Below are 72089 nucleotides of genomic sequence, written 5' to 3'. Positions count from 1 at the left end.
GATCTTTATTTTATTTTTCAGCACTTTACATATTTTCCCTTCTCCAATAGTCAAAGAAAGAGGGTCTCCTTTAAAGAGAAAACAGTAAGTCAAAGAAAATTAATCATGTTTTCAAGAAGAGGAAAGGATGAGGGAAAAGGGAACAGGGTACGAATTACCATTAGTTTGAGGAACTGAGATCAAGAAGCAGTTATTTATTCATTCAACAAGTATTTCTTGAACTACTACTATGTGCCAGGCTAAAAGAGAGAGAGAGGGAGAAAGAGAATGGACAAAAGGGGACAAAAGGGGACAGGATGGCTAAGGATACAGAAGTGAGGCGGAGCAAATTCTCATGAAGTGGTCTCATTCTCATTAAACCAGAAGTGAAGTCAGTGGCTGACTGTGAGGGGGGAAGTGAGGCTAAGACCTTGAAGATGCACACACACACACACACACACACACACACACACACACAAATCTAAAATTATAGTGACTTGTTTGGGGGCCTAGGAGCAAAAGCAGAGAAGAAAGAAAACTGAGGCTATCCAGAGTTGAAAGATGTCAAGATGAAAACAGCAGAAGGGCAAGGGTCAAGAAGATAAAAGAATTTGGAGACCAGAACAACCTTACATTTTCTTTAAACTCCTATGTGGAAGCTGCTGTCGATCATGCAGAGATAAAGAACATGATCCTGGGGTTAAATCATGAAGCAGGGATAAGGGTGGAATCCTGAGAAAACACATCCATGCAGGTAGCTGGCATGGAGTCAGAAAGAAGGCCCTCAAGTCGTCCTTAATGAACACCCATCTGGAAGCTCAATGAAGCCATTTGTGGAAACCCTATGTATTCCGTTCATAGTTCTAACTTAATTGGAGACAAGAGCATTAAGCCCTCACATCCCTGCCCTGACACCCAGATAAATTCGAAGGGAGACTTTCAGGGCGTAATCGGGATTTTGAGACTGCGAGGAAATTTTATCCTCAAGTTTCAAATGCTATTAGCACCCTTGATTACAGTCGCCCATCTCTAGTAGGAGTTGTACATTTTTGTTGTTAGGCGAATGGGTGCGGAGTGCATAGCAATCCTCCTGTGTCTCACATTCTGTTTTAGTTAGCTAATCCATCAATTAAGGGGACACACTGAAACCGTTCAAAGACAATTAAGAGAGGTCCTTAGCCTAGCACGGGCCAGCCGAACTGTTGTGCCGGCCGCAGTCCTTGCCCAGGGGGCATTCATTCGGTGCCCGAGGTATAGAGACACTGCCTTATTTGTTTTGGCAATAATTGTCTCTCTGCCCCGAAAAGAGGCCCGAAAATTGCTTCTATATTTAGAAACAAGATTGCTCTGTGGAGGCTACAAGTCAGACAGTCTCACCTCTTTATAGAAGTCTGTTATTCCTAGGACCGTTTCCTAATTTAGGCCTTTGTGGTGTTTGCTTGATGAACAGCATCTGTCAGGCACACAATGAGAGTGCGGGAACTTTTCCCACAAGGGTCTGAGGAGACCACTACGGCTGCTCCCTAGAGGAGTATTAATTATGGGGGTTTCCCATTCACCACTCTGCGCAAACATTATGATAGATACAAGGTATGATTGTTTGGATTGAATAAGAAAGACAAATTAATTGTTAAAGAAAGTGGATTTCAAGCCAACATACGAAAAGTAAATCCGAGCTCGGCAATTGCACACGTGGAGAGAAAAAAAGGAGGTATTTATGCTTATTAAATATCGCTGTGTCCTGGAAAAGGGTTTTTTTTCAGCCTTCCACATGTGTCCTCCTCTTTGCGTGCACAGGAAAGCCACCAAGCTATTCCTGAGCCACCACAGCAGCCAGGACTTACCTCTCTCAAGGGACATCTTGGTTGAGTACCTGATCTGAATCACCCACAAGCTAGTACTTGGGCTCTCGGTAAACAGTTCCCATTCACTTCACCTAAGCCCAGACTTTTAAAACCCCAGATAGCTAGCTCACTATTTACATTTACCATATGCTTTCTGGCTTCACACACCACAAAATCATCCCTGTTATTCGAGGAGGTGAGATCCACGAGACAGTTGTATACACAGACTGACTGCAGAGATTTTGTATTTTATCACGACCAACTTTAGTTTACTGTCCTTCTAAGTTATGACGAATAAAAGTCTTACTCATTGCCTTAAAGAGAAGATCGGTCTTCCAAAGGAAATTCTCAGCAGACTAATGTGAGATTTGCATCCCAACATTAAAGTCAGCTAGAATTGTTTAAATGTTAAAGTGAAAAATTCATTGCATTTTTTTATGTCACTGCCCCCTCACTCCCCATGAAACTTCCTGCTCACACAGTGTCCCCTATCTCAGGCAGTAGAAACTCTGTTCTTCCAATTACTGAAGCCCAAGGATGTGCAATCATCCTTGACTCCCCCTCTCCAATACAACAGTCAACACTGTTGAGTTTGCCTTCAGAATATATCCAGGGTCTATTTCTCAACCATTTCTCCTCCTTCCATTATTACCTACACCCCCGCAGTCTCCCACCTGGATTATTTGCAGTAGCCTCTGACCTGGTCTTCCTGTTTCCACCCCTTTGCTCTCCAGTCTCCTTTTGAGCGGGTCGTGACACTACTCCACCATTCGAAGAACAAGTTGAAGACCTTAATAGAGTCCCCATCTGCTCTCTGACATCATCCTCTACCACTTGCCCCCTGGCTCCTTTTCCTCCAGCCACCTTGGTATTTCCCAGTCATATCAAGTATTCTCCACTAGGGCCTTTGTACTTACGTTCCCTCTGCCGGGAATGCTCTTCCTTCACGTGACCATGTGGCTTACTTCCTTACTTTCTTCGGGACTCTTCTCAAATGTGAGCTCACCAAAAGAAGCCAGATCTCACCACCCTGTATAAAATAGCTCCAACCTCTTACTGCCTCCCACCCTCTCATCTTGCTCTGCTTTGTTTTTGTTCACAGCACTTACCACTCCTGACGATACACATGTGTATTTGTTTCTTGTATGTCTCCTCCATTACCTGGACCGTAGTAGGCACTCAGTATACATTTCTTGAATGAATGATGATGATACTAATAGAGATGTGTTTGGCTCCTGGATTTCCCACACGGCAGTAGTAAGAAGGCACAGTAGTAAGAAAGATAGGAATCGGAACACGTGGTGTCGTAATGGCCGTAGCGCGTCACCCAGTAGTAAACAAGGACTTGAATACAAGCATAAAACAAAAACGAAAATGAACTACATCTAACTTACTGAACTTTAAGCCTAATGGAATACCATTATTTTAAAACCTGGTGAGTTGATTTGGATCAGAAATACCTCTATATGTTTCCTACAAATACTGAGCCATAAGCAAACTTGAACCACACTGACAGACACTTCACTCGTCTTACACCTTGGCAAATTCTGCTGAGGCTTTGGGAAGAAGCTTTTCATTGCTCAAGCAAGGAAGTGCAAAGTGTTATGCTCTCTCTTTTCAGGAATAACGCCTTATGTCAGTTAAAACAAGATTTCTCTGTGCCTGTTGATATCTTTCTGCTTTCGTGGGTTACTTGTGTTTTCTTTCTACTTTCTGCTCCTTTTCACTCCTGGCACAACCCAGACCAAGCACATGGAAACTGGTGGCTCCCCAGTCACGGGGAAAGTTCCAGACAATACCTGAGAGACAATAGCACCAGTGAGAGGTGGAGATCAGTAATAGAAGATTTTGGGGAGATGCGGAGATTGTGATTCAGAGTTGCCAAAAGCTGTAGTCAGAGAAAAAAACCAGGAAAGTTGAAGCTCTCTCTCAAAGTATCAAGTGACAGAATATGGAGAAAGTTTACTTGATCACTTATTCATCAAGCACATTCCTGGTACTGGACTTAAAAAAGATGACAAATACATTCCCTTCATTTGGAAAAAGGCAGACAAGTACACAGGTCATTATTATATCAAGTGATAAATGCTAAGTTTTGTAGAAGAGCGTAAGAGGGAAATGGAACCCAAATAAGATTTTGATATAAGAACAGACTTGGAGGGGCACCTGGATGACTCAGTCGGTTACACATCAGACTCTTGGTTTCAGCTCAGGTCATGATCTCATGGTTCGTGGGATCGAGCTCCACATCTGGTTCTGTGCTGTCAGCACAGAGCCTGCTTGGGATTCTCTCTCTCCCTCTTTCTCTGCCCCTCCCCTGATCATGCTCTCTCTCTCTCTAAGGTAAAGAAACTTTTTTTTTTTTTAAGAAAAAGAATGCATTTGGCTTGTAAAACCTGTTGTGCATCTATCTGTGACACATTAGGTAAATTACTTAAATTCCCCAAACTTTGATTTCCTTTTAGGAAGGAAGAAAAAAAGCCATAATAAAATGATTTAAAAAAAACAGCTGAAATATATATTCTGTGCTGAGTGTTTCTGTTTCCCTCTGGGTACTGCTTATACTTTATATTTATGTGGCATTATCAATATCACATTTCCCGACTTTGTGAGGTACAAGCTGGTATTCCTACATCCCATACAGAAAAACAAAGGTAGAAGTGTTTGGTCAGTAACAAAGTGTCATTCTGCAAGACCAAGAACTCATCCGGGAGGTTCCTGATGGAAACTCCTGCAGTGGAAAAGGGATGGCACTCAAGAGGACAGTCAGCAGATGGGAAGATAAGAAATGTGTGATCAAATCATTCTGCACAATGGAGAATTGTTCGTGGCAACATATTAGTCTGACCCTTTCAGGTGCATCTTGCGTCCTGAGAGGAGCTTGTCAAATAAGAGAATTAAGGAAAGATGAGAGCAGTAAGAAAAAACAAAACAAAACAATAATATTATTCCCAGGTGAGATATCTGCATGTTAACATCTGCATATTATTCCCAGGTGAGATATCTGCATGTTAACATCTGAAACTCTATTGAAATAGAACAAAAGACAGTGAATGTGACCCCAGCATCGAATTGGGGAACAATCCTCCTAAGGTAGCAAGTATGAACTTAGACCTAGAAATTTGGATATCATGCACTAAAGGACATTGAGTACTTTGGGGCGTTTCTTAATGGGAACCCTCACTAACACTGACTTTATTTGTAATAACACTGTTTCTTAAATGTCTCAAATGTCCCCATTACTGCTATGATACTCCTATAACAATGATTGCCATTTATTGAAGGAACTGCTGTGGGCTAACCACATCATTCTTATAATGATTTTATGGGGTAAAATTTATTTTCTTCATATTATAAATAAGGATATCTGGCTCTAAAGAAATTACTTACTGGGGCACTTGGGGGACTGAGTCAGTTAAGCATCCTACTCTTGATCTCGGCTCAGGTCATGATCTCACAGTTCACAAGTTTGAGCCCCTCCTCAGGTTCCATGCTGATGGTGTGGAGCCTGCTTGGATTCTCTCTCTCTCCCCCCGCCCCGGCCTCTCCCCCTCTTGCTCGCGCTCACTCACTCCCTTTATCTCCCTCAAAATACATAAATAAGTTTAGAAAAAAGAGAAATTACTTACTCATGGTCATACAAGTATACGAGTATTAGGTAGGTTGAGGGGTACGAATTTGCTGACATTCCACAATTTTTTAGTCTCCAAAAATGGCAATTTCATAGGGTCAAACGCTGATAAGTGGAAGCCCCCTGTGCAAACTAGACCTGACTTGGGTAGTCCGTCACTGTGGAAGACACTTCCCCACAGAGCGAACCCTGGTATGAAACTGAATACCCATGAGACAGAGAAGGTAGAAAACCTAGCAAGGGTGCTCATAGTGCCATCTATTATTGAAGTCATCCACCACTGCACACTGCCTTCAGTGAAAAGGAATTTTGAAACTCCGTGACTTTATAGATGAAGAATTTAACCTGCATTTTTATGTAAGCACCTTTCTTTGGCTTTATGGAAGATGTAGGTTTAAAAATTTCTTGGTAGTGTTTGACAGATTCTGAACATTATTCACACACATGAAGTATATTTATTATGAGGAATACCACTGAGAATTTCTCCTAAAATTCTGTCCCTAAAAGGAAAGATATGTTCCGTAACAATAACAGAGAATACATGTAAGATAAGCTGACTATGGAGATCCTCGGCAGATTTATGCCATTGCAATAATGGAAAAGGTTTAATTTAATCATGCAGGCATTTCTATTAGCATGGTGTCGGCTGAAAAAATAACTTTTAAGGAAACTCATAAAGCATTTCTGATTTGCAGCAGATTTAACCAGCTTAACTACTAAGTATTTTTCTATATTGTCTAATATATTTAAAGATTCTAATTTTCATTGACTGACTACCAGAAGCATGATGTGTATCTAAATGTAACTACTTATTATCACCCAATAAGGAATATCTGCCACTAAAAACTAGAACCCCCTGCCCCCATAAACAAATTATCTTTATAATATGACTCGGAACCTCTTAAAAGGTATTACCACATGGATCTTCCTGTTATTTTTTTTTTCAACAAACCATTTTAAAAATTAGAGTTTTTCCAAAGATTATGTAAAACAACTGTCACTAATTTATATATGAATATAAGAATGTTATGAGAATTTTAATTCAGTCTATTAAATTATTTAATTCAGTTTATTTTTATAACAAATATTAGCAAACCCTCAAAATGCTTCATTAATTATCATGGCTTTGATCCTATGGATTGTTAATAACAATGGGGAGAGGGGACACGTACTCACTGCTTGTTGACTACCTAGTCTCCGGGATTAAAACCTTGACCTCTGAGAATTATTTATCATTCCGCCTGAGAGGTGGTCACACCTGGGGCGGGTTCTGTTTACTCTAGTTGTCCCTCAGAAACCATGGGACTACATGCAAACATTGTTTCCTGATTTATAAAATAGACCTTACCCGTTATCTCAAACGTTTACTTGTGAATACAGGGTCATGTTCCCTTCCAATTTCATAAAATATATAAAAACGAATGCTTAACTGTTACCTAACTGAATTCCAAACAACATGGTTTTTTCCACTACTAAGTGAGCAAGTAGCACGATTTTTCCCCACCTTTACTGAGATATAATTGACATAAAATACATAAGTTTAAGGTAAACAAAATGATTATTTGATACACCTAAATATTGCAGACTAATTACCGTAATGGGGTAGTTAACACCTCCACCATTTCACATAATTACATTTTGTTCGTGTGTGTGTGTAGTGAGAACATTTAAGATACACTCTCTTAGCAACTTTTAAGGATACAATATAGTGTTGTTAACTTACAGTCACCACACTATTACATCCCCCGAAATTATTTATCTTATAACTGAAAGTTCACGCTTTTTTGACCAACGTCTACCCATTTCCCCCACTCCCTTCCACTCCCAATCCCTTGCAACCAGCATTCTATTCTATTTCTCTAAGTTCAGCTTGTCTAGATTCTACATATAAATGATATCATAGAGTGTTTGTCTTTCTCTGTTTGACTTCTTTTACTTAACATAATGCTTTCACGTTGCTTCCACACTGTTGCAAATGGCAGGATTTCTTTCTCATGTCTGATAGATAGATGATAGATGATCAGGTAGATAGATAGGTAGGTAGGTAGATAGAGCTATCACATCTTCTTTATCCATTCATCCATAGACAGACACTTAAAGTTGTTCCATATCTTGGTTATTGCCAATACTGTCACAATGAACAAAGGGATGGGCGTATCTTTTTGAGATCCTGATGTCCTTTCCTTTGGATGTATACCCAGAAGTGGAATTTCTGGATCATATGTTTGTTATATTTTTAATTTTTTGAGGAACCTCCATACTGTTTTCCATAGAGGGTGCACCAACTTTACATTCCTGCCAACAGTGCACAAGGGTTCCCTTTTCTCCACATCCTCACCAGTACTTGCTCCATTCTAATAAGTGTGAGGGGATATCTCATTGTGGTTTTTATCTTCATTACCCTGATGATTAGTGATGTTGAGCACCTTTTCATGCACCTGCTGGTCATTTGCATGTCTTTTGAAAAAATGTCTACTCAGGTTCTCCACCCATTTATAAAGTAGATGTAGTTTTTTTTGTTGTTATTGATTTATATGAGTCCCTTATACATTTTGGATATTAACCCTTTATCAGAGAGATGGTTTGCAAATATCCTTTCCTATTTCATAAGTTGCATTTTCATTTTGTTGATTTTCTTTCTTTCCCTTATTTCCCACACCACCTTAAAGGAGTTGCTTTTAAGTAAAATTCAGCATGGCATAAAATATAATCACAAATTTGTAAATCTAAATTCAATTTGAAGAACAAATCACAGGAAAAGGGTAGAAAAATTACTTCTAAAATTTGGGGGAAAATGTATTTTCAGGGTATGTACCTCCCTAGTATAACCCAACATACTAACAATGTCTTAACTTCAATTTTTTATACAATTAGGTCATCAACCAACTACAAGTCCAAGTCTGACCTATTTTATAAAGGATATGTTTTATCTCATATTTGATCATTAAAATGAAGCTTCAAAGTGTAATGGAAAGAAAACTACATAATAATGTGACACTTTAAGTTAACGCTTGTAAAATATAATTTAACACCATATCACACCAGCACTTTCAATTTTCTTTCTTGTGCTATTAGCTGTATCCTAAATAAACTAAAACAGAGCTAATTTGTGGTATGTACTAATCTCCATGTAAAGTAGTGTAATAAGTTTAGATGAACTTGTTTCAGAAGCAGAAATGATTACTGCCACAAAGTAAAAAGGGAGAAAAGTGAAGCCCTCTTAAAACTCTTTTTGTTTTGAATGTTGTCATGGTTACTAAGAGAAATTTAGGTTTTGAGGACTTTTTCTTATGATCAATTTGGTGGTGGCTGAAGGAAAAGGATTGATGAGGAAATTCTTTTACAAACATCTTTTCAGAACCTATCTTTACTAATTATTCCCTTTACACCTAAATTATACTTAAAGTTGGCTGTGTGCAGACTTTTTTTATCATTTAAGCAATTTTTAGTCATAAACATTCAAACATAGTTTTAGGTTGCATTTAATGTCTAACTGTTCAACCAACATCTAGACTTAAAAACTCCGATTTTAAAATATGTCTTTGGACAAGTTACACAAAATAAGCAAATCGCTAAATAATTCTTAGAGCATAAAGAGCAGAGAATTGTGTTCCATTAATTAGTTCTACAATGTCATTCTTACTTGGAGTGCCTCCAAAATATTATGTTAGGAGGATTTTGAGTTGGGCATTACAAGCCTAGAATGTTTCAGAAAAGGAGGTTAGAGACCATGTAGTCCAACAGTCTCTGTTTTTAAAAATGAGGAGAGTCCCAGAGATGTTGAATAGTTTGCACAAGGTCATATTACTAATTAGCAGCAACGTGGGATTTTAATCAAGGTCACCTGATCAAATTCCATTACATTTTTCACGACACCAAGCTTATGTTAAGAGGTTACGAGAATAGATTGATCCCATTAAAGAGGTTTGCAAAGTGTGTGCCTTAAAGCCCTTAGAGCTACCCCAGGAGTCACAGGAGGGTGAAAAGGAAGATGTCTCGCTTTATATCCACTTTGATCTAATTGCTTTCTCATTGTCCTGTTAAAAAGAAAAAAAACCATAATTTTGAATAATGTTTCATATCTAAAAAGATTTCTCCTACCAAAAAAGAAAGTTTGAAAATTAGTTCTCAATTCCGGGTTCAAGTTATATGGAAAACTAGACCTCTTACAATATCAATATGTAAGAGTAATTGAAAAAAATAAAATAAACATTTTTAAGGGCTTTTGTGACTTTCTAAAAATATCTTCGTGTCAAAAACACAGAGGGTTTAAAAACCAGGAATCCCCTGGAAACGGTTGTCTGTGTCATAGGAAAAAAAAAATGGCACTCGTGCTAAGATGACAATCTGAAGTAAGGAGGTAAAATTGATAAGGTCGAACTTGTGAGCTTCCTTCATTGAATTGAGATGTTCAGAAGACCGTGCCCAGCACGAAAGGGGAGACTATATAAAACAATCTGTCCTAGATAGAAAGATAAAGATCATCTACATCTGTGCTCTGAGTGGGGAAAAAAAATATTTCCACTGAAAACGTATACCCATTGTCTGGACCTCTTGCACATTTGGGTTTTGGGTGTCCTTTCAACATAATCTTAGAGCATTCAAGCTGATAAATTAATATATAGACTGTCCCTGGACCAGTGATACTCACCGGTAACTTAGCAGAAACTTTAAAAAAAAATGACTTTCAAAGGACACATTTTCAATCTAGGATGAACAGACAAAAGCCTTTCAACAGGAGTTCACAAACAAAAATTTAAAACATATAAGAAACAACCCACCATGTGTGAGAATCAGTAGAAAGTCAAATAGCCAATTTGAATTTTCAAAAATCTCAAATAATAGAAAAATTTAATAGAGGCTATAAAGTAAGTAAAATTAAAATGACTAAAAACAAAACAAAATAAAACAAAATGACTAAAAGAGGGGATAGGAAACATAAAAACAGACCACTAGGTTAAACGGACAGACAGATTTGGAATCTTGCAGAACTTCCAAATATAGTTTAAAAAAAATTTTTTAATGTTTATTCTTGAGAGAGAGAGAGAGAGAGAGAGCGAGCATGAGTGGGGGAGGGGCAGAGAGAGAGGGAGACACAGAATCCCAAGCAGGCTCCAGGCTCTGAGTTGTCAATACAGAGCCCAATGTGGGGCTCGAACTCAGGAACTGTGAGATCATGGCCTGAGCCACAGTCGGATGCTTAACCTACTGAGCCACCCAGTCGCCCCCAAATATAGTTAATGCAAATAAAAACACAATAGGTTAAACAGAAGATTAGAGACATTTAGAGAAAGAATTGCTAATCTAGACAATCAATATGAAGAAACTACACAGAATGAAAACAGAAACATAAAAAACACACAAAATGTAACAGAATATTTTGCATGAAGACACAATACAGTAAATAATTGGAGTACCAGAATAGAGAATAGAAGAAGTAGGTATTGGAACTATTTGAGAGACAATGGCTGAGAACATTTAGAGCAAAAATTTAGAAAGTGAGTTCTAAGCAGAATTTAAAAATAATAACCAAGGGGTGCCCGGGTGGCTCAGTTGGTTGGGCGTCTGAATTCAGCTCAGGTCATGATCTCGTTGTTCGTGGGTTTGAGCCCCACGTGGGGCTCTGTGTTGACAGCTCAGAGGATGAAGTCTGCTTCTGATTCTGTCTTCTTCTCTCTCTGCCCCTCCCTCACTCGTGCTCTCTCAAAAAGAAATAAACATTAAAATATTAATTAAATTAAATTAAATTAAATTAAAATAACAACCAAAGCACCAGTACTCCATATATGAGAGAAAAACTATAGAACACCTAAGATAAGAAATTATTAAATGTAATCAAAGAGAAGTGAAAGGTTATCTGTAACAATTTCAACAATAGTCCATAAAACAATGGAGTATTCAAAGATCTGACACAATAATAAATATTTAAGAACATACAAAACTATTATAAACTATATGCTAAACTCTTACTCACGAGTAAGGGTGAAAGAAACTCAGTTTCAATCATACACAAATTGAGTTTGTTTCTCACAATCCCTCATTGAATGAAAGTTAACACCTGATGAAGAAGGAAACTGAATTTATAAGAAAGATGGAATACAACAAATAAAGACACATAAAAAATCGCTAAATATGTGGGTAAATCTACATTAGTATGGACTTTATAAAATAATAATTATTATAACGACTAATTTCCTGGTTATTAAAATAAGGTGAAACTAAAATTTTGTAAAGCAGCATTATGTAAGATACAGGAAGGTGATAACAATTTAAACACACTAAGATTCTTCCATGTTTTGAAAGAAGAAAAAAGTAATCATTAATATTAGACATTTGAAGGCCAAATATTCATGCCAAATATGTAAAGTGTCAAAACAAAAAAAGTCTAGTTATGTGATGTTTAAAAGCCACGTGCCATACAGAAACAAAATGGCTAAAATTAAAGAAATAAAAAAGACAAACCACAAACTCTAACAAAAGCAATCTGAACACACAGGAAACATTATACTCAATAGTGAAATATTGAAAGCTTTTCCTCTAAGACCAGGAACAAGGCAAGAATGCCCATTTTCACCACTTCAATTCCACATAAGACTTGATGTTCTAGCCAGAACAATTAGGCAAGAAAAAGGAATAAGAGACATCTAAATTGGAAAAGAAGAAATAAAATTATCTATTTGCAGATGTATGATCTTATATATAGAAAATCCTAAAGATACCACAAAAAAGCAATTAGAACTATTCATCAGGATACAAAGTCAACATACAAAAATCAGTTGCGTTTCTGTACACAAACAATGAAAAAATGAAAAAGAAATTACAAAAACAATTCCATTTACAATAGCATCAAAAAAGAATGAGATACTTAGAAATTAGCTTAACCAAGGAAGTGAAAGCCTTGTACAATGAAAAATACAAAACATTGCTGAAAAAAATTAAAGAAGACAAAAATAAATGGAAACATACCCCATGTTTATGGATTGGAAAACTTAACAATGTTAAAATATCTATTACTACTCCCAAACAACCTACGGATTCAATGAAATCCCTATCAAATTCCAATGTCATTTTCAAAAAACCCATATTAAAATTTACATGGAATCTCAAGAGACCTTGAATAGCCAAATAGTCTTAAAAAAGAATGAAACTGGGGGGACTCACATTTCCTGCTTTCAAAACTTACTACAAAGTTACAGTTATTTAAACAGTCTGCTATTGGTGTAAAGACAGACATATGAACCCATAGCATAGAATAGAGATCCCAGAAGACAACTCTCACATAAGCAGTCAAATGATTTTTGGTAAGTGTGCCAAGATTCTTCAATGGGGAAAGGACAGTGTTTCCAACAAATGGTGCAGGGAAAACTGGGTATCCGCATGCAAAAGAAATGAAGTTGAAACCTTACCTAACAGTATACATGGAAATTAATTCAAAATGTAACAAGGACCTAATGTAATACACACAAAAAACAAAACTCCTAGTAGAAAACATTGGGGGGAAAACTTCACAATATTGGATTTGGCAATGATTTCTTGGATATGACACTAAAAGCAAAGATAAGGAAAGAAAAAAAAAAAGATAAATTGGACTTCATGAAAATTAAAAAGTTTTGTTCACCAAAATGTATCATCCACAGAGTAATAAGAGAATGGGAGACAAAAGAGTGCCGGAAGATGGCGGCGTAGGAGGACGCGGGGCTCACAGCGCGTCCTGCCGATCACTTAGATTCCACCTACACCTGCCTAAAGAACCCAGAAAACCGCCAGAGGATTAGCAGAACGGAGTCTCCAGAGTCAAGCGCAGACGAGAGGCCCACGGAAGAGGGTAGGAAGGGCGGCGAGGCGGTGCGCGCTCCACGGACTGGCGGGAGGGAGCCGGGGCGGAGGGGCGGCTCGCCGGCCAAGCAGAGCCCCCGAGTCTGGCTGGCAAAAGCGGAGGGGCCGGACGGACTGTGTTCCGACAGCAAGCGCGACTTAGCGTCTGGGAGGTCATAAGTTAACAGCTCTGCTCGGAAAGCGGGAAGGCTGGAGGACAAAGGGAGGGAGAGCTGCTGAGCCCCCGGACGGCAGAGCTCAGCTTGGCGGGGAACAAAGGCGCCAGCTCCATCTCCCCCGCCCATCCCCCAGCCAAAATCCCAAAGGGAACCAGTTCCTGCCAGGGAACTTGCTCGCTCCGCGCAAACACCCAACTCTGTGCTTCTGTGGAGCCAAACCTCCGGCAGCGGATCTGACTCCCTCCCGCTGCCACAGGGCTCCTCCTGAAGTGGATCACCTAAGGAGAAGCGAGCTAAGCCTGCCCCTCCAGCCCCCGTGCACCTTGCCTACCCACCCCAGCTAATACGCCAGATCCCCAGCAACACAAGCCTGGCAGTGTGCAAGTAGCCCAGACGGGACACGCCACCCCACAGTGAATCCCGCCCCTAGGAGAGGGGAAGAGAAGGCACACACCAGTCTGACTGTGGCCCCAGCAGTGGGCTGGGGGCAGACATCGGGTCGGACTGCGGCCCCGCCCACTAACTCCAGTTATACACCACAGCACAGGGGAAGTGCCCTGCAGGTCCTCACCACGCCAGGGACTCTCCAAAATGACCAAACGGAAGAATTCCCCTCAGAAGAATCTCCAGGAAATAACAACAGCTAATGAACTGATCAAAAAGGATTTAAATAATATAACAGAAAGTGAATTTAGAATAATAGTCATAAAATTAATCGCTGGGCTTGAAAACAGTATACAGGACAGCAGAGAATCTCTTGCCACAAAGATCGAGGGACTAAGGAACAGTCACGAGGAGTTGAAAAACGCTTTAAACGAATTGCAAAACAAAATGGAATCCACGATGGCTCGGCTTGAAGAGGCAGAGGAGAGAATAGGTGAACTAGAAGATAAAGTTATGGAGAAAGAGGAAGCTGAAAGAAAGAGAGATAAAAAAATCCAGGAGTATGAGGGGAAAATTAGAGAACTAAGTGATACACTAAAAAAAAATAATATACGCATAATTGGTATCCCAGAGGAGGAAGAGAGAGGGAAGGGTGCTGAAGGGGTACTTGAACAAATTATAGCTGAGAACTTCCCTGAACTGGGGAAGGAAAAAGGCATTGAAATCCAAGAGGCACAGAGAACTCCTTTCAGACGTAACTTGAATCGATCTTCTGCACGACATATCATAGTGAAACTGGCAAAATACAAGGATAAAGAGAAAATTCTGAAAGCAGCAAGGGATAAACGTGCCCTCACATATAAAGGGAGACCTATAAGACTCGTGACTGATCTCTCCTTTGAAACTTGGCAGGCCAGAAAGGCTTGGCACGATATCTACAGTGTGCTAAACAGAAAAAATATGCAGCCGAGAATCCTTTATCCAGCAAGTCTGTCATTTAGAATAGAAGGAGAGATAAAGGTCTTCCCAAACAAACAAAAACTGAAGGAATTTGTCACCACGAAACCAGCCCTACAAGAGATCCTAAGGGGGATCCTGTGAGACAAAGTACCAGAGACATCACTACAAGCATAAAACATACAGACATCACAATGACTCTAAACCCATATCTTTCTATAATAACACTGAATGTAAATGGATTAAATGCGCCAACTAAAAGACATAGGGTATCAGAATGGATAAAAAAACAAGACCCATCTATTTGCTGTCTACAAGAGACTCATTTTAGATCTGAGGACACCTTTAGATTGAGAGTGAGGGGATGGAGAACTATTTATCATGCTCCTGGAAGCCAAAAGAAAGCTGGAGTAGCCATACTTATATCAGACAAACTAGACTTTAAATTAAAGGCTGTAACAAGAGATGAAGAAGGGCATTATATAATAATCACAGGGTCTATCCACCAGGAAGAGCTAACTATTATAAATGTCTATGCGCCAAATACCCGAGCCCCCAGATATATAAAACAATTACTCATAAACATGAGCAACCTTATTGATAAGAATGTGGTCATTGCAGGGGACTTTAACACCCCACTTACAGAAATGGATAGATCATCTAGACACACAGTCAATAAAGAAACAAGGGCCCTGAATGATACATTGGATCAGATGGACTTGACAGATATATTTAGAACTCTGCATCCCAAAGCAACAGAATATACTTTCTTCTCGAGTGCACATGGAACATTCTCCAAGATAGATCATATACTGGGTCACAAAACAGCCCTTCATAAGTTTACAAGAATTGAAATTATACCATGCATACTTTCAGACCACAATGCTATGAAGCTTGAAATCAACCACAGGAAAAAGTCTGGAAAACCTCCAAAAGCATGGAGGTTAAAGAACACCCTACTAACGAATGAGTGGGTCAACCAGGCAATTAGAGAAGAAATTAAAACATATATGGAAACAAACGAAAATGAAAATACAACAATCCAAACGCTCTGGGATGCAGCGAAGGCAGTCCTGAGAGGAAAATACATTGCAATCCAGGCCTATCTCAAGAAACAAGAAAAATCCCAAATACAAAATCTAACAGCACACCTAAAGGAAATAGAAGCAGAACAGCAAAGGCAGCCTAAACCCAGCAGAAGAAGAGAAATAATAAAGATCAGAGCAGAAATAAACAATGTACAATCTAAAAAAACTGTAGAGCAGATCAACGAAACCAAGAGTTGGTTTTTTGAAAAAATAAACAAAATTGACAAACCTCTAGCCAGGCTTCTCAAAAAGAAAAGGGAGATGACCCAAATAGATAAAATCATGAATGAAAATGGAATGATTACAACCAATCCCTCAGAGATACAAACAATTATCAGGGAATACTATGAAAAATTATATGCCAGCAAATTGGACAACCTGGAAGAAATGGACAAATTTCTAAACACCCACACTCTTCCAAAACTCAATCAGGAGGAAATAGAAAGCTTGAACAGACCCATAACCAGCGAAGAAATTGAATCGGTTATCAAAAATCTCCCAACAAATAAGAGTCCAGGACCAGATGGCTTCCCAGGGGAGTTCTACCAGACATTTAAAGCAGAGATAATACCTATCCTTCTCAAGCTATTCCAAGAAATAGAAAGGGAAGGAAAACTTCCAGACTCATTCTATGAAGCCAGTATTACTTTGATTCCTAAACCAGACAGAGACCCAGTAAAAAAAGAGAACTACAGGCCAATATCCCTGATGAATATGGATGCAAAAATTCTTAATAAGATACTAGCAAATCGAATTCAACAGCATATAAAAAGAATTATTCATCATGATCAAGTGGGATTCATTCCTGGGATGCAGGGCTGGTTCAACATTCGCAAATCGATCAACGTGATACATCACATTAACAAAAAAAAAGAGAAGAACCATATGATCCTGTCAATCGATGCAGAAAAGGCCTTTGACAAAATCCAGCACCCTTTCTTAATAAAAACCCTTGAGAAAGTCGGGATAGAAGGAACATACTTAAAGATCATAAAGGCCATTTATGAAAAGCCCACAGCTAACATCATCCTCAACGGGGAAAAACTGAGAGCTTTTTCCCTGAGATCAGGAACACGACAGGGATGCCCACTGTCACCGCTGCTGTTTAGTATAGTGCTGGAAGTTCTAGCATCAGCAATCAGACAACAAAAGGAAATCAAAGGCATCAAAATTGGCAAAGATGAAGTCAAGCTTTCGCTTTTTGCAGATGACATGATATTATACATGGAAAATCCGATAGACTCCACCAAAAGTCTGCTAGAACTGATACATGAATTCAGCAAAGTTGCAGGATACAAAATCAATGTGCAGAAATCAGTTGCATTCTTATACACTAACAATGAAGCAACAGAAAGACAAATGAAGAAACTGATCCCATTCACAATTGCACCAAGAAGCATAAAATACCTAGGAATAAATCTAACCAAAGATGTAAAAGATCTGTATGCTGAAAACTATAGAAAGCTTATGCAGGTAATTGAAGAAGATATAAAGAGATGGAAAGACATTCCCTGCTCATGGATTGGAAGAATAAATATTGTCAAAATGTCAATACTACCCAAAGCTATCTACACATTCAATGCAATCCCAATCAAAATTGCACCAGCATTCTTCTCGGAACTAGAACAAGCAATCCTAAAATTCATATGGAACCACAAAAGGCCCCGAATAGCCAAAGTAATTTTGAAGAAGAAGACCAAAGCAGGAGGCATCACAATCCCAGACTTTAGCCTCTACTACAAAGCTGTCATCATCAAGACAGCATGGTATTGGCATAAAAACAGACACATAGACCAATGGAATAGAATAGAAACCCCAGAACTAGACCCACAAACGTATGGCCAACTCATCTTTGACAAAGCAGGAAAGAACATCCAATGGAAAAAAGACAGTCTCTTTAACAAATGGTGCTGGGAGAACTGGACAGCAACATGCAGAAGGTTGAAACTAGACCACTTTCTCACACCATTCACAAAAATAAACTCAACATGGATAAAGGACCTGAATGTGAGACAGGAAACCATCAAAACCTTAGAGGAGAAAGCAGGAAAAGACCTCTCTGACCTCAGCCGTAGCAATCTCTTACTCGGCACATCCCCAAAGGCAAGGGAATTAAAAGCAAAAGTGAATTACTGGGACCTTCTGAAGATAAAAAGCTTCTGCACAGCAAAGGAAACAACCAACAAAACTAAAAGGCAACCAACGGAATGGGAAAAGATATTTGCAAATGACACATCGGACAAAGGGCTAGTATCCAAAATCTATAAAGAGCTCATCAAACTCCACACCCGAAAAACAAATAACCCAGTGAAGAAATGGGCAGAAAACATGAATAGACACTTCTCTAAAGAAGACATCCGGATGGCCAACAGGCACATGAAAAGATGTTCAACGTCGCTCCTTATCAGGGAAATACAAATCAAAACCACACTCAGATACCACCTCACGCCAGTCAGAGTGGCCAAAATGAAGAAATCAGGAGACTATAGATGCTGGAGAGGATGTGGAGAAACAGGAACCCTCTTGCACTGTTGGTGGGAATGCAAATTGGTGCAGCCGCTCTGGAAAGCAGTGTGGAGGTTCCTCAGAAAATTAAAAATAGACCTACCCTATGACCCAGCAATAGCACTGCTAGGAATTTATCCAAGGGATACAGGAGTACTGATGCATAGGGGCACCTGTACCCCAATGTTTATAGCGGCACTCTCAACAATAGCCAAATTATGGAAAGAGCCTAAATGTCCATCAACTGATGAATGGATAAAGAAATTGTGGTTTATATACACAATGGAATACTACGTGGCAATGAGAAAAAATGAAATATGGCCTTTTGTAGCAACATGGATGGAACTGGAGAGTGTGATGCTAAGTGAAATAAGCCATACAGAGAAAGACAGATACCATATGGTTTCACTCTTATGTGGATCCTGAGAAACATAACAGAAACCCATGGGGGAGGGGAAGGAAAAAAAAAAAAAAGAGGTTAGAGTGGGAGAGAGCCAAAGCATAAGAGACTGTTAAAAACTGAGAACAAACTGAGGGTTGATGGGGGGTGGGAGGGAGGGCAGGGTGGGAGGGAGGGCAGGGTGGGTGATGGGTATTGAGGAGGGCACTTTTTGGGATGAGCACTGGGTGTTGTATGGAAACCAATTTGACAGTAAATTTCATATATTAAAAAAGAAAAAAAAAAAAAAGAAAAAAAAAAAGAATGGGAGAAAATATTTGCAAATCATATATCTCATAAAGGATTAATAACCAGGATGTACAGAGAACTTTTAAAATTCAACAACAGATGGGTGGTTCAGTCGGTTGAGCATCTGACTCTTGGTTTCAGCTCAGGTTATGATCTCCCAGTTTTGTGAGTTCAATCCCCATGTTGGGCTCTGCACTGGCAGCAGAGAGCCTGTTTGGGATTCTCTGACTCCCTCTCTCTCTCTCTGCTCCTCCTCCACTCACTGTCTCTGTCTCTCAAAATAAATAAATAAGCTTTTAAAAAAATAAAATTCAACAACCAAGAAACAAACAACCCAATTCAAAAATGCACAAAAGACTTGAGTAGGCATTTCTCCAAAGAAGATATACAAATAGCCAATAATCACATGGAAAGACGTTCAACATCACTAATCAATGGGAAATGCAAATCAAAACTACAAGGCACCACCTCACACCCATTAGGATGGCTAATACCGAAAGAACAGAGAATAAGAAGTATTGATGAGGTTATAGAGAAATTGGAACCCTTGTGCATTGTTGATGGGACTGTAAAATGGTATAACTGCTGTGGTAAATAGTGTAACAATTCTTCAAAAAATTAAAAGTACCATTATCATATGATCCAGCAATTCCACCTCTGGGTATGTACCCCAAAAGTATTGAAAATGGGACCTTGAAGAGAAGAGATATTTGTACACCCACATTTATAGCAGCATTATTCACAAAACCAAAAATGTGGAAGCAATCCAAGTGTCCAATGATGGGTGAATGGGTAAGTAAAACATGGTGTGCACATTCCATGTATATGCCACCGTGTGTACGTCATTGACATGCATGCCATTCATCCTTTAAAAGAGAAGGAAATTCTGCAACATATTACAACACAGATGACACTTGAGGACACTTGAGGACCCGAGGACATGTTAAGTGCAAAAGCTGGTCATGAAAAGACAAATGCTGTATGATTCCACTTATATGAAATGCTTCGAATAGTCAAAACCATAAAGACAGAAAGTATAATGGTGGTTGTCTGGGGCTGTGGAGAGGAGAATGGGTAACTATTGTTTAATAGGTACAGATTTGCAGTTTTACAAGGTGAAAAGTTATGGGAATGGATGGTGGTCGTTGGTTGCACAACATGGTGAATGCATCTAACCCTACTGAACCACACATGTAAAAATAATTAAGATGCGGGCACCTGGGTGGCTCAGTCGATTGAGTCTTGATTTCAGCTCAGGTCATGATTCCAGGGTCAAGGGACCAAGTGCCTCATCGGGTTCCATGCTGAGTGGGGAATCGGCTTAAGATTCTCTCTCTCCCTCCGACCCTCACCTCCACTCTCACACTATCTCTCTCTCTCAAGTTAAAAAAAAATGGTACAGATGGTAAATTTTATGTTATATGTATTTTACCACAATAAAAAAAAGAAAAGAAAAACTTGAAGCAATTGGACTGGCTATGCTCCTATCCAACAAAATAAGCTTTAATGAAAATATATTACTATTGGAAAAGGACATTTTTCTCTCCAAATTTGTGAGTTTTCCATAAATCTTATTGGGGTTCATTCTAGTATATACAAGCACAATATCTTTGAGTTAATATCTAGATTCTTAGAAGGTCTAGTAGCTATGGAAGTGTTTGATAGTCATGCCCTAGGATCCTGAGAGTTATTTTCATTGGTCTATAAGTTTTATGAAGTACCACCTTAGATCTTTTAGAGACTTTAATTAAAAAATCTAAATTTGCTCTGTTCTCTGTTCTGAGGCCATGTCTTACCTTGAGGACACTTTGATGGCAAAAAAACCCCAAAAAACAAAAAACAAAACTATTCTTTACCTTTTACATTTCTTCCAAATTCCACTTAAAAAACTGAATAATTTGCTCTTTAGTTCATCTCTGTCTTCTCTCAAGAAACCCTCAATACCTTTTGGGATGAGCACTGGGTGTTGTATGGAAACCAATTTGACAATCAATTTCATATATTGAAAAAAAAAAAAAAGAAAGAAACCCTCAATACTCTCCCTGGAAATCTTCTTAGCTATATCACCAAGGTCATTAAGTTGATTTCTCTCTTCTCATGAACAATTCTACCAAGAACAGTTCTACTAAACTTTCCACCACTCCATAAGAGGAATCTCACTTTTTCCATTAACAGTCATTTCACTTTCCCTCAGGCCTTCACTGACAGCCTGCCTCCTGAGGCCCTTTAGACTTCTGCTAATGTGTTTTTGGATGCCCTTTCAATTTTCACCAAAACTCATTTTGAGATTTAGCTGCCACCTCTGTCCAATACCAAAACCAATGCAACATGTCTTAGGTTTTTATTGCAGCAACATCCCACCTACAGGTGTGAAATTTTGACCTATTCTAAAACTTAGTGACTATCCTGAAACAGCAACAATCATTGTATTATCTCTCATGAGTTCTTTGGGTCAAGAATTTATGTGGTAAGGAGCCATCTGTGTGGTTTTCTCTCAGGGTTTTTCACAAGACAGACAATATGCTTGGAGCTTGTGCATCTCTTCATGTAATCTCAGGGCTTTCCCATGTAGTTTGAGCTTCCTCACATCATGGCAGCCTCAGAGCCTCAGCACTCCTGATGTGGCAGCTCAGTATCCCAACATTAGTCTTCCAGCAAACAAGGAAGAAGTTTCATTGCCTTTTCTGACCTAGCCTTGCAGTCACATCTGCCACATTCTATAGTTTACGAATGAGACAAAGATCCTCCCAGATTTGGGTGGAAGAAAATTTGTTTCCACCTCTTACTGGAGGAGTATAAAGACTCATTCTCAAACAGGGAGTGGGACGCTACAGCCTGTGAGCCAAATCCGGCCCACTGTTTGATAATGTAAAGATTTTTTTTTAACCACAAACACACTTCACTCATAAATTTCTGTAGTCTACAGCTGCCTTTGTATCACAGCAGCAGAGCTGAGTAGTTGCAATAGGCACCACATGGCCCACCCAGCTTCAACATTTACTAGCTGTCTCTTTACAGGAAAGTCTGCTGACCCCTGTTCTAGAGGAATGAGTGGCACAGGAAGTATGGTTGTGGCCATTTTTGAAAAATACAAGCATGGTAATTTTGTAACAAACACATTCATTTCTCAGGGTGCATGAAAAGGTCTCAAGGAGTAAGTGAATGAAAGCTATGAAATTAAAAATTGAGGAAATGTAAATTCAATTTTGTCTTTGAAAAAATAAGTTACTCATTCACAAAATTCAAGGTGGAATATATACCATCCAAAGCTTTGGAATAAACAAAGGCAGATAAAATAGGTCTACAGAGGCATATAAAAAACAAAAGCAAAACAGCAAATGGAATAAATTAAGGGACGGGAGTAAAATCAAATATCAGTTATTACAATAAATATTAATGGGCTAAAGATCCCAATTAAAACATAGACTTTTTAAAAATATAAAAAATTTAAAAATATAACTAGAGGTATCTTGTAAGACATACACTGAAAAATGAAAACACAGGTTTTACAATAAGGAGACAATATGTCATAGTAATTAACAGCAACAGCCTTTGAATTTAGATAGTTATTTGAATTCTGACACTACCAATTAAATGCCTTTGACAGGTTATTTTCTCTGTGATTTTTTCCTGATGAGTAAAATAAGATTAGAGTGTCTACATAATATCCTGCCATGAAAGCGAAACAAAATGATGTATGTAAAATGCTCAGCATCATGCTTGGTAATATTAAATGCTCAATAAATAAAATGTATTCATTACTAACAACAAAAAGATAGGGAAAGATATATGATGTATATTTTTACTTTAACATACTGGTTGTATTTGCAAAACACAGTATGAAAAGCAGTATGGCAATACGTGTCAAGGGTCTTAAAAGTTCATGGCAATGGGATATATCAAAGAAATAATAGTTACATACTGAGATATTTGTTTCCAAGTATATTAACCACAGCTATTACTATTTATAATAGTAAGAAACAGAAATAACTCTAAAGCTCCACAGCTGAGGCATTATTAAATTATAACATATAATATGCAGTTAATAAAGATTATATTACCAAATGTTATTTCGTGGCATGGCTCATATCAGTTAAAATCAACTTCACCCTTCCAATTTTCCAGACTACAACACTCGACTCCTCTTTTGGATTTGAAATCTGACCTATTATTCCAAATATGACATCGCTTCAAACCACAATGAATTCAACCCTTTCTTACTACTTCCTCTGCTACCACCCTAATCCAAGCCACTATTCATCCATCCTGAATTATTACAATTGCCTCCTAACTAGTCTTTCTGCTTCTGTCCTTTCCCCCCTCTCTTGAAACAGAAGCCAGAGTTATCCTGTTAAAACCTAAAGCAAACCGCGTCACTCCATGCCCAGAAACTTCCATATCTTCCCCTCTCAATAAGAGTAATAGCTGAAGAACTTACACTATGACTTTGCCGACCCTTCCTAATTTGTGTTCCCTTCTGATATATCAAACCTGCCAGGCACAATCCAACATTTCTAATGCTTTTGAAGAAAAATATCCCATAATCTCCCAATCCACATGGATCCATCCTGCAGATCCGTAATTTACTTGTGTGAAGCCATTTTGCTCCAATCAGGAAGTACCCAGTACTCTCTTATTTCCATAAAATATCAGTGGGAAACTCTTCAGTCAACTCCTTGTTTTCCACATCCACAAAGGGCAGAGACAAACCTAGAACTAATTATTGTTCCATGAAGAATTGTACTTGTGGTTTTTCCACTTATGTCTGAACAAGTGTGTTCGTTCCCAGTAGTCTGAGAAGTCACAATAACAAAACTGAACATTAATAGTCATCCTGTGAAGACTTTGGTCTAAGGATAGAACATTAAATAAATTTGCTACACTCACTAGGATTAGATGATATCACTTCTCAATTGGTGGAGAGTAGGAAACTGAGCTGTGCTTTTATTTTATTTATTTTATTTTTTAAGAGAGAGAAAAAGCATGAGTCAGGGAGGGACAGAGAAAAAGAAAGAGAGAGACAATCCTAAGCAGGCTCTGTACTCTTAGACACCCTTAGACACTCTTTGACACATGGCGCTCGAACCCACGAACCACGAGATCACGACCTGAGCCAAAGTCGGATGCTTAACCGACGGAGCCACCCAGGTGCCCTGCCCCCCGTGCTTTTAAATAACAGTTATCTAAAATAAATAAATACATACATACATACATACATATCAGTCATCTATCTTTATTATTTATGTGTTCTTATGCATAGAAACATTTTTTTGTTGTTTTACAAAGTTCTAGCCTTCCAGTACTCTTCCAAAACTAAACAGCCAACCAGAAACTCTTAGTGATTATAGTTATGAAAGATACAATTAAGACAGTAGATATCTATGTTATCCTGAATTTATACAAAAATTGAAATAAGGATGATCAGAAACTGACTAACATACCACCAGGGTAATATGTGACATCTGATTTCAACTATTCTATTTTCACAATAAAATGTTACTCTAAGCTTGGTGTCTTAAATAGGGAGGGAGAGAAATTAACAACTCCCTGTCCAGACAACAACCTGACTTCCTTTTCTGCCTAATGATGTCTTAGGTCCTCACATCAAATTAGAACCAGTTGATTTACAGCCTGATATGTTCTCCAAATCAGGCAAGTCTCACGTTTTAAGTTTTGCTACTAATGAGTACAGTAAAAATGCACAACAAAGACTTACTTGGTGGACAGAACAATAGTTACCAAGAAGGTCTTTGTGGTCAGGGATCTCAGACACTTTTAATTCTATTTCGGAACGTAGCTAAAATCTGCATAATCTTCCCTGTAGCATTCTAGGTATTAAAGCTGCTCTGAGGCCCATTGAACACTGTGGAAAATTTTCCCAGTAGATCAGCCCATTTGCAGAACCAGGTGTTTCTGTAATTGTGACACTGTGAAAAACATTCATAGCGCTCTAAGGTCCTTTAAATCTCTCTTTCCACCTGTGCTTTCTGGTGGAGCCCAGTGGCTGCTCATGCTTTTCAGAGATCTCCTTGTTTATGTAGGTGTGTTTCTTTGTTTCTGAATTTATTTTGCTCCATTTTAAAGAGGAAAATTTATAGAAAAAGATTTAACAAGCCGATGCTGGGAGTCACTCACGTTTCAACCAGGTGCACTCCTAATGCGCAGGTGTAAACCAATGAACAGGTAAGGAAAGCATGATGCCGTCTCTGAAGGATTAATTGTGTACGTCCATAATGAATGTATCCCAAGGTGCGTTTTAAACATCTGTTATAAATTAAAGTATTTTCTTCCTTTTCCCCCCCTGTCTCTAGTTTCTTTCTGTCATTTGTATACACACAGTAAGCATAGCCTATATTTGGATATCATGGGAATTAATATCTCTTATTCATTATTAAATATAATTTTATAGAAATTTTTATTTTAAGATAACAAACACATTTTTAGTTTTCTAAATAAGTGATTATTTTTACATTTGAAAATAGCTTGGGGCACCTGGGTGGCTCAGTCAGTTAAGGGACCGACTCTTGATTTCTGCTCAGGTCAGGATCTCATGGATTCATTGGCTCGAGCCCCACATTGGGCTCCGTGCTAACAGCATGGAGCCTGCTTGGGATTTTCTGTCTCCCTCTCTCTCTGCCCCTCCCCTGCACATGTGCTCTCACTTGCTCTCTCTCTCTCTCAAAATAAATAAACTCATAAAAAAAAAAAAAGAAAGAAAGAAAAGAAAATAGCTTAAGAGTATTATATTAAGGACATGTCTTAATTTCTTAATCCTTTTTTCTCCCCTTCACATTAGATAGTAATACAATCATTTCACCCAGGTCCATGCCTTGAAACTTCTTTCAAATAGGATAATTGGTCAACTGTGTCACTCAGATTCTTCATTCTGAAAAATCCATCATTAAAATTCAATTTCTAATCAAAATAACTTTTTCTAAAATATTCATTTCAAATATACTATTTTTTTTCCTGTGGTTCATACCTGAGTGCATGTTAGATATTTACTTTTCCAAATAATTTATAATAAAATAATACATATAGGAATGAAAAAAGTGTCATCTTTGAGTGAAATTTAATACAGTGCTAAGTCTAAATAAAAACCTTTCTTCTCACAATTTATGTAGGTAAAAATGACTTTTTGAAGACTCCAACATTTATATCTACATCAGTGGCATTCAAAAGAAGAGGGATATATTTTAATTACACTGACATTTGCAAACATTAAAGTATTTAGCAGCATTCATTCATTCAACAAACATAATTGCGTCCCCATTACAGTATTAAATTTGGGTGTCTGATCTCCTATAGTTTGTAATAATGGAACCTGTTACTTTTCATTCAAGTATTTTGAACTTTACATAATTAGTAATAGGAGAATCCCTGAAGTGCAGAAAATATGAAGCCATCAGTGTTTGGGAATTTGAAGGGAGGAGGCTATGGTCGTTGCCTCTGGTTTTGTGGTTTGGGTTGGTTTTGTTTTTTAACTTGATTGAAATTTATTTTCTCAAAGCTCTAGAGGCTGCAGGTCTAAGATCAAGGTGCCTCCAGATTTGGTTTCTCCTGAGGCCTCCTCTCTCCTTGGCTTGCAGACATCCATCTCCCTGTGTCCCCACATGGCTTTTTCTCTGCGCACATATGCCCTTGATGTCTCTTCCTCTTCTTTTTTTTTTAAATTTTTTTTTAACGTTTATTTATTTTTGAGACAGAGAGAGACAGAGCATGAACGGGGGAGGGTCAGAGAGAGGGAGACACAGAATCTGAAACAGGCTCCAGGCTCTGAGCTGTCAGCACAGAGCCGGACGCGGGGCTCGAACTCACGGACCGCGAGATCATGACCTGAGCCGAAGTCGGCCGCTCAACCGACTGAGCCACCCAGGCGCCCCATCTTCCTCTTCTTATAAGGACACCAGTCTTACTGGATTAGGGTCCCACACATATGACCTCTTATAACCTTAATTACCTCTTTAAAGGCCTTACTTCCAAATAAAGTCACATTGGGGGTAGAGCTTCAACACAGGAACCGGGGTGGTGGAAAGGACACAATTCAGTCCATGATCATAATACAGAGTGGCTGGAAAGAACAGAAGATTTGTATTTGGAAGGTACACGTTTTATGAGCTTTGTGCAAATCATGTAACTTCTCTCTTTCCTTGCCTAAAAAGTGACAATAAATAGTTTATGTCAAATGACTTGTAATTACTTGACCCTTTTTTTTTTTCAAATTGTTTATGGGACTTTCTACTGGCAAAACTTTCTATTGGCACAGAGGTAACAGAAAATGAGGCTCAGTAAGTTAAAGTGAAATAAAGAATGCCATTAGAACTTTAGAACTCAAATCAGAGGTTACGCATTGGCAGTCCCAGGGCCAGAAACAGCTCACAGGCTGGCTTTTGGCCTGCACAGTGTTGAAAATTTTTTAAATTAGTTGCCAACTTTTAAAAGTCAATTGAGTTCATATAAAAATCTGGATTTCCAACTTAGCCTCTTTCTAAGCACGGTGGTAATAGACTGGCCCAGAGGATCAAGGTCGCCAGCAGGAATATGGTTTCCCCATGGAGCCACCATCCCTATTATACCTGCCCACTGGCAATCGTTGGTTATTATCACATTCGTGCTGTGATTTGACAGAAATATATTTATTACTGGGTGGCTCAGCTGGTTGAGTGTGGACTCTGGATTTCACCTGCGGTGGGGAGACTGAGCCCATGCTGGGCTCTGGGCTGTATGAGGAGCCTGCTTAACATTCTCTCCCTCTCTCTCTTTCTCTCTCTCTCTCTCTCTCTCTCTCTCTCTCTCTCTGCCCCTCCCCCAAATTAAAAAAAAAGGATTTGAAACTTCCATGAAAATGGATGGAATAAATAAAAGAAATGATAAAAAGCTACAAGAAAGGAAAGAATGGACATAAAAATATCCTCTCAATAATAACACATGTAAATTAGGGGGTCCCTGTTTACACTTGTGTATATTTTGATTCTCACCATAAAAATAAACCGCACAGCTATACAAGCACACTCACTTCCAACAGGCATAGCCTCCACATGGATAGATTAAAAGCCTCTGTGTTCGAATGAACATTTTTTCTAGCAGTTTCTTCAGCTGTTGTTATGATTAAACTGTTAGCTCTGCCCTGTGGACAGTACTACCACTGAACCCACTTCATGCACTTGGAAATGAAGATGAATGTTTCTGGGAAAATACGACCCGACTCTGATGGACTCCACAGAAATAATCGACTTGAGGCACGCAACCCGCACATTAGAGGCTGAATGGCTGGTTTGGAAGGAACGGAGAGGAACAGGCTTGCCCGGCCGCCCTGCACTGACTCATAGCTTTAAACAAGGCCTTGAGTCAAGGCTATCGGGCCGAGAGCTGCTGTTTCCCTGGCTCCCGATAAGCCTGACTCTTTTTATCCAGAGGTTGGGCCTGTGATTTAACATAGCAATGACAGCGATAGTTATCCCCAAAAACATCCTTAGCAACTCTTTTCTAATACAAATCACTTATTCTTTGTGAAAGATGAGTGAGTCATGCAAGGAGCAGCCTGCCCATTAGTGGTACATTGTTAATTTGCTCTTTAATTAGTTTAGTGGCATATAATTATTTGAGGTCAAATAATAATTAAATTTTTGTACACTCCTTCTTTTCCTGGTAAATTACCACTGGACCACCCTCCGTGATAAAGGATCTCCAAATAACACACAGGATGCTTGCTGTATAACACAAGGAAGTGTGTGATTTTTCCCTACAAAAGTCCCCTTGAAAAAAAAATTCTTCATGAAAAGAATCACTGTATCATTATTGATTAGAACTCTCCTTTTAAGAATAAAAATCAACAAATAAAATTATAATATGCTTTATCCTTCTAACTGAGTCATCTGAAGAAAACATAAAATGCATCAGTTTTTATGTTTGTTATAAATAACTAACATTAATTAGACGTATAAATATTAAAATGAGCTTTCCTTTAGAGAACTCTATCTACCAAGAAAATGTTTAGGTAATACATGAAAGTAAAGTTGGCTTCCCCAATTACCTTAAATTAAATAAATTATCTAAATTATCCTCAGCACATTTTTTCCAGAAGCAAGCGCTACATGGCTATTTAAGATGATTCAGCTCAAAATTTCAAAGTTCTGCTTAAAAATTAGAACCTAGAACTTTATTTTCTCCTTTTGACTTAGGGATTAGAGATCTCTGTTTATAATAATATTAAATATTATGAATATTATTGAAAGAAAATACAATATAAAAAACAAACTTAAGAAAAGCACAATTAATATATTTATAAGCAGTGAAGACTGAGAAAGGCTGTCTTTGAATTTAAAAAACATGGACAAAAAAGTCCTTTCAATTTTTCACCTATAAAATTATATTCTTGAAAGTAAAAGTTGGGTCTCCACCATGTTGCATAAATTAAGAGCTCTGAGTTGATTGAATATAAAAGTTGTGGTATATACCATAATCTTCTCTGGAAAGAAAATATCTTACCCTAAAAATGTATGTTGATTACAGTGGCATTTGTGGAATAATTTCAACAGGCACATTGCTAATGATTACCCTTACTGAGCTCAAGCTTCATAGCTTCTGTCAGATATTAGAAAAGAAAGGTCTCAGGAGGAAACTTTACAAAAGAGAATAAAACACAACCCCATCTAGTCATTAAAATAAGTCTTATAAGGACCTTTACCAGCAAAGCATTTTGTGAGATTTTTTTTTTCACTAATGTAGACTCTTTGTACAGAATTGGCATGAATTAATGGGACTTCTCAATAAGCATGCCCGTGTGTGCATGTGCGTGTGTGCATGTGCACACACGCACACACACACTGAAAACTATGGCCAGACAGTAGTTACAGCAGTGAAAACAGATTTTGTTCAGAAACAACTGCAGTGAGGAAAAGAGTTCAGGATGGAACCGGCTTAATTCTGAAAACAACAAGAAGTAGGGATGTACAAGCCAGGGAGCAGGTTGGGGTAGGGGCCGATGTCAGTGGGTAGAAAATCATGAAGAGGAGACATCAAAGGTAGGGGGACTTTTTGCTGAACTGACCTAACAGGATTCTTGCTGACAGCAGGGCAAGCTGATCAGACATCACTGAAGAGATGCTAGGGGATGAGGAATTTGGCAGATATCGAGGGTGATCAAATATAAAAGTGGGGCATTCTCTCTAAACTAACTGAGCAAGATATGTGCTAAAACTGGGCTCCGCAGACTCTCAAGGACGGGGTAGAGATAAAGGTCTAGTCAGCTTCAGGTGTGCCTGGGTGGCTCCACTGGCTAAGCGGATGACTTTTGATTTCAGCTCAGGTCAGGATGTCGTGGGTTTGTGAGTTCGAGTCCCACATTGGAATTGGAATTTGGAATGAAAGGTCTTTAGGACAGCATTGGGCCCCATGGTGACAGCGCAGAGCCTGTTTGGGATTCTCTCTCTCCCTCTCTCTCTCTGCCCCTTCCCGGTGTCTCTCTCTCTCAGAATAAATAAATAAACTTTAAAAAAAAGAAAAGAAAAAGAAGAAAAGAAGGCCCAGAAGTGTTGAAAAGACCAGTCAAGGAGTCTTTGTACACACACACACACACACACACACACACACACTTACATTTCCACATAATTATCTACATGTAGAATTAGCCCATTTACAGGGGGGTTGGCAAAATGCACAATAACCCTGCTGGCCATGGTCAAGCTGAGGCTAATCTGAACCATTGTGAATATTAACTTTGACAAAATGAACTAGCCCCTAACTGAATAGAGGCTAATTTTGCTCTGTTGTCCTACTGTCATGTAATCAGAACAAAACTCTCAAAGCTTAACAGATTTCTTCTTTATTCTGTCTACCATAAATCAAAGATAACTGTACCATTGGTAATTGACATTTTGAATGATTTTCAATGACAATAAACTGCTTTTACTTTGAGGTAAAGCTGGTTTCCTTATTTGCCAAAAAGGAAAGGAAGGGAAGGGAAGGGAAGGGAAGGGAAGGGAAGGGAAGGGAAGTTATAATCCTGTATATAAGGCTTGAAGGATGCCAGAATGTGCCACCCCAAAATATGGGGATTATTTTGAGCTAAAGTCCATTGAGAAACAGTAGACATAGGAAAAACTCCTTTAAAAAAGGCATAAATTTTCCTTTTGTAAAGGAAATTTACATTTATAAAGGAAATTTCCATTTCTTTTTTTTAAATTTTTTAATGTTTTTATTCATTCTTGAGAGAGAGAGAGAGACTGCACACATGAGCGGGAGGGGCAGAGTGAGAAGGAGACACAGAATCCAAAGCAGACACAGCCTCTGAGCTGTCAGAACAGAGCCATTGCCAGGCTCAAACCCACGAACTGTGAGATCATGACCTGAGCTGAAGTCAAGTCAGAAGCTCAACCAACTGAGCCACCCAAGTGCCCCAAGAAATTTCCATTTATAAAACTATCCCCCTCTCCTGTATCAGGAAGAAAAGGACTCTCTTTACCTTTATAAAGACATCTTTAATATTGTCGGGATCTTTTCTCATGGTCTAGTCTGATTCTCAGTAGAAACCTTTCAAATTTCTGCCTCAGAGGTCTTAGCTTGATTTCTCTTGTCTTGGGAGTGGATTAGAGGGAAAAGCTGGGTATCCTAGTTCAACATGCCCACTCTCACCTTGCCCCCTATTTCCAGTATGTATGCTCACCTTCAGTGGTGCCTGCTGTCCTTCTATCTTAAATCCTACAGTTTACCCTCTCCAGAAGGTAAATGCCTAGGCTTCTTTTAGGTCGTAAAGTGTGTGTGTGTGTGTGTGTGTGTGTGTGTGTGTGTGTGGTGGGAGCTATTACTCAGCTACAAGGAGTGGTCTTATTCTGTGTTCTATACACTCCTGACAAATCCTTCTTGTATCCATTCTATCTTTACACCATTGTCAGTAATACCTGGCCCCAGATTCCTGAGTAGTCGTTTTCCAGTTCTGTTACAAATCAGGAAATTTCTGTATTTCCCACACTATGGCCCAGGTTTCACCTTTCTGGGAATCTGTTCATTTAGTGTCCACTTATCTCATCAGCTCTCATGTTTTTTTATCTTTTGGGTGTGAACCATCTACGTACTTTTTTAGTTATTTTAGGGGTTTACAGGTTGGAGGGATGGTATATGCTTAAATCTTTGATGTACCAGTAAGTACCTGCAGTGGCCAAGGTAATTTAAGGAGAGTAAAACATATATTGAACCCAAAAACCTTTCATTCCAAAAGCAAATACTTCCCAAATTAGTTAATACCTCTGAACTGTTTAAAGTGGGAGAAAAGAGAAGGGAATTGATATTTATCAAGCAGTTAGCTGCAGCATAGTAGATTGGTAGTTTACAAACTTTAAGTAAGTTTTCTTGACAAGCCTACAAAGTAGTTACTATTGTCCCCACTTTAGAAATAGTAACCTGAGCTTACTTAGTTAGAGAGGCTGGGAAACTTAGTTATATAACCAGGAAGTGCAAGAGCCAGGATTTGCAATCATTTGTGTGATTTCAAAACTGGCACCTCTCCTACGTAACCCTATTACTCATAATCATCATAAACTAGTTACAAGAACTTTAATAACGAATGAACACTAAGTCTGTACCTCTGAGGCAGATAGTCCTGTGAATGAAAGAAATTGATTGTCATTATTTTAGAGATTACCCAGCTTACATTTGCAAGCTAGAAGTTCAGATCTTTAAACTAAAAGAATACAGAAAAGGTCACGTTGTGAGATAAAAGCAACATTAGTATATGTGCCTTTAGTTGCCATGTGTAGAGTACTGATACTGAACACTTACAACATCATCTCATTTATCATACAAACAACAGTGTTTTTAAGACAGGATAATGAGAACTTAGCAAAGGTCAAATAAACTGGCCACGAATACACGGCTGTGAAATCAGGCTTTCAAGCATGGTCTAATAGAATCCTGACTTCCAATTCCCAAGTATTGTACACGTTGCTTCCCCAGACAGTCCAGATCGACTGACCTAAGGCCCAAGGCTCTTCTCTATACTTCATCATTAATTTACTGCAACCATTCACAATTCACAGAATCTCTCACGATATAGCCTTCTTACACTGTATAAATAGAAGGTTGGGAAGATGGTCTCAACTAGGTTCACCATGATGCACACCCACACATCTAGAACCACAACTAACTTTGGTCCTTGAACATCAACCTGTCCTATTATCATCAAGTGACGTTCAATTGCAAGGCAAAGAAATTTTAGAATTGAACTCAATGGGTATCTAAATTTGACTGAAGGTCCTTGGATATTGCATTAAATGAAATTGGAGGTTGCCCTGAAGGTCACAGAAAGCAGGATCTGGTATCTACTATAAGTGGTAAACTGATGTAAAGCTCGTTAGAAATAATATACTAGTGAAAGATTTATTTTTGCCTTTATAGGAGAATCCTGAATAAAAGAGAAAGAGGATAATGTTTGAGAAGTATGTCTGTGTATATATATATATATATATATACATATATATATATATAATCTACATATCATATATTTTATGTACATAAATTTACATATGCATATTTATACATACATTATATATACATCATATATTTTAATATACATTAAATATATATTTATATATACATTATTTATATACATAAATATATACATATTTTTAATTCCAGTTAGTTAACATACAGTGTTGTATTAGTTTCAACTGTACAATATAGCAATTCAACAATTCCATACATCGCCCAGGGCTCATCACAACAAGTGCACTCAAGAAGATTTTTTTAAGTGCTCTTTTGGCTTATTTATTTAGCAGTTTAAACAAGCCCTCAATATATGAAGATAATATGTGAAAAGTGAATACCATAGTAATTTTTCCATTTACAAACACAGTTTCCTTTTGGATATGGAGATAATGAGAAATGCATATTATATGAATGAAAATGTTGATGTATTACAGAGCTGCAAGAATATAATGATAAAAGTCTCTGGAATACTAGGACAATGAGATGAATTACTAACATTTTAAAAGTTTAAGTTTTTTAAAAAAATAAATATTAAAACTTGTAAGAGGAAGACTGTGTGAGTAGAGGAAGACTGTGTGAGTAGAGGCACTCTTGATTCCCATTCTCTTGTTCTCAGTTAAATATTCTTTTTTTTATGTTTATTTATTTTTGAGACAGAGAGAGACAGAGCATGGACAGGGGAGGGTCAGAGAGAGAGGGAGACACAGAATCTGAAACAGTATCCAGGCTCTGAGCTGTCAGCACAGAGCCCAACGCGGGGCTCGAACTCACGGACCACGAGATCTGACCTGAGCCAAAGTCGGACGCTTAACTGACTGAGCCATCCTGGTGCCCCATCAGTTAAATATTCGTAAAATCATTTTTTAAAATATTCAAAAACAGCCAATGTGAATGAAAGGGTCAAATACCTTTCAGATTCCAATATGAATCTCCACCATCTCCAATACTTCTGAGAAAATATAAGGAGACAGTACTAACTTCTTATTTAAGCCTCAGACCTCACCAAAGGAAAGACCCTATGTGGTCCTTCCACAATCACTGGGAAACTGGACAGAGCAGCCACATGGAAATTATTATTATATACCCTGTTCCAGGAAAAAAATATGATCCTCTTTCTCTACTACAGAGAACTATCTTCTCAAAACGTACTATGATCTCTTTTCTGAAGATAAAATTGGTGGCTTTTATTTAATATTCACATTGTATCATAATTACGTTAGTAATGAAAATTACCTGAGAGCTTTAAGAAGCATGATGGTGAAGAAGTATATTACATCCATTTGATATTTTCAGCATTTTCTACTTTCAGTTTCCCATTCTGACTTAGAGCTGAACTTTGGTAGCTGAGTCCCTTGAGCTTCAAAGAAAATCCTATTTACAGGCTCGACATTTTCAGTGTCATCACTAATGGGTACTGTTATCATTGCTGACATGAACTTATGAACTACTAAACTAAGCTTGATTTCATTCATATTAATCAAGATGTCAGATACGAGCACTTACCCTATCTCCCATTTGACTTATAGGTCTCATATTTTCTTTCCTTAGAAAAGGTGTCATCATATCAGTTGAAAATTGAACTGTGGCTTAGAGTCAAGTGGTTAAATCAATTAAAGCTATGCTTAGACATTTAAGAAAACAATGCTCACCTAGAAAACTAGTTCATCATAGGAGAAAAACTAACACTACCATAGTCCAGGGGAGCCATTTAATGACAAACAGAAAGGGGCAGGAAAGAGTGAAAGGTGTGGAGAAGGTAATAGATGGTAGGAGGAGAACAGAAGAAAGTGACAGATTACTGATTAAGGAAGACACAGTACCTGACATTTAGTTGTTTGTTTAATATAATTTGGGGAATTTTAAAATACATGGAAATTTCTTAAGACTATGATCAAGTCGCTTACATCCTATATGGCCCTACTGCCACCAGATATAAAATATGATGGCATTGCAGAGAAGCTATGATAGAATTAACCTGGAATATATTATACCTACACACTTGGAGACAGTCAAGAAAATAGGTGTTTGACTCTATCAACAGAATTAAAAAAAAAAATTTAAAAACTGAAAGGAGATTTGATAGTAGACCTTGAGAAATTAGGTAATCATCCCCAAAGAAATGTAAGATACGGTACTTTCTATTTCCTTTATTCTACTTTTGTGTCCAAAAAACCTCACCTATTTATAACTGATAGAAGCTGTATTTCTCACGTTCCTCATCACATAAGATGAAGTGATGGAATAGAAGGAAAAAGAGAACAGTACTAAAACGAAGGTAAATTTTGAGAGACCAAAAAATTTTTGATTGTCTTACTTCTGAAAGCACTTCGATGTATTGTTGGAACAGAAGCCAATATATCACGAATCCAACGAAGCTAACGTTTCAGAGCCCCTCACTTGCCATTTTAAAGAGTGATAAAAATCATTGCGTGAACACTTATCGAAGAACTTCAGATCATCTCTAAATTTTTTTAATAATGAAAAGGATAAAAATAATAATATAACAAACAATTATTGAAGGATTACTATGTGACAAGTACTCCGCTAAGGATGTCACGTGCATTGCCTTAATCTGTTCAAAGAAGAATCACACTTGAGCATAAGAAGACAAATACCACTACATCATCAAAAAAAAAAATTCCTTGCCTGTCACAAATGTCAATCACTCAATAATAGATCATGAACAACTTGAAGGCCGTGTAGGGTCTTATTCATCTTTTGTAAATTTCCGCAGCACCTGGAAATAAGGATGTGAACAATTGAGTGGCTGAATTAATTAATGTAATTTTACCGCCTATCCTCTGCCCAAGGCAAGACTGGATGCTTTGGAATGCAAAGGATTATAAAATATTTCCTAATTTCAATTAGTGTGTGTATGGGTGAGTGGGTAGGCGCGGGGGTGGGTGGGCATGTGAGAGAAATGATCTGGAAAAAAGAAAACAAAAGCAGTGCAGCAAGTAAGAAGCAGTGTGGTCCAAACCCAAAATACCTCAGGTTACTTTTTCTGTATTTTAAATCTACAATTTCCTCAAAAGGCAGAATATGGCAAGAAAAAAGACCCAGTTGAATCCCCCATTCATTATGAAATGTTTGACTCTGCCTTTTTCCCATCAGTGCAACTTGTATTGGATTTTCATTTCGCAAAAACAATTCCTCTGAATTATGATATTCTCTGGTATTTTCTTTAAAAGACATATTTCTCCCTATTTTTATGACTCACAGTTGTATTTGCCTTGGTTTCTCCATTGTGGTCACTATTCATTGACCTCAGAGTTACTATTACTTTTTAAGCCTTCTTAGGATTATCTTGGACTCCTTCCCCACCTTAGCCCAGGTTCAGTTAGCTAGTTGATTATTCCTTTTTCCCCAAAATATCTCCCTCAATTTCATTCCCATTTCAACTGCTTTCATCAAAATTATATCACTTCCAGCCTGGCCCATTGTACAAATACTCTGACTAGTCTTCTCATTCCAATCTACTCATAAAGTAATGGCATATTAAATTCCCTAGAAAAGCATGATTCTAGTAAAAAGAAACACCCCTCCCCAAGTTACAGTCTAAACTCATCTTCTTTATTCAGGTTTCATTGTTCATTTTTTTTTGTTGTTGTTGTTTTGTTTTGTTTTTTGTTTTAACTTTAGTTACATTTATTTTTTTCTGCTTTTTTTTTAAAATATCAAATTTATTGTCAAATTGGTTTCCATACAACACCCAGTGCTCATCCCAAAAGGTGCCCCCTCAATCCCCATCACCCACCCTCCTCTCCCTCCCACCCCCCACCTACCCTCAGTTTGTTCTCAGTTTTTAAGAGTCTCTTATGCTTTGGCTCTCTCCCTCTCTAACTTTTTTTTTTCCTTCCCCTCCCCCCTGGACTTCTGTTAAGTCATTGTTCACTTTTTTAAAAAAATAATCTTTAGTGGTGCCTCAGTGGTTCAGTGGGTTAAGTGTCTGACTCCTGATTTCAGCTCAGTTGTGATCTCATGATTGTGAGATCAAGCCCTGTGTCGGAGCCTGTCCCGACAGCTTGGAGCCTGTCATTCTCTCACCCTCTCTCTTTGCCCCTCCCCCGCTCATTCTCTTTCTCTCTCTCTCTCTGTCTCTCTCAAAATAAATAATCATTAAAAAATAATCTTTAATCTGATGAAAATGTAACTTTTAACACAACTCTATCATCTAAAGATAGAACCAAATAATTATTGAAGATGAATTTTTGTTAAAACAAACCAGAGATTAATTGGAAAGCAGTATCTCAGATCACATAATTAGAATTATGCATCAAATGGTGACTGCTAGATAGAGATAAGCTCACTAGTCTTCCAGGCCACAGGACTGCCTGTGGGGAGAAAACCTGTGAGTGTCATTGACTGAGCTTTGGAAGCCTAAATTATATGTTTTTCTTTATATTTCTTGAGTCCAAAATAATAATAATAATAAAAGGAAAGAAAGAGGAAAACATATGATTAAAAAAGTTCAAGACAGGAGTGCCTGGGTGGCTCAGTCAGTTGAGCATCTGACTCTTGATTGGATGGGTCAGGTCATGGTCCCAGGGTTGTGGGAACAAGCCCTGTGTCAGGCTCTGAGCTGAACGTGAAGCCTTCTTAAGATTCTCTCTTCCTCTGCTCCTCTCCCATTTGGGTACTGGCATGTGCACACAATCTCTCTCTCTCTCTCTCTCTCTCTCTCTCTCTCTCTCTCTCTTTCTCTGTCTCTCTCTCTCTCTGTCTCAAAAAAGAAAAGATAGTTCAAGACAGTTAAAAATACAGGAAAAAAATAATCACAAGACATTGGAGTAAAACAGTCCCAGCATTCTGTCTTAACTCGGAGACCCAGAGGCAAATTTATTCTAATTCTCTAAATTAGTTTCTTCACCAAACTAATTTCCAATTACTTCTTGCTTGTTAGCAGATAATAATCAAATAATAATTCTCACACATGAGAATAACACAAAACTACAACAGATTTCTAAGGAATACATTTACAGCTCTTGAGCTGTACAGTTATAAGCCTACTGAAAATATTTATCTCCTGTCAGGTAGGACACTGACTACAGTAATAAACCAATGCCTCATTCCTTCTTAGAAATAATTTGAAGGGTACAAAGATAGACCTTCTAAAAACCAAGGCAAGTAAAGCAGGTGAATGCATTAAAAAACATCACACAGCTGTTACCTTCAGAGGAAAACATTGAATGAAAATAAAGGTGTAATCTTTCATACATCCTTAAGAAAAAGGTCAAAACTTATTTTTAAAGAGCACACAACTTATAAAAAAATAAATTCAAAAATGTACAGTTAATCGTAGAGGCTCAGACCAAGGAAAGAGCTGGGAAAGCAAGTGGCTTTCATTATTTCCCCCAAAGCTTCTATGTGCCTTAGGATTAAAGAAATTGATTATAATTTATTTAGGTGCCCCTACAAACATAAATGATAAATCATCCTGTATGTGTTCCTCAATTTTCCAACTATGAATTTAATAGTGGGGACTTTTACAGTGTCCCCAATAGATTTGTCCCAATTTTTTTCCAAAAGAATTTTAGGCATGTTGAAGAATTCTTGCTATTTCACCAAAAAAGCCAGCCACATGGTCATTAAAATTTTCTGTGGTATTTAAACTTAATATGACTAAGACGTGGTTATAAAATAAAATAACACTCCATATTGGGAAACCTTTTAAAAAGCTGAATGAACCTTTTTATTCTACATACATCAGACTCTTAATGGCTTTTCAACAGTTTAGGCCATTTTGTGAAATTGCCCCAGCTGCTTCACATTAGTGGAGAAGTTTTGTTATAAAGGATAGAGTACAAGCTGCTAAGTCAGACTCCATAGCCCCAAAGTCGATTTTGTTATTTATTCCTTCTGGGTCTTACGGTTTGTTTTGTTTTCTACTTAATGAAGACTTTCCAGGAATTTTTTTAAAGAAAAAACAAAAAGAAATCAAAATTATGTTCTCCCCAATGAAAATACCCAAACAATTCAATTCAATTATTTATTGAGTGTCTAATCATATCTGGCAAGAGGCCTATTAAAATATCAAAATATATCCTCAGAACTTCTGAAACCTCTCCTTGTCATTTCCCTCAGAAATAAGAAAAATATTCCAGCATAAATACATTGTTGTGTAAAAGAGGAAAAATTAATATCAAAAAGCTTTTCTTTTTGATTCTGGCATCAGAATTTAAAAAGAAAAACTTTCACAAAACTAGTTTTATTACTTGGTACTCAGAATATCGCTTTGAACATTGTAGCTATGAGTATGATCACGTAATAAGCAGGAAACTTAAGGAAGCCCTTGCTACTTTTTTGTAGACCACATAGCATTTCACATTTGAAGCCAAGAAAAAACTTTACAACGGTTTAATATGGGCTTAATAAGACCTACAAGGTCTTGTTATTTCCAGTGACCTTGCCTCCTGCAGGAAAAGCTCCCTGCTTTTAACCTAGATTATTTTGATTTCAATTAAATTTCATCTAAAAATATCAGTAAATCATTCTTAGTAGTATTACTAAATCTTGACTGAGACCTGTCCTTAAATAACTAAATAAAACCGTGGCTTTTAAATGTTATTAAAATTAAAAGTCTGAATAATTCCTGAGGAAGGTAGAGATTTGCTAAAATCCACATGCCCTCCTTCTTGTGAGCAGTGTGGGAAGTGACAATCAGATGATGGCACAGTGGCCAAAATGGACCCTTTTTTTTGTTGTTCTGAAGAATTGAGTCCAGTGGCCTACATATAACATTATCTAAATTTAACTGCCTGATATTTTGAACTTTTTATTTTCATTCTGAAAACAAGACCCCAGTCCAGAATATTTTTGTACATTGTTAAGAGCCAACAGTTTGAGATTACATACTTCACACATGGATATCAAAGACTTTGGTTAGTGTTCACCATTTTTCTAATGGCCAATGGAATACAAAAAAAAAGATAGCTGATGATGGAGGCATATTTGTAAGTTTGATTCCTGCTTTATACATGGGAAAATATCTTTGTTTCTATCTATAGAAGAAAATTAAATTGAAAATAATTAAACGTGTATTTGGGGTTTTTTAACTTTATAAATTAGATGTAGTACATGGGCAGTTACGTCAACAGTTACAAGATGCAATTGTGGTAGGGGTAGAACAAATGGGGAAGAAAGAAAAAAAAAAGGAAGGAGAGAAGAAAGAAGGAAAGCAGAAAAAAGAGAAAAAAGTTGATTCTCAAATGTTTACTTTATAGGCTCCATGTAGACATTGCCTCAGAAAGGCAAAGAAGCTTATAGTTTTCTATATTTATATGATTAGCTCAAACTCCACCTATTTGACTATTCTTGTATATATATTTTAAAAGTACTCTATACAGGCTATAATGACATCATTATATACATACGCACATATATATCCAGCAACATTTTCTCCTAATATTTATGTATGTGAGCAATGAAAAGGCAACATGCATATAAAATCCAAAATTCTTCAAAGTGAAACTTGAAAAGATTTTTCATTTTGGATGTCTGCTGTTTGAAACCATAATGTTACAATCCTAGTCAAAAAAGTCCAATAAGTCAACTCCATGTTTGGTTCGTCAATTCTATAAGTTTAAATGCTCTACAAAGTCTTGTTATTTAAAGGCTTGACTGGCAATTTTTTTTTTAATATTAGAAACTAAAGTTTGACACATTTAAATAAAAGTATGAATCAAATTCATATTCTATGTCAGCATATGTAACATAGTATGATTCAATTTTTTTGAGTAGAATAATTACATTTGCTATTTACAAATAAGTTATCAAGAAATGCCATTTCCAAGATTCTGTGATTTTAAAAATTATCAAGATTAAATAGAAATTTTATATGTTTTAGCTCTATTGAAATCATTCTTAAACAAAACACAGGTATATAATGATATTTTAAGCCAATCCAAAAAAAATTTTTTTAATTAAAAAAAGAAGAACTCTTCTCTAATTTTCTGGTTATTAAGAACATGAGGTTTCCTGCCACATTTTAATCCAAATTAACCAATATTAATAATCTCAGTCGAATCACTGAAAAACTGAAGCCAAACATTAATTTACAAGAGTGCTTAACAATAATTAAAATCTAATTAACCGTAGAACCTTTGCCTTTATAAACAATTAAAGACTTTTTTAATCCTAAACAGATTACTTATATTTATAGTGATTGGCAAGCCTATTGTTTTTTATAAATATAATATTTAATAAGTAGTTCTTACAATAAGCAGAAACAGTTTATACCTTCTAGATGTTTTTAAATATGCAAAGACCAACACATTTCACTATTTATGAGATTGTTTTCTGTACTGATACAAATACTTGTATCTTTTCTATTCACTTTCCACAAATATCAGGAAATGATATTATTGATTAGATGGCTTTTTTTTATCATTGTTGTCGTCATTGTAACAAGCATACTGAGGTGGAAAGGGGAATTATTTATTTATGATGAGAACAGGCTTGCAGTATTAAATTATTCTCCAGTAGGGGCGCCTGGGTGGCTCAGTCGGTTAAGCGTCCGACTTCAGCCCGGGTCACGATCTCGTGGTCCATGAGTTCGAGCCCCGCGTCGGGCTCTGGGCTGATGGCTCAGAGCCTGGAGCCTGTTTCCGATTCTGTCTCCCTCTCTCTCTGCCCCTCCCCCGTTCATGCTCTGTCTCTCTCTGTCTCAAAAATAAATAAACATTAAAAAAAATAAAATAAAATAAAAATAAATAAAATAAATAAATAAATAAATAAATTATTCTCCAGTATAAAAATAAAGAAAAATAAAAGCAGCAAAGAAGAGGAGATTATCTTTTTTTTTTTTTTCTTAAGTAGGCCCCGTGCCCAGCACAGAGCCCAACGTGGGCTCCTGAGCTCAAGACCTGAGCTCAGATCGAGACTCAGGCACTTAGCTGACTGAACCACCCAAGTGCCCCAGGGATTATCTTGAATTAAATATTCACTATGTGACAGAGACAAAATGTTCTGTTTGCAAAATAAATGATGAATCACATAATAAAGTTTTACTTTTGTATCCATTTGGACCTTTACTTTTTCTGAGACCTAAAAATTTGGCCATTATAATAAGTATAATATTTATATTTGTCACCATGAAACATTTGAATCGTTTTTCAAACTTTATTGTTATAACATATATATACTAAAGCACACAAATCTTAAGCGTCCAATGCAATAATTTTTACATACATATTAAGACTTTTATATATACATCTCAGATATAAATAGTGATATATAAAGATACATATCTTTCCCACTCTTGACAGTTTTCATACCTCTCAAGGTCAATACCCCATAAAAAAACTATTCTTTATTTATTTATTTATTTATTTAAAAAAATTTTTTTTTTATTTACTTTTTGAGACAGAGAGAGACAGAGCATGAACGGGGGAGGTTCAGAGAGAGAGAGGGAGACACAGAATCTGAAACAGGCTCCAGGCTCTGAGCTGTCAGCACAGAGCCCGACACGGGGCTCGAACTCACGAGCCGTGAGATCATGACCTGAGCCGAAGTCGGATGCTTAACCGACTGAGCCACCCAGGTGCCCCTAAAAAAACTATTCTGATTCTTATCACCACTGATTAGTTTTGTTTATTTACTACTGATTATTATTTGTTTATTTTGTTGATTAGTTTGTTTATTAGTTTTCATTTATTGTACTTAATATAAATGAATCATATAGTATATAGTCTTAATATTAGTTTATTTTTAAAATATAACCACAATTCAATGTTTTTTAATATATTCAAATTTCTACACCCAACACCACTATCAAATTCCAGAGCATTTTATCACCCCCAAAAGAGCCCTGTTAATTTGCCTACTCTGGACAGTCCATGTAAATGGTATCATACAATAAGTCGTAGTTCATGTCTAATCTCTTTGACTTTACATGATGTTTTCAAGATTCATCCATCTTTTAGCATGTATCAGTACCTTACTCCTTTTTATGACAAATAGTATTCCATTGTATGGATATGCCACATGTGTTTATCCACTCATCAGTTGATGGACTTACAGGTTGTTTACACTTTGTAGTTACTATAAATAATGCTGCTATGAACATTTGTGGGCATAAGTTTTTAATTCTCTCTTTGGTAGAATATCGAGGAGTAGGATTGCCAACTCATATGCTAAGTCTAGGTTTACCTTTTGAAGAACTGCCAAACTTTATTCCAAAGTTGAATCACTGTATTCTACACCTGAAACTAATATTATGCTGTATGTTAACTAACTGGAATTTAAATAAAAACTTTAAAAAAAAAACCACAATGTGTCTACACCATTTTAAATTCACATTAGCAATGTCTGAGGGTTTCAGTTTCTTCCCACCCTCTCTAACATGTTTTCGTATCTTTTTAAAATTATAGTTAACTAGTGAGTGTAAAGTTTTGATTGAAGTGTATAGTTTTGATTTTCATTTTTTTTCTTATTTTTTTTTTGTTTAGTGTTTATTTGAGAGAAAGAGAGAGAAAAAGAGAGAGCACTAGTGGGGGAGGGGCAGAGAGGGAGAGACAGAATCTGAAGCAGGCTCCAGGCTCTGAGCTGTCAGCACAGAGAGCCTGATGCAGGGCTCAAACTCACTGACTCTGAGATCATGACCTGAGCCGAAGTCAGATGCTTAACTGACTGAACCACCCAGGCATCCCTGATTTTCATTTTCTTAATAACTCATAATGTTGAACACTTTATCATATACTTATTAGCCATTCATATATCTTTCTTGGAAATATGCTTTTTTCAAATACGTTGTCTATTTTTATTTTCCTGATCCAGGGCCATGAAGAATTATTCCTATGTTTTCTCCTAAGAATTTTATTGTTTTAGCTCTTACATGTTAGTCTATGGTTCATTTTGAGTTACTTCTTGTACATAGTGTAAAATGAATGTCCAATTTCATTCTGTTGCATTTACATATCCAGCTGTCCTAGAACCATTTGTTAAAAAGATTATTCAACGCTCCCCTTAATTGTCTTACCTCACTCATTGAACGAAAATCATTTAACCATAAATATGAGTAAGTTTCTAAACTCTCAACACTATTTTAATGATCTATATGTTTATCCTTATGTCAGCATCATAATCCTTTGCTTCCCTTGCTTACTGTAACTTTGTAGTAAGTGTAAGTCCTCTAACTTTTTTCCTCTTTATCAGAATAGATTTTTACCAATTTTGGATCCCTTGCGTTTCCATATGAAATCAACCTGTCAATTTCTGCAAACAGAAGGAGAAGAAGGAGGAGGAAGAGGCAGCTGGAAATTTGATAGAGGTTGCAATAAATGTGTAGATGAATTTGGAGAGTACTGCCATCTCAACAATGTTATGTTTTGGTCCATGGACATGAATGCTTTCTATTTATTTTTAAATTTCTTTTCAATGATGCTTTATGTTTCAGTGTACAAGTCTTATTTCTTTTGTTAACACTATTCTTAAAATGTTATTCTTTTCGATGCTCTCGTAAATGGGATGGATTTCTCAATTTTATTTTTGGATTGTTTATTGCAGTTACATAGAAATGCAGTTGATTTTTTATATTAATCTCGTATCTTTTAGCTTTCTTAATCTGGCCTATTAGTACAAAAGGTTTTCCAGTGGATTCCTTAAGATTTTCTGAATAGAAGATCACATCATCTACAAAAAGAAATAGTTTTATATTTTCTTTGTATTTGAATGCCTTTTATTTATTCTTCTTGCCTAATATTCTGAATAGACCTTTTAATACAATGTTGAATAAAGTGATAAAAGCCATCATTCTTGTGTGGATCCTGATTTTAGGAGGAAAACAGTCAGTCTTTAGCCACTTAACATAGTGTTAGTTGTGGGATTTTTATAGATAGGCTTTATCAGGTTGAGGTAATTCCCTTCCATTCCTAGTTTGAGTGTTCTTATCAAAAAGTGATGTTGGATTTTGTCAATGGATTTTCTTGCATACTGAGATTATCATGCAGCTTTGATCTTTATGCTATTAACTTGATGTATTACATTCATTATATTTCATATGGCGACCCAGTCTTATGTTCTTGGGATAAATCCCACTTGCTTGTGCTATATATTCCTTTTTATATGTTTCTAAGAACCGTTGTTTTTATATTCATAAGATGTATTGGTCTCTAGTTTCTTTCATTGTGATGTATTTTTCTGATTTTGGTATCAGAGAATGGGTTGGTTGGGTATTCTCCTCTATTTTTTGGAAGAGCTTTTGAAGGTTTGTTATTACTTCTTAAATATTTGGTAGAATTCACCAGTAAAGCCACCTGGACTTGAACTTTCCTTTTTGGGTAGTTTATAAACTACCAGTTTAAAATATTTATATATTGTAGATCTATTCAGATTTTTCTATTTCTTAATGAGTCAGTCTCAGTAGTTTGTCTTTCTGGAAAATGTTCCATTCCGTATAGGTTCTATAATTTGTTGGCATACCATTGTTCATATTTCCTCATAATCCTTTTTATTTCTGTAAAATCAGTGGTGATATTTTCTCTTTTATTCTTGATTTTAGTTACTTACGTCTTTCCCCTCTCTCCCTTTTTTTGTTTTCCATTTGGTGACAAATGAAAAATTAGTCAAATTTTTTATCTTTTCAAAAAACCAACTTTTGGTGTCATTGATTTTCTTTACTGTGTTTGAGCTCTATTTAATTTGTTTCTGCTCTAACCTTTAGTATTTCCTTCTTGCTGTGAGTTTGGTTTTCTCTTCCTTTTCTAATTTCTTAAGATGAACGTTTGGTTATTGATTTGAGATATTTCTTTTTTAATGTAAGTGTTTACAGTTATAAATGTCGCTACAAGCACTGCTTTAGCTGCATCCCATAAAGTTTATGTGTTGTGCTGTGTTTTCGTTCATTTAAAGTATTTTCTAATTTCACCTGTGATTTTTTTTCTCTTCAGTATGTACATTTTTGTGTCTAGTTTCTTTCCTCATCGTTATGACTGGTGAGATTTAGTCATGCTGCTGTTTGTAACAGCAGTTCATTATTTTCATTGATGCTTTATATTCTGCTTCATAAATGTATCGCAATTCTTACCCATTCTATCTGTGGACATTGGTTTATTTTCAATTGTTGTCTGTTATGGCTAAAAGTGCCATGTCTTTTGCTGGCATACTAAGTCATTTCTCTTTAGTATATTTTTAGGAGTGAAATTGCTTTTATCAGGATATGCTTAGTTTAAATGTAATGTCCTACAAGGTTATGATTCCTAGTGCATAGCGCGTAGCCTGAATTCTAAGCAAAATGAGAAGTCATCTGAGCTGATGTAAATAAGGTATCTGGAAGGCTTTACTTGAACATTTCTACCTTACTTGCTAAATCTGGGGGAGCATAATGCAATTAAGTTTTTATATATGTGTGTTTAATTGGTCTGCTCTAGTGAGAGTGTTTGGGTCAGGAATTTACTGTGGGGTTTTCACTTGTTCATTATGTTCAACTTTTAAAAAGAAGTTAATTTTATAAACTTAAAAGTATGTACCATTTGCTTTTAAGTTTGATGCTAAATAAGGAGAAAGCTAGAGAAAGGAATTTGTTTTAGTATGTAGAGGCTGGTTTTATTTTCATCATTCTTCATCTGACATGATAATATGTGTATAGACTTAGGGAATAAGTACCCAGAGAAGTTTAAAATGATTAAGGAAGAGGAGGAAGAGTTCAAGGTGAGTAAATATAACACAGTATAATATATGGGTAATTTAATCTTATGTTTATATAAAGGCAGCAATAAAATATCAAATATGTATCAAACATGCTTATAGAATGCACACATGTGAAAAATTAACACTCCCTTTGCACCAAAGACCAAGGTGCATTTTAAATGTAATGAGTTAGAAGCAGGAAAAGTTTTAGTTTCTTATGTTTTCTTGGTGAATGTGATATGAGTGTGAGTGAAAGTTTCTAGTTACAGTGTATCTGTAAGTTCATTAGGTTCCACTATAAATTAAGCATATCTTTAGAGATGAGGGTGATGGAAGAAAACATATTGTGAAGACTATCCACAGGTTATCATAATCATTACAAATTTTTTTTCAGAAACAATCCTTTAGAAAAATCTCTATCTAATCACAAAATTCAAATGGTTTATTCTATTGTGCTCGTTTGTTTGGGTTCCAAGACAGTGCGTGGGATATAACCAAAATGTTTCTAGTGAGCATTTCTCAGTGAGCATAGGAGAAAGTCTTAACTGTTCATAGGCTACACTCTCTTGTTTCCTTTAGGCTGGGGTTGAAGACACATGTCTCCCGTATTCCTCCAGTAGAAACAAGAGTAACATTTTACTTTGTTTATAATTTTAGTGTTTTCTTTCAAAAGACTTCAAGTTTGGCCTGCACTGTAGTTCATTATTTGGTGATTAAAGTAATAAAGTACATTTCATTCCTACCTTTGTCAATTTCATTGAATTTTCTACCACAAAAATATTTCCTGAAAAGTTGCAAAATAAATTTTGAAAGAAACCAAAGCAGGAGTAGCAGATGCTTTAAATCACCTAAAGGTATACCAGAAAGGGTAGCTTTCTAAAGCTTATTTCACCTACCCACAGTACAGAGTTTCTGTGATCACACGACATGAAAAGATGGTCCACGATCAACAAGTCTTCACAGTGTTTCTGTTCTTATTATGAGTAAATGGACAGACTGTGAGATACACACACAAATTATTTTTGATTAATTGCCTATTACAGAGGTAACATTTTTTATTTAAAAATTTATCCTTAAATCCAATAACCAAACCAAGTATAAGATGACAAAGCAAACACCAATCATTGTTGCCATAAATTTTATTATACTTTTCTTTGTAATAATCAACAACTATTTTTGTTTATATCATCAGAAAATATCAAAGGAAAGAAAAAATACTAAAAATTTGCATTTGCTTTCATTGCCATGATCTGTAAGTCTCTAACTGTATTAATAGTTCATGCCAACAATCAACAAAGTTGACTCTGATGTGTTCTTTTTAGAAATCCAAAGGGGGCAACTTTTCCAAATTTAGATATTCCTCAGCAAAAAAAAAAAAATCCTATTTTGAAGCTTCCTAAATATTTGCTGAATATCATCATAAAGAACAACAACAAAAAAATTCATACCCAAGTAAGTAAGACTTTGCTGAAGTCATGTGTTATGAAAATGCCTAGTCAAATTGAGCAGAAGAAATCTTAAGTGGTAACTGTAACAGATAACATCATCCAGGAAGTTTAGTATTATTATTGTGCACAAAGCATAATTATTTTTGGTTCTAAATATCCTACTCCTGAGAAATCCATAGGAATTCATAGCTGAAAAGGACCAGAGAGTTTATTAAGTCCAATTATCACTTATTACAGGATAACTAGTTGCCAAATTTTGTCTTCTACACTCCCGTTAATAGAAAATAGATAACTACTTATTATCAGTTCATAGTTTTAGAAACTTCTTTCCTGCGTTTCTTTCTTTTTTTAAATTTTTTTATCTTTATTTTTGAGAGAGACAGAGAGACAGAGCACAAGTGAGGGAGGGGCAGAGAAAGATGAAGACACAGAATCCAAAGCAGGCTTCAGGCTCTGAGCTGACAGCACACAGCCCGACATGGGGCCGGAACTCCTGAACTGCGAGATCATGATCTGAGCTGAAGTCGGACACTTACTGACTGAGCCACCCAGGTGCCCTTTTTCTTGTATTCGTTTCTTAAATTCATTTTTTTATTCTTATATGTATTAGGGTCAGTCTTCTTGTAGTTTATTTTGATATTATTTTTGTCATCTGAAAACATTAACAAGAGACATTGTTACCATTTATTGAGGTCTTATTATGTGCCGGGAATGACAATAGGCATTTCACATAGATTTCCCATTTAATCCTCACAAGGAAACTGAGAAGTAATTAGCTTTCATTAGTCTCACATTTTCGAGATGATGAAAAGGGGTAACTTGCCCAATAGTATATTACTAAATAGCAAAGCTATATTTTAGCCCAGATTCGAAGAGACTGTTTCGTCATATTTCTGTATTCATCTAGTAACGCAGAATGAAAAGACATAATTTTAAAGCCTCTTTGCAGAATGAAATACATGTCAACAAAAATTTTGGAATCTCCTTTTTAGGTTCTGCTGTTTAGTCATGCTGCCCCAAATTGTACCTGTATAAATATATATCTACATTTTTTTCATGTAGACTCATATTAAATGTGACCTTATATGTATTAACCTATTAATTCCAACTTGTAAAAATTATTTTAAAAATAAAAATAATATCTACTATACTTGCTATCTTTCATACTTTGCAATGGCTCTAAAATTTGACAATTGGTTGTGTCTTTAGTCAAAGAAATACTGGGAAGTGAACAAGGTAACTGTGCAATAAAATGCAGTAAAAAAGAATCCTTGCAGAGACCAATTACAAATCTATGCTTCTCTCTCTCTCTCTCTCTCTCTCTCTCTCTCAGAGGAATAACAAAGTCACTAAGACATTGACAGAGTTGACCAGATCATGAATAATAAATGCATGGATGGGTGGCTGGGTAGATGGATAAATGGAGGGACAGCTAATAAAACTTTGAGCAAGTGATATTTTGTTAAGTAAGGTAATGAGATGGTAGGAACAAAATTCCCAAATGTGACACCTGGGGAAAGCCTGCTGCATGAGTTCCCCTTCTGTCTGACAAATGTTTTTTTAATGTTTATTTATTTTTGAGAGACACAGAGAGAGAGACAGAGTGTAAGCAGGAGAGGGGTGGAGAGAGGGAGACACAGAATCCGAAGCAGGCTCCAGGCTCTGAGCTGTCAGCACAGAGACCAACACGGGGCTTGAACTCACAAACCGTAAGATCATGACCTGAGCTGAAGTCAGATGCTTAACCGACTGAGCCACCCCGGAGCCCCTGTCTGACAAATATTGATAGGGAAAGAAGTTACTAAGAGAAAAGTCAGAGAAATAATGAAAATTATTTTGCCTTAGATTAGTCCAATTTTCTGAATGATAAAATATATAATAATTTATGCGCTAAACAAAGCTTTAACTACGAATTGCAGATCTTTCTTTTCCAAAAAATAGCAGCACTTGACTCTCAAAATTCTTTGTTTTCCTTCCCAATCCAAGGAAAACAGGCCTATAAAAAAGGCCAGTTCCTTATTTCATGCCCAGAAAGTAGGTGTGTGTGTGTGTGTGTGTGTGTGTGTGTGTGTCAGAGAGAGACAGAGAGAGAGAGAGAGAAAGAGATTTCCTGAAGCACATTTTGTACCTCAACACTTACTAAGACAAGGTTAAATCTGTGCTGCCCTTTTGCAGCTGTAAAAACCCAAATATTGGTCAGAGCTGCGATTTTAAGGGTATGAAACAGTATAGCTTCCTAAGGCACCGAAGTAGGCTCTAGGAAAGAAAATGTTGGAGAAATGGATTTGGCACAACTGAAGGAAAAGTTTTTAAAGATTAGAAAGGAAAACTGGATATTCTTGAACCCTCAGTGTGTGTCAATAAGTTTAAATATATGACAAGTGGATTCTTGTTCCACTAAATGGTTCTGAACAGTTGATGAGAAGAGGATGGAAAAACTCAATTATAAGTTTCAAGCAGCATTCTTTGTTGTGAGAACAGACTTTGGTTTAAATATGAAGATAAGCTTGCTTCTTTTTCTAGATAAACCAACCCAATGAGTTTCATAAGCGTAAAAACAGTGGGGCACCGGGTGGCTCAATTGGTTGAGCATCTGGCTTTGGATCAGCTCAGGATCTCACGGTTTGTGAGTTTGAGCCCAGCATCGGGCTCTCTGCTATCAGCACGGGACCCACTTCAGATCCTCTGTCCCCCTCTCTCTCTGCCCCTCCCCTGCTCACATTCTCTTTCTCAAAAATAAAACATTTTTTTTAAAATACTTACAAAAAACTTAAAAGCTACGTAGAAAATGTCTTCTGGATAAAGAAATAAAGATTCCAGACAACGTGTTACCTAAGAAGCTAAACTATTTTATGTCATGGGGAAAAGGTAGTTAGTTTCTTAGTGGTTGCTAATTCCACTATTATTAAAAAAATAATAATAATAAATAACAAGTTATGACCATAGGATAATCTTCCCCTTAATCTCAGATTCTTATTTTTACTTTAAAATGTTTCCTTTCTTAGAATCAACTTAGAACTCTCCTGATATACAGTAGTCCCCCCGATCTGTGTTTCACTTGCCATGGTTTCAGTTACCTGTGGTTAACTGTGGTCCAGAAGCAGGTGATCTTCCTTCTGAGATATTGTCAAAAGATCAAAAGAAACCTACTGCTATATAACAATACCTACCTTATTTACCTCACTTCATCTCATTACATAGGCGTTTTATCACCTTGAATAATCACAAGAAGATTGATGAGTACAGAACAATAAGATGTTTTGAGAGAGAGAAAGACCACATTTACATAACTTTTATTACAATACATCCTTACAATTGTTCTATTTCATTAATCGTTATTGTTGCTAATCTCTTTTTTTAATTTTTTAATATTTATTTATTTTTGAGAGAGAGACTGAAGAGTGTGAGCAGGGGAAGAGCAGAGAGAGACACACAGAATCTGAAGCAGGCTCCAGGCTGTGAGTGATCAGCACAGAGCCCGATGTGGGGCTCGAACTCACGAACCACGAGATCATGACCTGAGACGAAGTCTGATATTTAACTGACTGAGCCACTCAGGTGTCCCTGTTGCTAATCTCTTAATGTGCCTAATTTATAAATTAAACTTTATCAAAGGTATGTATGTATAGGAAAATACAGTTTATAGGGTTCAGTACTATCTGCGGTTTTAGGTATCCACTGGGGACCTTGGAACTACTGTATATAGACATTTATATGTATATATATATTTGTATATATGTGTGTGTGTGTGTGTGTGTGTGTGTGTATTTGTCTTAGTCTGTTCAGGCTGCTATAATAGAATACCATAGACTAAGTGGTTTATAAACAACACAAATGTTTTTCTCACAGTTCTGGAAGCTTGGTAGTCCAAGATCAAAGTGGGAATAAATGTGGTGTCTGGTGAGAGCCATCTTTTTGCTGTGTTCTCAGATGGAGGAAGGGGCAAGGGAGCTCTCAGGGGTCTCTTTTATAAGGTGATGAATCTCATTCATGAGCGGCCATCCTAATAATCTAATCACCTCCCAGAGTCTCCCACCTCCTAATATCATCACATTGGGGATTAGGTTTCAACACATGAATTTGAGGGGGAAACACAAACATTCAGTCTATAGCATTACGTGTGTGTGTGTGTGTGTGTGTGTGTGTGTGTGTGCGTGCATGTGTGTGTATGTGTTCAGATGTGTGCAATAAAATTTTCAGGAAGAAATATAGACTTGGTGTTTATGTGGAGCTAGAGGAAAGGGAAAGACTGTCGGGAAAAAATACTGATATTACATTATTATATTCTCTTAGAAATCTTATGGTTAGACCATATTCCACAGTGTTGGGGAGACATAAGAAATTTTCCCCAGGTTACTAGAAGTTTCCATGGCCCATCTTCCTGGGTACAGTTAAATTGGGGGGAAGAATTCAAGATTTGGAGAGAAAAGATTTTTCCATCTCAATGTCACAAAGAGTTGGGGGACTGAATTTGAGACAGGTGAGATTCTTAGGGGCCTGTCCTGCTGTACGTGGTAAGGTGGCCCCTATGACATGGCCAAAGGCCAAGGACATAGACAAAAGCTGGAGGTCTCTCACAGTGAGGCAAGCTAGGAGCTCAGTAAAATGGAGAGAACCCTGTTATGGGTCTAAGTCTCATTCGTGTATTTGAGAACTTTTTAGAATTGCTTTCAGATTTTTTATTGCTGGAATTTCCATCCATTTCTCCTAACCTCCAGTAATGTCTCATTAAAAGTTGTATCGACATTCTGCCATTGCCATGAAGGACAGAGCAGCCTCGGTAGCCCATGCTGGCTGTAATGCTATATAAGAGAAAGCACAGCACCAGAGGAAAACCAATGTGATTGTTTGAAGTAGCAGAAATGGCTCACGGGAAGAACAGGGAAGAACCCCAGAAGACTACACTTAGAATGGCTCTGTGGAACATCGAGACCTAGTGGATTCCCCAAAACGTTCATGGTAAGAACCAATGGTGCAATCAATAACATGGCAAAAGACCCACCGCCTACTTTCAAGTGGAAACTGCTTTAAACAGTACATAAAAGAGAAGTGTGACTTCAGTCTAGTGACTCCCAGTAGACAGGAAGCACACATAATATACCTTATTTTCCAGCAGCTAATTATCATAACAACCCTTTAAAGTGGATATTTAAATTTTGTTTCATAGATGGGAAAACTGAGGCTTTGAGAAGCTAAGTTTCTCACCCAAATACAATATGGTTCCTAAATATCTACTCTAAGTCTTAAATTGAGTTACATGACTTCAAATCTTCTGATTTTTGTCTTTGAACCATACTTCTTTCCCAAGCACCAAATTGACTATATTAAAAGGTAGTTAAGATCTCTGTTAATGAAAGGACTCGGAGTTTAAATGACAAAATATCTGGGGATGTTACTAAGAAAATCATGTGTATATATGGGGGTTGGGCCATACAATTCCAATATACTATGATTCTTACTCATTGGCCTTGGGTTAATTCTGAGCCACAAATCTAATTTCTTCAGGCAATGTCTTCAAGTGATATTCTCAGGTAAGGTAAATATTATAGTACATTATTCTCTGATTTTTCTATTCCCAAATAAATCTGATGAACTGAAACAAGGGACTCTCGATAATTATTTCAGAATAGAAAGGGGACCCTGGACGTTCTGTAGCATTTTTTAAAGAAAGAAATGACACCTGGATGAGGTTTCACTGTTTCCAAGACTGTTGCAACATCAGCCCTTAGCAGAAGGGTTAAATGTGAGGATTTTAATGACTTCAGTGCAGTGCTGGCATGGAGATAAGTACAGTGTCCAAGGTTAGCCAGCACACTGAGGGAAAAGCCCACTCTCCGCCAAGGTAATGAAAATGTTGAAGGTCTGCCAGGGTTAATTAATAACACAGTGAGGAGACCCTGTTCACCAATGGTCACTTGGAGGTGAACCAAGGACTTCTTGAGTAAAGCTGGGCTGGCTGCCATGCTGGTCATCTCATAAGCTGCAATTACTGGGTGCAGAGAGTCAACAAAAATATTTAGTCTTGACCTGTTTCTACTAAAAGCCTCCCTTTTTTTTCTTTTAAAGATAGGACTCAAATATAGAAAATAGAGTCCCCAAAAGTCCTTCCTTTAGATCTCAAACCAGTCTTCAATTCTTCCTACATTCTTCCTATTCTGCCTTTCTTATAGATCGAATACCCTAATGCCTCCAAAACCTTAATTACAATATTTTTATAAGAACCATTTCTTCATATCCATAAAAATATATGTAAATATTTACAATTTTTAAGTGACAGACCTATTGGACTGCTCCCCCAACCATTCAAAACGCCCCTCCTCTCTTGCCTCCCTCTTCACTAAATAACTCAGTATCTGCAAACATCCAATGCTTTTCTAGAACATTCTCTCAAAAGCTATCATTTCCTCATTTACATAAAGTAAGAGATCATTTTTACAGGAAGAGTAACTTCTGAAAACAAAGATGTCTCAGGGTTTTGTTATTTGAGGACTTACAAATAGATTTTGTGCTAACTTAGATTTTTTTCAGAACAACCTGTCTTCCCAAATTCCAGAAACTTTCTCAGTTGCAGTATCGTACTGCAATAGATGAAGACTTTAAAAATCATCAGAAATTAATTTAGTTGGTCAACAAGAATTGCTAGTTTCCCTAACAAATGTACAAATAAATCAAGAAATGGACCGCACTCCTATTGTTATCTAAGATTACTTGAAAACGATCTAAAGATAGTAATAAAAAAAAAAACTGGCAAGCTTTTTAGCTCCATGAGGGAAAAATGAAAAAAAGAATTAAATTATATCTTTCAGAGAAGACTGGACAAACCCTGTGCTATGATGCTGCCTTCTTATGAGATTGCTCAATAGCTAGTTCTGATAAATGGGCAGGGCCAAGCCTCGGATTAGGCCAAGTGAGGCACATGCCCTGGCTACAAAATTTAAAAGAGTGTCAAAGACTCAGTAAATAAGATAAATAATACTTTCATGTAATATTTTTGAGAAATAAAAATTAACGTGAAGATTTCTGATGAACAAAATATTAACATCTTAAATGCAACCAGGATCAGCTGATGGGTATGAGCTACAAAAATAATGAAATTGTTTCGCATAATTTATAGTAATCCATCAAAATCTCAAGTCCAAATTCTCAAAAAATTAAAAATATAACTACCATGTGATCCAACAACCCCACATCTGGGTGTACATACAAAAGGAAACTAAGTATCTCAAAAACATATCTGCATTCTCATGTTCTTTGCAGCCTTGTTACAATCACCAAGACATGGAAACAATTGAAGTGTCCATCCAAAGATAAATGGATAAAGAAGATGTGGGGGATAGATGGTAGATAGATGATAGATAGACAAATAGACTGACCAACCATGGAGTATTATTCAGCCTTAAAAAGAAGCAAATCCTGCCATTTGCAGCAACATGGATGAACCTGGAAGACATTATGCTAAGTGAAATAAGTCAGACAGAGAAAGACAAATATTGTACGATTTCACTTAGAAGTGGCATCTTAAAAAAAGGGTGAGAGGGTGCCTGGTGGCTCAGTCAGTTAAGCGTCAGACTTCAACTCAGGTCATGATCTCACAGTTCATGAGTTCAAGCCCCACGTTGGGCTCTGTGCTGACAGCTCAGAGCCTGGAGCCTGCTTCAGATTCTGTGTCTCCGTCTCTCTTTCTCTGCCCCTCCCCTGCTTGCCCTCTGTCTCTCAAAAATAAATAAACATTTAAAAATTTAAAAATGAGCCAAGCTCATAGAAACGGTATGGCAAGTAGTTGCCAGGGATTGAAGGGTGGAGGAACTGGGGAAAGTTTGGTCAAGGGATAAAACTTTCAGTTACAAGATGAGTAAGTTCTACAGATCTAATGTGCAGAATGGTGACTATAGTTAATAATACTATATTATGTACTAGATATTTATTAAGACAGTAGATATAAAGTGTTCCCATCACACTCAAAAAGTGGTAACTATACTAAGTGATGTTAATTAGCTTGATTGTGATAATCATTTCACCATGTGCACATGTATATGAAATCACCACATTGTATACTTTAAATACATATAATTTTAATTTTTCAAATATATCTCAATAAAACTAAGAGCAAAAAAAAACCCCTCACTATAGCACAAAAAAATGTACAACGGGGAGAAGAAAAAAAGAGCAATTTAACAATCAACATTAGAATCCCTTTTAAGGGAAAAAAAAAAAAAAAAGGCTTCTATTGAGAAAAGCACCTTTGATCAGCCTGTCTGGTTGTATGGTGTGGGCCTTAGAGAACAGCCAGAATGGGTTGGAAGTGAGAAAAAAGAGAACCAAATACTTTATCATATAGAGGGGATCATTTTCAAGGTATCTGGCCAAGCTCAAGGAGAAAAGAAAACACAAAAAATTAGGAAAGGTGGTGAGACTGCTCCCTCTGAAGAGGGTCATGAAATTTTTAAGAGCAAGTTTCTCTATGGTTCAATTGTAAGTGATTGGCTCTGCTGCCCTTGATTGTAATTATTACCTTCAATGGTATTAAACCTTCAGAAAAATCTGCCATGTATACATTCTTGAATCAGGAAAGTAGGGGGAAATCCTTCCGTGTGATACTGGTAAACAAGAGTACTCAGAAACTAGACTCCTTGGGTCTCAAGCGTGGCTCTCCTGTTTATCAATCTGCCTATTCTACTTCATATGTGAAGAAACAAAGGAACAGAAATATGAGCTTTCCCAATTAAAATAACCTGGTGCCTAGATATTTACGGATTATCGTGTTTTATCTCACGTAATCTTTTTATCTGATTCCACTCTAGTGTGAAGTTAAGATTATGACCCTTCATTTTCTTGTTATGCCTTTTCCTACTCCTATAGTTTCAACATTTCTAAGTTATTTTTAAATATTTGCTCTCTCTTGCTCTCAAAAATAAATATAACATAAAAAAAAATTTAAAGATGTAGCTCAAGTAGCCATTACCAGTTGCGTGCCGCTTTGTAATCCAATCAGAATCTTTGTGTGTGTGTGTGGGGGGGGGGGAGGTTCATTTAGCCCATTCATATTTATCAATACACTATTTTGATCTTACCTCTGTCATCACATGTTCTGTTGTGCTTTAAATTTCATTGTTTTCTTTTTTTTTACTATACAGTCTGCTTTATTTGTTTTATTTTATTTTGAATATGCTTCTTCAAACAATTTATACAATTCACATTTTTGCTGTAATGGTTGGGGAAGTTAATTAATATGTCTGCTGTCTCCTGCTTCTTCGTATGGAAAGAAGAAAGGCAGATGAATAAAATAGGATATTTATGCATAGGCATTTAGATATTTTATATCCCATCAAAAGTGGTATATCAAACTGATGGAAGAAATTAAACAAAAAGTAATACAAGATGCTAAAACAATTATTTACATTAGTAGAGAAAAAAACACGAGTCAATTTAGATCATTTTAACAGTACCTGTCAGGGATACATAGATTTATGGTTATATAGATTAGATGTATATAAATACATACATACGTAATTTTTAGTTCAGTGCTTCTACTTCTGCTGGAAAACAAACAAATGCAAAATTTTATGTAAAGATTATTTCTACAACATTTAGTGAGTACATGCAGAGACTCAGTATGTTACAGAAGATTTAAAGTTTGCCATAATAAAAGCTTCTCGGTGACAGGAATTTTGGTCCTTTTTTTTTTTTCATTGATGTAGCCCCAGACTCTAGAACACAATGAAAGTTTGTAGAATAGGGGTGCCTGGGTTCCTCAGTTGGCTAAGCGTCTGACTTTGGTTCAGGTAATGATCTCACAGTTTGTGGGTTCAAGCCCTGCATCGGCTCTGTGCTGACAGCTCAGAGCCTGGAGCCTGCTTCAGATTCCATGTCTCCCTCTCTCTCTGCTGCTCCCCTGCTGATGCTCTGTCTCTCTCTCAAAAAAAAAAAAAAAAAAAAAAAAAAAAAAAAATTAGAAAAAGTTTTTAAAATAAGAAAGTTTGTAGAATAAGTGAATAAAGTTTTATAGTTTATAAGAGTCTCATGGAAGTTTTTGAGTGTACTTACTTTCATTTGATTTTTTTTCTTTCTGTTATTTTTTTTATAATCCCTATCTTCTAAACACTAACAAAAGTTATAAGAAGAAAACTTAATAATAAAGGCAATAACAAAAATATTTTGTTTTATCCTTCGTTCATAGTAATTCCTCCATTGAATTACTGTCAAACATGATGTTTTAAAATTTTTTTTAATGTTTATTTATCTTTGAGACAGAGAGAGACAGAGCATGAATGGGGGAGGGACAGAGAGAGAGGGAGACACAGAATAGGAAGCAGGCTCCAGGCTCTGAGATGTCAGTCCAGAGCCGGACGCAGGGCTCGAACTCACGGACCGCGAGATGGTGACCTGAGCCTAAGTCAGACGCTTAACCAACTGAGCCACCCAGGCGCCCCTCAAACATGATGTTTTAAATCCCTTTCTTGAAGAATTGGATATATATATATATATACATATACATATATATATATCACCATATTAAAGATTCTAATGAGTCAAGAATAGAAATGTGTTTATCTTTGTTAGTGCTATTTGAAATGTCTAATATCTACCTCAATGAAGGCTTTTTTGAAGTAAACATAAAATATTTTGGTTATGTGCTAGGGTACTTGGGAGCTGACATAACCCAATCCTCAACTTTCTTCTAGCTTCAGCTTACAAAAATATTTTGGATAAAAAAATACCAAAAAAAAAAAAAATTGACTTTTTACTTTCCGAATTGTACAGAAGTATCACAGTTGTTTCCACCTAGTCTGTTTTTTATGCAGAAAAGCCCATTCTGAACTCTACGCATGTAGGTCCATTTCTTAGTGCGACACACTCATATCCAAAGACCTATGTTTTTAATATACATTTTTTTTTTTTACTTTTTAAAGGGAAACGTTACAACATCACTCACCATCAGGGACATACAAATCAAAACTCCAATGAGATATCGCTTCACACCTGTCAAAATGGCTAAAACTAACAACATAGGAACCAACAGATGTTGATGAGGATGTGGAGAAAGGGGAACCCGCTTACACTGTTGGTGGAAACGAAAACTGATGCAGTCAATCTGGAAAACGGTACAGAGGTTCCTCAAAAAATTAAAATTAAAAATAGAACTACCATATGGTCCAGCAAATGCACTACTATGTGTTTACCCAAAGGATACAAAAATGCTGATTTGAAGGGATATATGCACCCGATGCTCATAGAGCATTATCAACAATAGCCAAATTATGGAAAGAGCCCATATGTGGCTCAACTGGTGAATGGATAAAGAAGATGTGGATATATATATATATATATATATATATATATATATATGTATATATAATATATGTAACATATATATGTATATTATCTATATATAATATAGATATGTGGAATATATATTATATATATAATGGAATATTACTCAGCCACCAAAAAGAATGAAATAGAATATATATTTTATATATACAATGGAATATTACTCAGCCATCAACAACAATAAAATGTTGCCATTTGCAACAACGTGGATGAAGCTAGATAGTATTATGCTAAGCAAAATAAGTCAGTCAGAGAAAGAAATTCCATATCATTTCACTCATATGTGGAACTTAAGAAACAAATGAGGTTGGAGGGGGCAGGCAAACCATAAAACAGACTCTTGACTGTAGAGGACAAACAAGATTACCGGAGGGGAGGTGGGTTAAATGGGTGATGGGTATTAAAGAGGGCACTTGTGATGAGCACTGGGTGTTGTATGTAAGGAATGAATCATTAATTTCTACACTTGAAACTAATATTACACAGTATATTAACTAACTGGAATTTAAATAAAAACTTGAAACTACAAAAAAATAAAAGTAAAAATCTGTTTAAATAACAGTCTGATGAATAGTATACACTAATTGCAGAACATATAAAGAAGTATGAAGAAGAAACTTAACATTATTCACGATCCCACCACTCAGATATAACAAAACTAATACAAATGTCTATCCATTTATCCATCTTCCTACCCAAGTGCATTTAGTATACTACTGTGTTTGAATGTCCTAACTTCTTCAAACATTATCATGTGCATTTTCTCCTATTATGTTTTCTTCAGAACCATGAATTTTGTAGCTGTGACGATATATTACAAAGACTTGACAAAACTTTTTAATCTGCTATTGATATTTAGGTTATTTCTGGTTAGCAGTTATGCAAATAACGTGATGAAGAAAAACTAGTATATAAATCTTCATGTGAGAACCATTTATTCTTCCTCCAACAGGGGAAAAACCTAAAAGAGAAACTATGAGATCAAAGGATATGATCCTACAAGGTCATGGGAATTTTTTTTATTCCATTAGCATTAAAATGAAGTGCTCTCGGATCCCGTCTCTTTGGGTTTCTGCAATTATAAAAACAGACCTACTGTTGTTCTTATCAAAACTCACCAGAAAGAATTTCTGCCTAGTCACGATACTGGAGAAAGGCTAGCCTTGACCAGTTTTCTTTCCAAAAGTAGCATGATCCAAACACTAACCCTGAAGGACCCTGAGGAACACAATACGGAGATTCCTCCTAATGCAACAGACAGCAATCAGGTTTGGAAAAGAGACTACAGTGCACGGAGTTTCATCAGTATTGCCATTTGCTGAATTACATGCTGCTTATACCTTCAGTCTGCAATCTGTCTACCATTGAATCTGTATGTCCCCTAAAAAATGATATGTCAAGGACAACATGTGGAGGGAAATCAGAAGAAGAGGAGGTGTGGAACATGTGTGTATTACTTGAAAATTATCAGTGAAATGAGATGCACTAAGTTCCTGGGGAGTTTCCAAATTTATTGTTTACCAATTGATTCATCTTAGAAATTGAACTATAAAACACTAGGACAAAGGATGGTCTTGCTTACCAAATCTCTTCCCCCACAAGGCAGCATTATGCACTCCCAAAACTTTTATAGGCCTCCTCCAAATGACTCAAGGGATGGGAATTTTACCACCTCTCCTGGGAGATTCTTTTATGGCCTCTTAAGTCTCACCCATTATGAAAGTCTTCCTGATGAAAGCATTTTTTTTCTTTTCTTCAGTTCATTCATTACCCTTAGATAATCCCCTAAAGACCACCTCCACAATCCCTCTCCTTCTTTGGGGTTTATACTTTCAATTATCTGCAAATGGCTATCAGGCCGCCTCCCCACACACATGCGCATACACTCCTTAGCTCTTGGGCCAACCTACACACATGTAATTCTTTTAATCTTTCCTCATACATCAAAACCTCCAGCTGCTTAATCATTTTAGCTCCTCTAATAAGCAGCGAATTTGAAGGGGGATTATGGTTTCCTTCTCAAGCTTTTCTCATGTCAGCTATATCCCTTCTCCTCAACCACATGCCAGATTTCTGTATGCCAATAGACATTCATCAACGGAAATGAGGGTTTTCTGGAATGCTGTGTTGTATAGTGCAAAAAAAAAAAAAAAAAAAAAGATCCTTCCTATCCATAACTCATTTCTAGGGCGAATCAATATTTATACAAACTAATAAGGAGGAAAACTCTGAAAGATAGCTGGTCTCTACCTAAGTTTTCAAACAAATGAGCAACTTTTTAACTATGGGTGAAATTTTAAAATAATGTGTCTCATTTAAACATGGATTGCGAACTAAAAAAGGAAATTCAATCGTCTTTGGTAAAGGAAGTGTTGAAGGATTGACCACTCATTTCTTTATAATAACAATAATAATAATAATAATAATAATAATAATAAAACTAGCTTTGATGAGTGCCCTGAGTGAAAAGAGGCTCTCCTTTTGTTCCTTAACCACCGTCTGAATAACTGGTAGTTCTGTGGTTCCTCAAGGGACTCGTACACATCCTTCACTATAATAGGGACCACTGGGTGGGCCTCACTGTCAGTATACAACCTCGAGCTTTTCCATTCCCACTGTATGCTCCCAATTGTGCTAGGAGCCAGCCTCCTGCTGCCCTAGGAACATGGGGTGCACCTTCAGGTCTCCAAGACCCCAGCTATCACTCCTCTACCTCAAAGATCTCTCCCTTGCCCATCTTCGCCTCCAAATCGCATCCATGCATCAAGATCTAGTTTCCACCATTTCTTCCAGAGAACCTACCCTTTCCCTTAGACTTCATATTTGACGTCTGTACCATTAAAATATTATCTTGCATTACTCATTCCTCCATTTGCTTCACGTTTCAGCGTCTTGCCTTGGTACTGATTTGCAAACCCTCTAATGGCAAAGATTATGTTACATTTCTTCACTATAGCCCAAAAGAACCAATATATTGCTCTTCATTAAGTGGCTGCTCAATAAATATTTCTTGATTCCTAGTGAAGAGAGAAACTCACAAGAAAGCTCTTAAGCAGTGAAATGTTTTAAGCATTCATAAAACATTTACTCTTTTTTTGAAGTAGAAATCGCTCCTCATTTAATGTTCAAAAATGACTCTTTTCCCTCAGCTTCTATTATTGAAGAATGAGCAAAATTAGCAAAGCCAATAGATACATATGCCTTGTGTGATATCCAAAATTTCATGTTTTATGATATTAGGTCTACACCTCTTATCCCCTGTAAAACTCTGCCCTTTTCTTTTTCTACTACCACCAGCACATATTTTTCCGAGGAACTTTCCTCTGCCTCTACTATACATCCGTTTGTTCTTTCTCCCCCCAAGAATTAAAACTATGGAAACAGCTCTCCAAACTGTTGTGAAACCTGCTGGTCAGAGAGCCACATCATTAGTCAATGTAAAAAGGTCACTACAAATCATTCTCATCTACAAAGTATGCTCATCTGAGGCCCTGATTTTTGTCTGAAGCCACATCATCATTTATTGTAGAAGCCTATGTGTGTTACTTTTCACTTTTCATCTTTAACAGCTGAACAATTAGCCTGGAAGTTAAAGTAGTCTTCTTTAAATTTCCAGCAGATTGGAGAATCACAGGTACATATTCTCCAGTAGAAAGAATAGATGGTCTTCCTTTAAAATCTGTTTTTCTTCACTTAGTGTCACACAATTTTTAGAAGCTTGTATTTCCTGCAGAGTTTCAGCCTCCTGATTAAAGATACACCAGACATTCTGAGTGGCATCTCAAACTCTCTAAGGATACCAGCAAGCCAAACTAGCTTCTAGAAGTTGCTGCATATGCAAATGGAAGGCAACCCTGTATTCACTCAGGCAAATGTCACAACAGTAATTATGGGCCCCAAACATTCTTCTGGACCCCATTGTTTTCCGGCTTAAGTGAAAATATAAACCTACACAGGCGCATAAAATATGCTTGTTTCTGGAACATTCTCAGTATCACTATAAAGAAAGGCTTATAGTTACAAAGTGACTTCTAAGCCAATGTGGCAGGTTTATATGTACTTAAACAAACATAAACGTTCCAGGTAGGCTTTGGCTACCTTGTTCCCATTCTTATTCATTTCTGTTAAAGTCGTGGTATGGCTGTCTGTGGGTTCATTTTATTTGTCACTCTCTGGGCTTCTGGAGCTGGGTGTCTGTTTCTTCCCTAGGTTAAGGAAATTTTCAGCCATTATTACTTGAAATAATTTTTCTACCCCCTCCCCCTTCTACTTCTGGGACCTCTATAATGTAAATGATATTCCACTTAATATTATGTTTTCATAAGTCTCTTAAATTACCTACATTTTTAAAATTCTTTTTTCTTTATTGCTGCTTCGTCTGAGTGAGTTCCAATGCTTTGTCTTCCAACTTGTTGGTCTGTTCTGCTTCATCCGGGCTGTTGGTGAACCCTTCAATTTCAGTTCAGGTATTATCTTCTTTAGCTCTGTGACTTCTGCTTGGTACTTTCTTATATTTTCTATCTCTTTATTGAAGTTCTCTCTGTGTTCATCCATCCATTCTTCTCCAAAGTATGATGAGCATCTTTATGACCGTTATTTTGAATTCTTTGTCAGGTAGATTACTTCTCCCTGTATCATTAAGTGTCTTTCTAAGATTTTGTCCTTTCATTTGGAACATATTCCTTTCTTTCCTTATTTTGCTTGACTCACAGTGTTTGTTTCTGTGTATTAGGAGAAATGGCTACATCTTTCAATCTTGAAGGAGTGGCCTTGTTTAGGCGTTGATCTTTCTCGTTTACCCTTGTCCTAGTTCTTAGTTTTCTCTCAAACCTTTATAATATTCTGAGCAGCATGACTTGTTCTTGATATTTCTCCATTGTTGGGGGTGTTCCAAGATCTGTTGATGTTCCAAGGGGAGGAATCTCCTTTAGCACCTAGTTTCAGACTGATTGGGAGCAATTTTTTAAGTAGCTTTCATGCCCAGCACAGAGCCCAATGCAGGGCTTGAACTCACAATCCTGAGATCAAGACCTGAGCTGAGACCAAGAGTCAGATGCTTAAGAGACGGAACCACCCAGCAGCCCCCTCAGGCAGCATTTTTTAAGGTATGTAAATATATACAGCCATGGGGCTGCAATCATAAATCCTGCTGGCTTCCATATTGAGAGATGTGGAGGTGTTTCCTGGGTAACAGTTGAAAAACTCAGGACTTCAGACAAGGGTAAAAGCTCCTTTCTGGAAAGACTCCTGGAGCTGCAACCAAGGGAGTATATAAACCAAGGGGGAAGCAAGGATAATGTCTCCCTGAGAGTAACTTCATACCCTCTAGATATGTGGGAAACCTGAATCTTGTCCTTCAGGGTGGAGCTCCAGGGTAAGCAAATAGGTAGACACAGGAGGACTGGGTGTGAGTTTCAGTTGGCTGTCTATGCAGTGCCATGGCTGTTGGCCTGCCAAAATCTGTCTTTCGGATTGTTATTGTCCCTAAAAGCTCAGGAATGCCAGCCCCCTTAGCCACCAGGGCCAGGCAAACAAGGGACATCCCCTATGTGGCTTGCATGTGCCTTTAACAGGCAACGGAAAGATTGTAGGGGGCGGGGTATGCCCAGTGGCTTCATAAAGGCAGTATAAAAATGCCTTGACTGCATGTGCCCTGAGGTTTTAGGAATGTTCTGGAAGAGTGGCTTGTCTGCACTCTTGTGCTGCAGTAGGAGACTGCCAGATCTGCTCCCACTTGCTTCCTCTCCGCCCTGCCCCCCACCGGAAGTGGGAGACTGCTATGACTGCCCGCACTCTCCAGCCTCAGCAAGACAGCAAGACATTGCCATGGCTGCTCACCCTGGCTAGCCCCAGCCAGGCAGTGAGAGGGTGTCACATGGGAGCATGGCCTCCGGTCCTGCAGGGTCGGTGAAGAGTGCCCAAACAGCATCTGCCAGAACTTCCATCTATAGAGAGAGCCCCTCCACCCTCCAGCAGATGCTCCCAGCCAGGAAATGAATCTAATGAATCTAAATGAAGTTTGTGCTGGATCCCGGGGGCAAGTGAGACCCAACTTGGACCCTCTAGAAGAATTTCAGTTTCCTATAGCACTTTGGGTCCCTTGGACATCAGCCCTATTGGTTTTCTAGGCCAGGAATCTCAAGGAGCTCATCCCTCTGGTACAGATCCCAAGAGCTGGGGTGACTGATGTGGGGCACTAAGCCCGTCCTCCACCAGGAGAAGCACAGGACTGGTGAGATCCTTCCATAGAGGTCACTGTGCCAGGGGTGGGGGTTTTGCTATAGCCACCTCTCTGTCTCTCTAACCCAGCTCGATGTGGTCCTATTACCCTGTCTTATGGAGAAGCAGTTCTTCTAGTTTTCAGTTCTTTTTCAGAGAGAGATGATCCATATGAAACTGTAATTCGGTGTGTCTGTGCCACAAGGCGAGTTCAGGGTCTTCCTGCCTCCATCTTGAATTCTGTGCATGAAGTTGTATTTTTAATCTAGACTTTTAAGTGTATTTCAAAAGGAAATATAAGATAAGTAATTTTCTCATACTGCTTGTGAACAATCTAGGAAAATTATTAAAAAATAAATTTGAACATGGCAGCCACAAACTACAATATATAGCAGAGCTTGAGCGCAAAAGAGAACGGCTCCTGAGGAGTAAGGACAATTTTACTCATAACATCAGCAGGTCAAAAGCAGAAATATAATGATTCGTACTTTGATGTTATTGTCATAAAACTCTCCGTTTGAGAAGAGACTTTGACCACCTTTCACTTTTGCTGGATCCTCATTTTACCCGCTTGGCTCTAGAAAAGGGAGAACAGCAGGCACTAGAGGGATGTTTTGAGAGAATAGGTTCCTCAGGAAAATGTGGTTAGATTTTCTTTGTATGTAGGAAGCAGCTGATGGTAATGATACCAATGTGTGTGCTGCTGGCTCTATTTTAAATATGCGTTTTTTAAAAACCAAATCATGAAGTGCATTTAGTCAAAAAAGTAAAGGAAAAACTTCACCACTCACTCAAAGGAACCACAAGACGGTTTCTTTCAAAAATATCTGACTTAGAAATAGATTCTAGGTTTAACAACTCTAGTTTATAAATAAGAATGCCCCCACTTACCTAAGTAGATAGATCTACCTTGACGTCATCGTAAGTATGGATTCTCATGTCACTGAAAAAGTACATCTTATTTTGTTTTTTTCAACCTGTCTTCAAGGACCCATCTTCAACGTAAGGGTATATTTGGATTTCCAAGATTCACACCAGTGTCCTCCAAAATAGCCCCTTCGTTTCTAGGCCTTGCCACATGGTTCTACCACTTAGAACCGAATGGGTATTACTATACTCAGAATTTAAAAATTTTTTTTTTCTTTTTTTTTTTTTTCAACGTTTTTTTTTATTTATTTTTGGGACAGAGAGAGACAGAGCATGAACGGGGGAGGGGCAGAGAGAGAGGGAGACACAGAATCGGAAACAGGCTCCAGGCTCCGAGCCATCAGCCCAGAGCCTGACGCGGGGCTCGAACTCACGGACCGCGAGATCGTGACCTGGCCGAAGTCGGACGCTTAACCGACTGCGCCACCCAGGCGCCCCACTATACTCAGAATTTAATCCGTTTATTTCATGGAGACACTGACTCACTTCCTCAGGGTAAGTTGTTATTCCACAGTTTTCAGTAAAACTGGATTTCAAAAGTAAACACAGGAAAAGATAGAGATTACGGACATAAAGATTGGGCCTTAAAATGAACGGATTCCTTCATCTGACTCAATGTGAAAACTCCAAATAAGTTTGACCTCAGAGTTCCATATGTGAGCACACTAGGACATTTAAGACTAGGTCATTACCAAATGCATAAGAGGACACTGTAAGCACATTGAATGTATACAAACTTTTATGATGATGTCTCCACAAAGGGATCTTTAAGCGCAGAGGAAGTAAATACTAAAAAAAAGAAACAAATATTTTGATGCAGAATTCATGAAAGAATTAATTAATTCTTTTTTTAGAAACGTGGTTTGGATCTGCTGGGTAAGATCGAAACAAGAATAATTATGTAATCATTATTTTAATTTTCATAAAAAGGATACCCATTAACCTCGTCAGTAGAATAAGCCACTATTTTATTTTAGTCATTCCTTTCATACTACATGAAAATCAGGAAAATATTCTTCAGTTGGTCAGTCAGCTAGTCAGTGAGAATTGGAAAATGAGTAGGATATTAGCCATGGTGTCACTGTAAACCTGCGCTTAACAGAAAAGTTTTGTGTTTATACAGCATATAAAGAATGAAACTGGGACAGTAATATTTCAAACTCTTCCCCCTCCTGATATATTGCCACACCTGTACAAAAGTTCTGTTCAATAGAACTTCCTGCAATGATGTAAATGCCGTGTATTGTTCTGTGTTATCCAAACAATAACCTCTAGTCACACATAAGGCGACTGAGCACTTGAAATGTGTCTAGCGCAAAAGGAATTTAATTTGTAATTTTATTTATTTTAATGCCTTGGGTGACAATAGAAGACAAAGCCTCTGATAAAAGCAGGAAGCCCTCCATTTTCAGTGATCTAGCCATTTTTAAAAACTGTAATTTAATAAACTTATGAAGTCAGCATTAGTATCATCATGGTCGTTATCACTATCACTACTATTAACTGTGAAATGTATTACAAGTAATTTACCTTCATTGTATTTGTAGAATCCCTTCAGAATAGATGTCTACACTGAGAGAAGTATTATTTCTCCAAGGGAAAAGGAATGGAAAATCCTTCCCTTGCTATAACTATAAACAGAATCAGCTTATAATTTCATGTTCCCTTTTCCTCATTTGCAAACTCCATCACAATACAAGAATTAAAGGTATAGAAAGCTCTTCCAAGCAAAGATAAAAATCTAAGCAACTGGCAGAGACTGTCTCCCCTGCTGTGATTTCAGTGTGCTTTCGACTGTCTTATGAAGCAGAGCCCACAGTTTGTTTGACCCGAACATAATTTCTCCGTCATTGAACAACAGTGAATGGCCCCTTGTTGAATGAACACAACCTGTGCATTAGTCAGGGTTTCCTCCTCCCCCAAGAGTTCTGTAACTTCATGCGTCATTGGAGCTGCTTTGGTTTAAAACAAAAAATCCACATCATTCCTTGTCAGGGTTCTGCAAAGACATTTTCTTATTGCTGAGGCAGATCATGATACAAGCACTTGGTAGATTTCGCAGGTTGTTGAAAATAAAGATGAAATCTTGGTATGAAAATTAACCTAGGGCCACCTGGGTGGATCAGTCAGTTAAGTGTCCAACTTAGGCTCAGGTCATGATCTCACTGTGAGTTCGAGCCCCGCGTCGGGCTCTGTGCTGACAGCTCAGAGCCTGGAGCCTGCTTCACATTCTGTATCTCCCTCTCTCTCTGCCCCTCCCCCACTCGTGTTCTGTCTCTTTCTGTCTCTCAAAAATAAATAAACATTTTAAAAAATAAATAAGTAAAAATTTAAAAAAAAAAGAAAACTAACCCAGTGAAAGTAGAATTTTCCTTTTTTCCCTTGTTTTTTCAACCTCCAGTGAGGATGCCTATCACTGTCTACTGGCCTCTAAAAGGTTGGAAAATGCCCCATGATTAGTTCTTAACTGTGTGGAGCAGAACTGGTATCCATGTGTAGGTTGGTGGAGGAAAAGGGAACAGAGGACATTGACCTTATTCACTTTTGCATTTCCAGGTTTGGTTTGTTTTATTTTGGAAGGGAAGCACTGGGTATTTTTGCTTCATTTTGCCAGATGCACATATCGTAGTTTTAGAAACACTAATGGTATGTACATGGTGCCAGTTTCAGTCTACAAATTCACGGGTAACAGGCATTTTGAATATTTTCCATTCATAACTCAGCATAATTGATAGTTTGCTTCCCACTCCATTTGGGTGGCACAAACCAAATCTCAGTCAATTGGGGTAACCAGCTATTGCTTTCCAGGATTAAAGTATAAGTGACTTTACAGTGCCACGGCCTGAAAAGGGGATGCCATCTGCTCTTTGATGTCAATTATCCATGGAGACAAGCTTCTGAAAGTCCATTGTCCCAGCTGGTTCTCATTCATCAGTCCACTCAAGTGCTGAGGTGGCCTTCATCCCTGTCCATTTGGCTTCCGGGTCCCTGGGGTCCCTTCACCAGGTGTTGCCATGCTGGTCAGCCTGTCCTTTAGGAATCTCTATGAGGTTGTCTATACCCTTGTATGTCTCTACCAGACCCACCTGGCAGCCTTCCCCCTCTTGGGGTCCTGCTGCTTCCTATGCATAAAGCTATCTATGGATCTAACTACATTGGAGCACAAGGCTCCTCTCCCCAGGACCCACCACGGTGTCTTCTTAAAACACTTCCCTTCCTTCTCTCCTCCCACACTCCAGTCCAGAGAAATGCATTCTGGTTTGGAAGTAAAATCCCTCATTCCCCAAATCTTGACATTTTTTTTTGACTACACCTCAAACCTTCTCTCTTCTTTTTATAGCATAGGCTTTTGCAAACTAAAGTCAAAATGATTTTTGCTCTGTCACATCCCTGAGACCATGAGAATTAAGGGATCTAGCTTTTTAAATTTTCCATCTCAGATCCTAAGCAACTTGCAAGGTACCCATTTTCCTGGATTGTGAGAAAATAAGTAAGGCCTTCTATCTCAACATTCTTCTACAGTAATTTTCTGAGACAGGGGTATTGCAGAAGAGACTCCTAGGCCAACTGGGAGGTGAACTAAATAAAGCCACACCTCTTCCAAGCTGGTCTTGCTTTCTACACTTCACTAGTGAAGGAAGAGTCCAGATATTTTCAAACCATTGACACTTTCTAAAGTTTGGCTTTTTAAAAATGTGTTCTTTGTCTGCCTTCTCTTGGGTCAAAGCCTGGAAGGACAGGTAGTATTCAAACTGTGCACCTCATGGATGTGTCCCTTCTGTTCTCAGCTCTCCCTGTGGCCTTTATCTTCCAGGGGCCTGGGAAGAAAACATTTACCTTCTTCTTTCATGAGTCCCCTTCCCTCAAAATCTGTCATCAACTTCTTCTCCAGGAACTTTTTATTCACTTAAACAACAAACATTTACTGTACTCCTGCTAATATAGTCTCAGGCACTAATGATATTAAGAAATGAAAATGACAGTAATCTCAGGAAGAACTGACAATCCAATGCTGGAAACCTCCTCTCTTTCCTTTACAGTAATCCTGCAGATCCTGTTTGTACATTTCTTGTAAAGATTTTATAAAATTCACCATAATTTGATATCAAAAGTACCTCTAATATGGAGCATGTTTCCTCTCCACTAATGTACATATCGATAAATACTATTACTAACTGCATAATCCACACTTCTATCAGATGACAGATACATACTGTTGCTAGAAAAATGCAGTTTCAAAATCCAACCTGAAAGAGTGGTTAGTATTCCTATAAAAAAATAAAATAAAAAGGCCATTGTGAAAGAATAAATAGCAACATTATAGTTATGTTTATGAACGTTACCCACTATGATAGCTTAATTAGACAAAACGATTTTAAGACAAAAGGCTAACCTTTCCAATATTGTTATTCAATATGATTTTACTGAGTTGTTTTCATAACTCCATACTGTTTTTGAAACATAATATTACGGGGCACCTGGGTGGCTTGGTCGGTTAAGCATCCAGCTCTTAGCCTTGGCTCAGTTCACAATCTCACAGTTTTGTGAGTTCAAACCCCACATCAGGTGTTGTGCTGACAGCTTGGAGTCTGCTTGGGATTCTCTCTCTCTGCCTCTCTCTCTGCCCCTCCCCCACCCGCACTGTCTCTTTCTTTCCCCCCCCCCAAAAAAAAATAGAAAGAAAGAAACATATTTATCACATTTAGATTTAAACCCAATTATTTTCATAAACATAGCACAGGTAATCTTACAAGAACATTAGTTGGTGCACATTAACATAAAGGGATATTTACATAGCCATAGAATGTTCATATTATTACTTCAAATGTCAGAAAAATTACACTTCTTAACACATGTACAAAGACATTGGTATTTGTTCTTATTTCATTTTTTTTTTTTAACTAAGTAGACCAGCAAGATTATTTTTACACACATTTTTACAACAAAACTCTGGTCCAAAAATATGTCATAATTCATCTAGCAACTC

Source organism: Panthera onca, chromosome B1 (assembly GCF_046562875.1).
Source record: "Panthera onca isolate mPanOnc1 chromosome B1, mPanOnc1 haplotype 2, whole genome shotgun sequence".
Lineage (NCBI taxonomy): Eukaryota > Metazoa > Chordata > Mammalia > Carnivora > Felidae > Panthera > Panthera onca.
The sequence above is the reverse complement of the archived record's forward strand: the minus strand, read 5'-3'. Positions refer to the sequence as shown.